The sequence below is a fragment of the Marmota flaviventris genome, chromosome 1 (genome assembly GCF_047511675.1).
Source record: "Marmota flaviventris isolate mMarFla1 chromosome 1, mMarFla1.hap1, whole genome shotgun sequence".
Classification (NCBI taxonomy): domain Eukaryota; kingdom Metazoa; phylum Chordata; class Mammalia; order Rodentia; family Sciuridae; genus Marmota; species Marmota flaviventris.
The window spans coordinates 36,977,988-37,050,076 of NC_092498.1; positions in this window are offsets into that span (position 1 = coordinate 36,977,988).

Sequence of the window (72,089 nt, forward strand, 5' to 3'; positions counted from 1 at the left end):
TACTTTAGGCACATAAATAAATAGATAGATAAAAATAAATAAATATGTAGAAACACAGTCAGTTATCTGAAAGTTTTATCCTTGTGTAGGACAACCAATTGATCTTAACAGGTTGAGAGAATAAACCATATTCTCTCATGTCAACTTGGCTAGGCTATTTACCATGTCAACTTTGTTAGGCTATTTACCATAGCCTAGCCAAGTTGACATGTAAAATTAACATGCACCAGGATACAATGGATGAGAAATTCTATAGCTGATTTTCTATAGATTGAAATCACAGGAGATGGTCAAGGGTTAATTTCATACTTGTTTGACCTTTTCTTGTACTTTGAAAATATGAGAGAGTCTATGAAGAAAGAAGAGGAATTAAGATTTGTGAAGAGATGTAGCTGAAGAGACGTATGCTATTTTGTGAGTCTGTACCCTCTTTCCCTCTAGGAAGTAGAATGGTGTTACCTCCATTGCCTCCAGATTTTTTCCCCATATTTTTTTCTTGGTGTATTATAGTTGTACATAATGGTGGAATTTGTTGTTACATATTCATACATTTACGTAGTATAACAATATAATTTGTTCAATATCATTCCCCAGTATTTGTGCAAGAAATTTCCATAAGACCACTTGGAGAAATTTATTTATTCTCTGTAGTTGGAAGAGGACCTAGAGGACTGGGATTTACACCTGCATGTACATGGTGAAGTGGGCTTGAGGCAGCCACACTGAGGCACTTGACATGGTATTGGTCTGTATTTCTGGAATTTGCTGGTATAAGGTTTGTGATTGAACCACAGGAGCAGCTCATGTGGATTGGTTGTAGATCTTTCCAATAGGGCTTCCTGAATGGATAGAGTGATCCTGTGGAAAGATCCTAGAGGGTGAGTACTGGATTTTTAGGAGTGGAGGAAGGAATCTGTGACAGCTAGTTGTAGCAGAGTTGTATTACATGAACTGCAACAACAATTTTCTCCAAATAACACAAAATACCTTTTGGAGACTCAACTTCAAAATCTGCCGGACCTAGAGAGTGCAAAGGTTGTTACCACAGCACTGTTTCAGGGAGGGCCTTTCTTCCCCCTGCACCACGTCTCTTTTCTCCACCCCCACAAAATCCCCTTGCCAGTGTGCATGAAGTATAAAATAAGATATCCAGAAGTTAGCCATGCCCCTCTTTCCTACTGCATTGCCTTCCAGCCTGAAGAAGAAAGCAACAGTTTTAATTCTAAGTCAATTTAGAGTTTTGTAAATATCATATATTGAACATTCTAATTTCTGATTAAGATTGTGTTCATAATTTAGAGCAATAGTCATTGCAATTGAAGAGCCTTGGGATCTACTCAAGTTTTTCTTTGGGTCAGTAGGAACAAAAGAAAATTGTGTCTCAAGTGCTTAGAAAGGGTTCTCAAACCGTGATTCTCAGATAGTAGCATTGCCTGGGAAAGTGTTGAAATGCAACCCCTTGAGCCCTACCAGAAATGGTGACTGAGGAACTGGGTGGTGGGCTTCAGGTGATGGCGGTACATGGTAAACTTTGCAAACCCTTATCCTGGAACAATCTCTGACAACAGAACAAGAGAAAGAATAGTTCCCTCTTGTCATGTCCAGATACATCTATTTAATAAGTGATGCTTCACGTAATAAATGAAAAGGAGACAGGTAAAGGACAAAATATTTAACCTCTTTATGGCAGTAATGTTACAACTGATATTTCCTCAACAGTCATCACTGCTGTGCTTATTTTGTGAGAGTACTGAGCTAATATATATGTAAAAGTGCTTTTTAATCCACTAAGCACTGTACATACATAAATTATAATTATTACAAGTACCTTATTTACATGGACATCAACTTCATTTTGAAAGGATATCCCTGGGGTTTGCTGATCAGTTTACTTTCATTATCACACCTGTCAACCAGTTTCCACCACTAACCAATTAGGTATCAAGCAGAAGAGCCAAATCAGAGGGGAAAATTGGTCAAATCATGGCTGAATGCTTTAATTTCAGTGAGAAAAACTAGAGTTGATGGATTTTGCCTGGGCTGAAATTGGATATTTATAGTAGCTTAATGACCACTGGTTTACCATCCCTCTGTTTTTTTCCCCCCTTCTATTTTCAAAAATGCTTCTGCCCATTCTGTAGACTGCAGCTTTGGGCAAGGTTAATAAAATTTGCAAACCAAAAGGAATTTAAAGTTGTGATTGACTTGTTTTGAAATTTTCGTTTGTAGAAAGTCCTTTTCATATTGAAAATAGACTCTCATTTTGCTTATTCTTATTGGAACATTTCTTTTGCAGTTCTATTGGGGAATTATAGTCCAATGGGTTTATGTTTTTATAGATACTGACAATTGTGTATTACAAACCACTGTCAGCGTGCTAGCAGTCAATGAGCACACTATTTGAAGAAGCTATTATGTGCAAGGTCCTAGGGGAAATATCTAATGAGTCCTTGCTCCAACTAGTTCTCTGAGCACAGAAGGATAAAATTTAGACTTAAGAAAGGGAAATATGATATTATTTCAAAGAATGATGAAATGGTATGAAGAAATGGTACCTAAGTTAGATCTGGGCAGACAATGGTTGTGCATCGGTGACTCCATTGAGAATTTGGGATTTTAGCTATGGTGTATATTTTAGATGGTATACATTTTATTTAACATGTGAGCATAATGATTGGAAGTTGGCATTTCCAGGAGCTTGGACTTAAGAATATTTAGCATGCAGTAAAGAGATTACATCAAATGTAAACCTCATATGAGGGAAGATGAGATGAAGAACTTCAGGTACCTGGGTGATTACTGGTTGTGTTAGGAAGTATCTTTGAGCCAGAGGATGATTCTTCTTTGGTTTTTGCACCAAGCAGGAAGAGACTATGCCTAAGGAAGGGACTTTAAAACCCATCCTATCACCACCACAAAGTGATAAAGTTCTTAAGCATAAGAATTCTTCCAGCTGAGATAGGTCAGACCGAATGCGCAGATGACCCCCCAGTCTTATACAGCCACTCATGGGTTCACAATCTGTTCTCCAACATTATATTTTCATCAAGTTTCCAGGGAAAGACCAAGACTCAGTTAACAAAGGCCTTGAATGCAAACAGCAAAGATTCCAGCTGAGCTGAGCCAGCTTACCAAAGGTCAATCCACATTTGAATACTAACAAGAATGAGACTTGGATTTGGTTTAAGTTACTTGCAGTTTAGTTGACTAATGAGCTACTAAGACTAATCTTGAAAAAACAAGGGTGCAAGTGAGTGAGTGGATACATAAGAAGATGCTCCCAAGTTCTGTAACTGATACTGATTCCAGTTGGAAGTCCACCAAGTCAGAACCACAGAATCTGGGCTCAGGGCAGTGAGGCCCAACCAGTCCTCAGTCTATTTTGGGGGCAGTTACTTATGCCATGTCACACACTTTTGTGCAGTTGGCCTAACCATAGCTTTCTCATGCCACCATGTTTCGTGGGAGAGAGAGGTTCTAGACCAGCACAGACTCCCTATGTAGCCACATTGGTTAAAGGTGATCACTACTTTCCTCAGGAGGAAAAACCACAGGCAGAAAAATCTCTCCATATTCTTTATAGTTTGTTTTATATGAATTCAGTGAACTATAAAGTAAGTAATGTTTTTATAATACAGTATGGGTTCCAACTGGATATTTATAGTAGCTTAATGACCATTGGTTTATTAATCCCTCTATTTTTTTCCCTTGTATTTTCAAAAATACTTCTGCCCATTCTGTAGACTGCAGCCTTGGGCAAGGTTAATAAAATTTGCAAACCAAAGGAATTTAAAGTTGTGATTGACTTGTTTTGAAATTTTCATTTGTAGAAAGTCCTTTTCATATTGAAAATAGACTTTAATTCTTAATGAATTAAATTCGTATAATAAGAATTCATATAATAAGAATTCTAATTCTTAATGAATCTTTTCTCAATTTCATGTATTTGCAAGTTGAAATACTGTGTTCAGGTATAGACTTGCACTGGCAGAAGTTTCCTGACCATCAAGATTCTGGAACCCAAAGAGAGCAGAACAAGGCAAAGCTTTCTGGTGTCTAGTATGGACTTACACAGTGGTCACCTTTTCATGCTAAGTCTCAAAGTTTCCCTTCAATGGCATCAATTCCCTTCTGTCTAATGGCCCCTGATGGTAACAAAAGTGCTACCCATCAGATACTGGATCCAGATTAGGTATTCAAATTTCTTTATGTATGGTTTCTCTGTCAAATGGATGACTCATTGATTGGTGGAAACAATTACTGATAGGGAATTTTTAAAGTTTGGTCAGCTGGGAAGAGGCAGGATAGCATGAGGACTAAGAGCACAGAATTTAGGCTCAAGCTGCTTGAGTCTGAATCTGAGTTTCTCTTCCCAGCTATGTGACATCCAGCAGGTGGCTAACCTCTCTGTGATTCAGAAATGGTATCTGTCTTCTTTATCTGTTGTGAACATGAAATGAGTTGCTGTGGTTTGAACACTTATAACATTTATAACAGTGTCTGACATGTGTTTGCTATTATAATTTCCAAACACAATCCTCCTATTTTGTGAATGCAGTGTTATTTAGACTGCTTTACTATCCTTTATTTTCTTAACCTTGCTTTTCATAAAAATCCTATAATTTTAATTAAGACATTCTCTAGTTGGCCTTATTCATTTTTTAGACATATGACCAAAGATTAATTAAGCAAATAGTAGTCTTTTATCTTGTAGTTATAGCCAGAATTCAAATGCAAGTCTTTATACTTTTAGATTTGCCTCTAATAAAACAATATTTGAAGGTAAACAGCATGGATGAAGTCCCTGAAACTCAAGTCTGGAAAGGTCTGTTCTGTGATTGTGGAAGGTGTCTTATTAAATTATTTTATGGCACTTGTTTATGAGTTGGAATCTTCAGCATATGTTTTTGGTTTTTGCTTTTCAAGCTTTGAAAAATCTGTCAGCTGTCACAGATATGGTTTCTGTCATCTGGTTCTTTCAAGCACTAAGGATTTGTCATTTCTAAATTTCATAATATTATGCAGCTATCAGTTCTCACCATTGAAATGAAGTTAGGCTTTTCATGTGCACAGTGCAAAAATGAGAACACTGTGATTTGTTACTGAGTAATGAAACGACAAATAGTAAGTTCCTGGAAGTTTTTAGGAGTTGTGCCGTTGCAATGACTATAAAACATTGAGTCTGAGTGCTCATTGTGATAGTCACACCTGTCTATGTATCCTGGGTACCCAGAACCTTTAAAAATGTAGATTTGGAGGCTCATTTAAGCCTTGGGAATCTGATATCTAGTAAACAGGTGATAGTTTAAAAATTCCCTGGTGATTCTGATGAACCACTTTCCCACATGACCCAGTAAAGCAATCTCAAAACTCCAGAGTCATATTTCAAATGCTAGAATCAAAGCACTTGGGCACTGGTAGAAATTTAGTATAAGAAGTCCAATATCACATTTTATAGGTGAATAAATTGGAATTGGACATGGTTCAGCAATTTTAGGATCGTAGAAGTTTAGGAGGAGGAAGAAAGCTCATAGATTTCTGATATGTCATTGATATTTTATAGATGAAGAAATGGAGAACCAGGGAGTCTCCATAACTGGACCCCAGTTACAGTCGTGCAGCAAGCAGAGAGCAATTTGTCACAGCTCCTCATGACAGAGATAAGAGAATTATAAAAGGTACCTCCTAGAGGTCCTTCCCAAGAGTCATACCTATTGAGCTACCCTCAAGAGTGAAGAGTGGAGGGAATAAACACTTGGTTGTAAGCTGAGAGATCTAAGATCTGTTTTCACACCCATCAGTAATTAACATGGTGGAGTTGTGTATAAGTTTCTTCCCTCTTCTAACTTTAGCTTCTCTGTCTCAGAAAGCACAGGGATGACATGATATCTTCTTTAAGCACTTTACAAATCATCATGAGTATAAAATTAAAATAAAAACTGTATAGGAAAATGTTTTGAAAAGCATAAGGTATTCTACATTTTAATATTATTATAGGGAAATCATTTAGGTAGAAATGCCTTTTTTTTTAAAGTAAGGGGATATTAGTAAACTGAAGTTTAATCCATCATTCAGTCAGTGCTAAGACTGTCTGTGAATTGAAATACTAAACCATATATGCTTTCACTGTATATTTATTTTTTAAAATGTCATTTGCTATAAATTCTTGGTCTTTACCTAGTATGATATTGATTTATTGTAATAAAATATACTAAATGGTAAAAATTAAATAAGATAAAAAAGCAAATATTAGTTTTTGCTTTCTTAAGAATACCAGGTGATAGAGGATTTTCATATGGCACTGGGTCAAAAACTATACTTGTAAAGAGAATGCTAAAAGATAGAAGGATGGCAAATGTAGGAGGAATCACTCCTCCTAGACTGAGATAGAGCCGCTATAAAATAAATCTGAAAATGTGTCTCTCCTATACAAAATTGAGATCCAGAACTCACAGGTAGGGGTAAAACCAGAGCCCATCGGATAGCAGAGATGCTAAGGTGGTGCACTGGTAGAACGTGGGGCAAGCTCCTCCTCTGGGCAGCCATGGGAATCTGTCCACAGGAATGCATTGCACCTCAGAACTTGGACATTATTGCCTGCCAAGTGCCAGGGGGAAGCTTCTGGGATGCTGGCCCCTGTATGATGCAGAAGTTGGGCACTAGAACAGCCACCTGCTGTAAAAGCTGGGTGGTAGAAAGACCACACACTGCAGAAGCCTGTTGAACTGGGAGGGAAACACCTTCCTCCTCTAGTTTCTTTTCAGTGCCCTTTAATGACGATGCTTAGCTCATGCCAGCTGAAAAAGGAGAAAGATTTAAAGGATACTACTCCATTTGTACAGAGTGAGCAACAAAGAGAGGATATGGAACTTCCAATCAATAAATTGATAACTGAAACACCTTTCAACTGTTCTGTGACATAGGTGCTGTAATTATCACTTTTTTACAGATAAGGAAATGGAGATGCAGAAAGACAAAAAATAATTTGCTCAAGGAAGGTCATAGGTAGTAATTGACAGAGCCTGGAGTTGTATCTTGAAATTCTGCCTTCAGAGTCTGTTCTAAATTACTTCCTTATACAGCCTCTCTGTCCTCTCTGTAACCTGTTTTGCATGTTCAATGTTATTTCATGTTATTTTTGTGCAAACCCCACAGTAGTTCAACTTGATTGACTTCTACATTTATAGATATCATGTAAAATCCTTGAAATTTATCAGTTTTCTTGTTGCTTTTCCTTTTTAACTATTTTCCTGCTTGGTTTCCATATTTTCTTCAATTTCTTCTCAAATTGCATGTCCAAATCAAACCTTAAACCTACCACTTTGCACGTTTACTGTTTCATATACAAGAGGAGGTGGGAAGTTTTTGGGTTCTCTCTATAACACTTCTGTTTCCTGTTTTCCATCTCACGATATGAATTTAGACCTGTATAGTGAGTGCCTCTTACTTATGAATGTAACCTGCCTACCAGTCTGCTGCCTACTCGAGGTCCAGGTCATCCTAAATAGTGTCATACATCAGCTTTCATGAAGGGCAGCCATGGTCATATTGCCATTCCCTTTAGTATTCACCAATGGTTTCTTGGGCTCTGCTGTGTTAAAGCACACTCTCTGAACTTAGCCTAAAAGCCCTCCACATGATAGCCCTAACTAGACCTATTTCTAGCCCTAACTATCCTCACTTCCACTGCTTTCCTGCCTAAAGTGAAGTGCACTATTCCTCCAGGTTTATTTCAGGTAAGCATTTTCTTCCCAGCTGCCTGTATCCAATCCCACCCATCTAAGAATCATCCCAGATGCCCCTTCATCCACAAAACCTTCCCTATTTTCAAACAACCCTTTGATCTTTTGAAATTCCAGAGTGTAAAATATTTTTCATGTCATATTTTGCATTTTTGAGTAGTAATATTTATCTTGACTCTCATCCTATGATTAGATCATAAGTTCCCTGAAGACAGGACAGTATTTTACTAGTTTTTCTTCCATTCACTTATTTATATATTTATGATTGTATTTCCTTCAATCCAAGGGGCTACCAAAATAGGTTTCAAGGTCTGGATTTTCAAGCAACCTTACGAGGTTCAATTGGACATATTTAGCACCAAACTTATTCAGAAAGACTGTGCAACTGGGAAATCACATATGTATGGCCACAGCATCCTAGAGGCCACAGCCACTTAAGTGAAGTTTCTAGCTCTTAGTTATGGCTGAGGCATTTTCCTATCTTAAGATTAATAGTAAGGGCTGAGTGTAGCTCAGTGGTAGAGTGCCTGCCTCACATGTGTGAGGCACTGGGTTCAATCATCAGCACCACTTTAAAAATAATAAATAAATAAATAAATAAATAAATAAATAAATAAATAAACTGTGTCCATCTACAACTAAAAAAATTAAAAAAAAGAAAATTAAAAAAAGATTAATGGTAAATAAATGGAGAACAACAATTTTAGAGAAACAACAGGCTCTGTGGTCCCTTTGTAGTATAGATCGAATGTGTGCCCCCCTCCACATACTGCAATCCCAATGTGATGGTATTAGGAGCTGGGACATTTGGGAGGTATCTAGGTCATTTGAATAGAACCCTCATTATTGGCATTAGTGATTTTTCAGAAAGAGACATGAGAGCTTACTCTTGCTCTTGGCTCTCTCCTTTGTAAGAACATAATAAGAAATAGTCATCTGCAAACCACGATGTGTATCTATCTGCACAGCACTGGATCTGCAGTGCCTTGATCTGGGACCATCCAGGCTCCACAACTGTGAGAAGTAAATATCTGTTGTTCAAGCCATGCAGTTTGTGGTACTGTGTGATATCAGCCTAAATTGTCAGATTAAGACACTCAGTTTAAATGTCCTGCCAGCTACTTAGCCCTGAAAGAGGAAGCAAGAGTCCCCAGCATGGACTCCTGTATAGAATAGGAGATTTATAAAAGTTTTTAAGTTTAATGTTGTATCATCTTAGATTAAGTTTTTTACTTTGTTCTGCATGGAAGAATCAACATTTTCCTGTTTTCAAGTGGACATTAGGCCTCTGAGTCACTGCTGGCTCTGATTTATTCTATATGTGCCCTTAACTACCTGATTCTAATTCCCATATTCATGCAGCCATCCTGTAGCTGCTTAATCCTTAAAACTCTCCCAATGTTTTGGGCTTATTTCCAGTGCCAATAAACTTCTTTATACTTGAAAGCTTGCCTTAGCCTCCTCTTCAGTTCTAGGTGCTTAAAGTTTGTCTATAATTTGCACTGAAATAATCTGAGTGGTCAGAGGAGTCTGTTTTAGTACGCTTTTTCGTTGCTGTGACCAAAAGACCTTACAAGAACAATCAGTAGAGGAAAAGTTTATTTGGGGCCTCACAGTTTTAGAAGTTCAGTCCATAGATAGCTGGCTCTATTCAGGGCTGGAGGAGAGACAGAACATTGTGGTGGAATAATGTTGCAGAAGAAAACAAGTCAGGACTCCGCTTACCAAGGACAAAATATAAACCAAAGGGCACACCCCTGTCAACCCATCTTCTCCAGCCACACCCTACCTGCTTACAGTTACCACCCAATTAATCCCTATGGGGGAATTAATGCACTGATTAGGTTAAGGTTTTCATAACACAACCATTCACTTCTAAATTCTCATGCATTGTCTCACACCTGAGCTTTTGGGGGACACCTAATATCTAAAATATAAGAGTCATTAATGAGTTACATATCTCTGTATAGAAAAAATAACAGAGCTCAATGTTACAGATTGGATTTTTGAGCCATTAAGCAGTGTTTCCTGGTGGAAGCAATACAAGAAAATAGTTTTAAAATCACAACATTTTTTCATATTAACAAATTTAGAAGATGTATCACACTGTATACCTATTAGATACTTTCCATACTTTTTTTGTAAACCTTGTGTTCATTAGGTTTCTCATGTGACTAGAGATTTCCATTTGTACTAAAGTTCCATACATACTTAGCAGTTGATAGCTGTCAATTGAATAACTGGTAAGACATGTTATCAGAATCTTATTGACAGAAGTCTTATTGTTTGCTAGAAAATTAACTCTGAGAACCATGGCTGGTATCTCTGTATTCCAAACTTTTGTAGGTTTAAGAACCATTTCTCATGCAAATTAATAGTCTAGATTTCTGAGGAACTTATCCCTAATCATTTTGGTTCAGTAGGTCCAGAAATGGGTGCAGGCATCAGCACTGTTATAGCATTCTGTACGGCTTTGATGCACATGTTCTGAGGACCAAAATTTAAGAATCACTCAATATATCTTTATAGAAAGTGTTTAAGAATTTCATATTATGAAAGGTGCTTTCTGGGTTGAAATTCAAAATATCACTGAGGAAATTCTGATGATTTAAAAAAGTAATTTTATGGAAATAAAATTCACATACCATAAAAGACACCCACTTTAGTGTACCATTCAATAACTTTGGTACATTTGGTGAATTGTGCACATATACTTGTGATGATTTTTACCTCCTCTTCTTTGCCTGGATTGGAAAAAATCCAAATGGAAATGTACAATAGGCATTTTTTTTTTTAATTTGAAAGGCAGCTAAATATCTTGGAGAGGATCAACAAGTTAAAAGACCCCAGTTTGAGCTTTGACTCCATCACCTAGTAGCTGAGACTTAGAGGCAAAGGACTTGGCCTTTCAGAGTCTTGGTCCTCTCCTTTACAAAATGGGGATACTACTAATACTTTCTTTATAGGGCACCTATAAAGAAAGAATACATGGTATAAAAGAAGTTTGTTGTTTTTAAGTTTGTTAAACCCTTTAAATAAAAAGAGTACCTTTATCCCTATCAGAGAGACAATATGAAAATGAGCACCCTTCTCTGATACAAAGGCATTTGATTGGGTTGGAAGAGGGGATCTATTCAAGGGACTCAGGGAAGTTCTACTCAAGGAGATAACACTTGAGATGAGAGTTGACAGATGAACCAGCACTAACTAGGCAAGGGGTCGGTGGTGATTGTATACCAACTGGAAAAATTGGAGGACAATGTGTCCAGAGAGTATGTGAAACATTTGAGGGATTTGAATAAAAGCTGGTATAGCCAGTATGTGAAACTCAAGAGTAGGGCTGAGGGGCATGACAAGTGAAGGTTTGGGGCTGATCCTTGGAGAGATTAAGTATGTAGGCATGTGTATGTGTGGAGTAAATGTGCATTTCCAGTGTCCATCCATGGAAAGAGGGAGTATGGAGGAGGGCAGAAGATGCCAAAAGGCCAGTTGGAAAGCTATCACAACAGCTTAGGTGAGAAACAATGGGGAAAAGAGTTGCAGTGGACCTGGAAGATTAGGCATGCATTAGAGATAGAGTGCTCAGCATGGGCAGTAATGGATGGAGTATGAGCCAGAACAAAGTCAACTGGGTTTGACTACAGGCTGTATTTGGGAGAGGGAGGTATCAAGATGACACCTTAGATTTCTGACTTACATTATCAAACAGATGGTTTTTAATTCACTGGGATATGGAACACTCCACAAGGACCAAGGGTTTGAAAGCGAAAGGGGAGACTGTGAGTAAAACACAACCAGAGTATTTAGATCAGAGTGTGCTGCTTAGTAAGTGGCAGCCACCATGATGACAGTCATGGTTTAAGATGCCCTAGAGGCATCCTAGTGGTATCTTGAGCTGTAATGGACTATGTGAATGTTAATTTTTATCAGTATTTATGTGGTAAAACTTGGCAAGCAATATATTAATTCATGTTTTAATTTCTTTAACTTAAACTTCAAAATCACTTGTAACATGAATCCTTCTGGTAGTTTTTCCAATGATGTAAGAGTAGGGTTTTACTGTTTTAAATAGGTGTCCATGTTTCATAATCCTCCAAGTTTATTGATTGAAACTGAAAGCTGCAGCTAGATCATTCCTCAGAGCTCCTCTTGGGAGTGTTACATTAGAAAGATAACAGCAGGCTTGTAAATTAGTACAGTTTACCAACCCGCAAACATTTGTCACCCTCTCTCCTCCTCACAGGAGAGCAGGAGGAAAATAAGCAGTCTTTCCTCAATGCCTCCTGCCTCATGATTTGTTTGGCATAAATTGCTACCTGCCTTGTGGCTGGGCAGTTAGCTAATTTAAAGGCTGAATGAGAAAGCTCTGAAAACAGCCAGAGTGTTCTATTGAAGTAGACGGCCAGTCAATAGGGAAAAGGAGGGATAAGCTGATTAATGATGAAATCAGGAACACCCTTTGAAAAGAATTCTCATGCTTTGCCAAGCTGATTTAAGTGGACCTCATATTAATGGTCACCTGTGCCCATCCAGTATCTCTGATTTCAATTTTAGACAGTTCCCAGTATAATACTATAAAATCATGACTGATGTTCCTTTCTGTGGAACAATTTGCAGATAATTGTGACTTGGCTTTTTTTTTCTACTATAAATTTTGTTGTCTCTTTACCTGTGAAACAAAATCATAATTAGATAAATACTTGCATGGTTACAGGTATATTTATCTAGACTTTTCAACTAACAAACTTTGACTGCTAAGGGCATGTGTAGTTAGTGGTTGGCTCTGTTGGGTTATAGCTCTGAGTTTTGCTTTTCTCTTCTCTAAAATAGAAATGATAATAATATTTCCTCCCTCGTAGGGTAATTGCTGAAATTAAATGAAGCAAATATCTGTTGTAAAAATCTGAAAGTGCTTTGAATAGTGCCTGACACACTAAGAGCTGTACTATTATAAAAGAGTCCCCTTTTGGCTCAGCATAAGGAGAGAGTGGATGAGCACTATAGATCAAGTATGAGCCAAACCAAAAGAAGGTGCACTTTGCTTATAAGATCTTTTTATTTGTTCAGCTTATTTTCCCTCAACCCCAGATATCTAGAATGTGAATCCTGGTGGACAGACGCTCCACCTATTCCTTTTATAACCCCAGTGGCTGGCCTCATGTGCCATATAGGGTCAAGGTTCAATCAATTTAGGTTCATAAATGAATACATAGGACCTTGACTTGAAGCCTTTTCATCGGTTTTCTCAGGTTTCTGGAAGGAAAAAATAGGGTCTTTAAAAAGATGTATCAGTCTGAGGCTGTTAATAACAGGTCCACGGTCATTTGGGAAGGAGGGGAAGTCATGGTCCTATGTATTCATTTATGAACTTACATCGATTGAACCTTGACCCTGTATGACACGTGGAGTCAGACACTGGGGTTATAAAAGGAACAGGTGGAGCCTCTGTCCTCCAGGATTCACATTCTAGAGAAAAAAGGAAATGATTCATGCTAAAAAGAAAGCTGATTCTTACAATGAAATTTTTTGTAACAACCCAAAAAGGGGATCTTTGTAAAATCAAGACTACATTGCTGGATTTTCCTTGTTCTAGTTGATCACATTTGCCTAAAGTGTGCGGGAAGCACCAAGGCATAAAAATTTTAACAGTTGTCATAATTTTGATATCTTCTAAACAGGATATTATCCATTAGTGTGTGACTGCCGAGTCTACTGTTTACCAGCTTGAGATGAATGGCAAAACTTATATATATTATTTAAAACTTAAAGTGTTGGTTCCACAGGGCCATTGAAGAATCTCATATTGCAAATTGTGTAAGTGGAATTGATTTTGAAAAACATTTTGTACAACTTAAGCAGTTTAATTCCACATTAATAAATATGTTCCAGTGTCTACGATAAACCAACCCCTTGTTTTGGAGCAGTGGATGTTTGTAACAATCCTTTACCAAAGACAGTGTCAGCTTGTGCCCTGTCACACAGTGGAATATCATAGGTGGCACATCTTTTCTTTTTTCTTCCTCTCTCTTTTATCTCACTTGGGACTTACACCTTCACTTACCATGGTCTATAGTGATCGGAGTCAATCATAAGGAGACCCTGATTCTTCATTTCCAGTGTTCTCCCTCCTTTTTCTGTGTGGAGCTTCTCAGGGAGCTAGTGAGGATCTGCTGTTTCCTATCTGAGGGAGGGCAGAGTGGCAAAATGGGACTGGGAGATTTGGGTGTGACATGTCTGTTTTGTGTGGCCTCAGTTTCCACATTTTTCACCATGAGCTTACTCACACCAGGGAAACAGCATGTGCTCCTACAAAAGCAAAACCAATGTGGGGACAGCTCATCAATGCCTTTGTGTAATGAGGAAAAGGAAGTATGGGTGATGACGTTTTGTCATGTTGCTGAGAATTAGCAATGATTATTTCTTCTTAAAGCATCTGCTTAATGACAGCCCTTTTAAACTTCATCAGGAGAGAGTTGTTGAAAAAAATCCTTGGTTATAAATCCTACAGTGAAGAGGTCCATTCAGTTTTTTTCCTGTTTCAGAACCAGGGGCTCAGAATCAATCCTGTCTACACTACATGCTGACTCTTAAAGCAGGATTCCCTCAATGTAAAGGGAAAGTCTGTTACACACTGGTCTGAGTCAGGCTTAAATCCAGGTGTGACATAGGCGATGTTGGATAGGCAAGAAATAAAAACCTTGATGTTTTGCTATTTCTGGCCCTGAAATGACTATTTGTAAGCTATTGATGAATGCAATCATATTAGTAATTCCTAACATTGATCACTGCACAGAAATATTAAGTGGAATTCTTTCACAAATATTATTTAATATAATTTTCATAACTACCTTCTGAAGTAACTATTATTATCCCTGTCTCAGAGGGTAAAGTTGAGGCTCAGACAGATGGAGACATTTGTTAATTGAGACATATTTTACACCTATAATTTCAGTATTAGCCCACTAAAATATAGAGCCACAGGGAAAGATACACTATTTCAAAAACTTTTTTTTAAGTTTGATGATTAAAGAAATATATTTTGGTTCTAATAGGATGAGAAGTTTGGTAAATTTAAAAATACTTATATATGTATATGTTCATATGTACATATATTTACATATACCAGTAATATTTATTTTAATTTTTCTGTATAATGGTCAAAGTAAAGGAATTGCATAAGTTTAAGGTATTTGTTACATCTTTTCTAGAGGTTTAGTCTCTCTCACTAGACAGTTGCCTTTGGCTTCAATTCATTTAAGTTTGAACTTCTGATCCCTTCCATTGGAATATTCCATTTATTTTGTCATATGCTCTTGGGAAATAAATACCTGTAGTATGCTGGTACTGGTCTGATCTTTTTTTTGCTTCCCTGACCTTGAATCAATAAAGGAGAGCCTGGCGTGGATGTTTGTAACTTTGCAAACAAACCTTATTTTAAGTAGAACAATGGATCTTGTTTTAAACTGGAATCCACAAAGAATCTGACCTGAATTACAATTACAGAGAAGTCCTCTGAAGAAATAATGCATTATGTATAGCATTAAAGAATCATTGTAACCTGTAATGATAACAAGCAATGCTGGGCATTACCAGTGCATCATTTGTGAGTTCTTGCTGTATTGCCAGGCTTCGTGTTGTTGGTGACTTTCTGGGTTAATTGCTGAGGAGTTTGTGTCCTTTTCTGTATGGCTTACAATTCTTGAAAGAGAGGCTACCAACCACAATTTTTCAATTCCTTCTTAAGTGTGGAACCTGTCCTGCCTATGAATATTGTCCTGGCCTTTGATTTCAGATTTCTGCTGCAGGGGGCTTTGGCTCAATGCTGTTTGGCACCTCACTCCTTCTCTCAGGTGTGAGGCCATTGTGTACCCTGTAGATTGATCATTCATTCAACTAGAGACCTTGAAACATCTCCTTCACTCTGTAAGGAGTGGAGATGAGCAAACTAATAGTAGAACAAAGGGGACATTGCCACGAGGTATCCAGAAGAATTGAGAAAAACCTTTCTAACTCTATCCCAACCCATGACCCCAGAAAACTTGGGGGCTCTGTGCCAACATGTGCTATATGTTGGCACCAACACACTACAGCTAACAACAATTGTTTCTGGTCTGGTGCTGAATTAGATTCTTGCTCTAAATTCATATACAACAGATTGGTAGATGCTGCTGAAGATTCTGGCACAGTTTCAGTCCTAGTGGAGGCAGCTTCAAGATGACATGGTCTGAAGGACTGAATTGAAGGCATATTTCCTCTTATCAAGGTTGACTGAAAGAAAGTAGCACCAGGAACTTCTGACAACCCAGGAGTGGGTGACCCTGCCCTGGCAGCCTTGGCCCTTGGAACCCAGCCAGGGCAGACACTAGAGATGAGTCTCACTGCAGCTGCAGATGCCAGGACTCGAGATGCATAATCCTGAGCTTGACAGCTGCCAAACTAGTCCCCTGAGTGTCCAAATGAGTTGGCTCTTCTGAAGGAGATGACAGGAAGGAACCAGAGGGATTGTGGTGGCTCCTTTCCAAGTATAGCATTAAAGGGAAGCCAAGAGAACATTGCAATTTTGCCTGTATTTTAAGAAACACAAAGAATCATACAATAATCTTAACCCAGTATATCATTGCAATGTCTGGAGGGGGTTTGTGAGCGAAACCACTAATATTTTTATATAACTATTTTCAGTTTTTAAAACATTTATCCATTCAACCAATTGACTAACAGTCACAAAATGCCTACTACAAGAGAGGCAATGAGAATGCAAAGGTACATAAAGGTGTAGTAGCTTACTCAAGTGGTGGTTCTCAAAATTTTTGAGCGGTCTACTTAGGAGAGCCACCCCTACAGATGCTGTGGCTCACCAATGCCGTCCGTACCCCCCTTTCCGTAGGGAAAGATTTGAGAGAGTGATTATGATGAATTTACTTTAGGATCAGTGAAATATATGACATATATTTGAATCTTAATGCCTTGTCTAACACCTAAAATAATTTTAATGCAACTATATATTTCTTCGCATTGTAGTCTAAAGTAAATTAATAACAAAATAGTACTTTTTAATAATTATAACAAATGCAAACTATCTAATTTATGCTACTAATATATGGTGGCAAAAAAGTGTTTTCCCTTAAATGCAAATCTCTATCCATCTGCTTGTGTGTGTGTATGTGTGTGTATAGAAGAGGAACTTTTCAATGTTGGCTGCATGGCAGCCAGACTCCTTAGTGAAAAATTGAATGTGTTACTTGGCTTTCTGTCATTGCAATAAATGCTTGAGATAATGAACTTATAAGGAGGAAAGGTTTATTTTAGCTCATGGCTTTGGGGGTTTCAGTCCATGGTCACTTGGCCCCATTGATTTTGGGCTTCTGACAAAGCAGCATATTGTAGCAGGGGTCCTGCTCACCTCATGGCAACCAGGAAGCAGAAGAGAGGGAGAGAGAGAGAGAGAGGCGGTGGCGGTGGGGGGGGGGGGTAGAGAAAGGGAGAACGAGAAAGAGCATGCAAGTGAATGAGCAAGAAATCAGTGTTCAGCAGTTCTCCTTGAGGGTTGCTACCAATGACCTACAACCTTCCATTAGGCCCCGCCGCTTAAAGGTTTCCACTGCATTTCAAGAGCACAAACCTGGGAACTAAACCTTTAACACATAGGCCTTTGGGGGATAATCAAGATCCAAATTATAGCCTCAAATTATAATTCTAACTACACTATTAGAGACAGTAATTTTAATTTATGAATACTAAATGTCAGAAACTTCTGGCATACTTGGGACTTTACTAACAAGTAGCCCTCACAGCTACATTAAGATCATTAAAATGAGGATGTTTAGTGTTGACCTTCATTCTCCCCAAGGACCTGAAAAAAATTGTGTTGTTGTTGTTGTACACAGTCAATATGAGAAGAGCTAAAGTAAAAATCTGTATTTAGAAGAAGAAGGGGAAAGTTCTCCACTGCCTAAGTAATGCAGGAAGGTTTCTTGGGATGGTGCTATTTAATGGGATCTGAATGTGGTATAGGAATTTTGAGATGGATAAGCTATGAGAAGAGCATCCTAGGAGGAGGCAACAGAATAACTGGGAATGAGGAGGGAGAGAATGATCCACAGATTCTCAGTCCATTACCAGCAATTTAGAATTACCTCCAAACTTTAAGACCTGAGGTTTTTCTTTTTCTTAAACTCATGTGGGAACAAAACTGACCTGAAGTAATGTGGGACCATGTGTAGTTTCTATTTATCACAATCAATGTGTTAGTACTCACACATTTTTCATGTAGAAATATTAATATATGCTGATTACAGGGTGTATTACCTTACCCCACTACATACCTTTCTAAAACATGAAAAACTTTAGATTCTAAAACACATTTATGCTGATGGTTTCTGGTAAATTGATTATACTCTTTTGGGCAGCTATGGACCTTCTATTTTGGTTTGGGGAAGAGTTGGAAGATGTGATGGTAGATGGAATGAGGGCGGCAGGGAGGACTCATTTGAATCCCTGAATTTCCTAAAGTTTCACGGAGAGCCACCACTGTCCCACGGTTCCTCAGACTTGCTGGTACCTTGCTGAATGTCTGGGTTTTCTAATGCTGCCATAAGGAGGCATTACTGACCGGAGAACATCATTGTTATGGTTTAGATATGGTGTCCTCCAAAAGCTCATGTGTGAGACAATGAAAGAAGGTTTGGAGGAGAAACGATTGGGTTATGACAGCCTTAACATAATCAGTGAATTAATCCCTGATGGGATTAATTGAGTGGTAAGTGGAGGCAGGTGGGGTGTGGCTGGAGGAAGAGGTTTCATTGGGGGCATGGCTATGGGGTATATATTTTGTATCTGGAGAGTGGAGTCTTTCTCTGCTTTCTGATCAACCTGTGAGTTGCTTCTATCTGCCACACTCTTCCACCATGATGTCCTGCCTCACCTCCAGCGCCCCCCGCCCCCCCAAGGAAAGCAGCCTGCTCCCTATGGATTGAGACCTCTGAAACCATGAGCCCTTTAATAAATGTTTCTTCCCCTAATATTGTTTTGGTCGGGTCCTTTAGTCACAGCAGTGAAAAAGCTGACTAAAACAATAATGAACAGAAATGTTTTGGATCAGTTATGTAGAATAAAAGCCTGAAGTCAAAATGTTGGCAAGATTGACATCTTCTGAGAGTTTCGAGAGAAAGATCTGTCACAGGCTTGTTCCCTTGGCTTGCAGGTGGCTATCTTCTCCCTGTGTGTCTTCACATTGTCTTCTCTCTCCATCTATCTCTGTGCACAAATTTCTCTTTTTTTTATAAGAATACCAATCACAGAAGGTTAGAGCTCATTCTAGTGACCTCATCTTAATTAATTTCTTCTACAAAGACTCAAGTCCCAAATAAAGTTGCATTCTAAGGTACTGAGGGTTAGAACTTCAACACATGAGTTTCAATAAATTGTGTTTCTTGTATTACTAGACTGCAGATGTAAATGTTGCTTCTCCTTCATAGCTTGTCTTCCTGTTCAAACTTTATTAAGACTTTAATATTTAAAAACCCTGCAAGTTATTTATTATTCTCATTTTTAAAAACTCATTTCTCTCATTCTAAGGATGATTCAAAGAAGTCCAGGAATATCTTTAAGGCCACACTGCAAATAGCAGACTTGGTAATCAGTCTTTGACTTTTCTACCAATATTAGGCTTTTACCCAAATGCATTGGAAAATAGTTAAAAACAAAAAGAGAAATCCACTCTCTGATACTACTGTGGGATGATTGATAAAACTTCACTTCCCCCCTGTACTGCTCCTATCGTAACTGTGAACTCATGAGCCTTATAGGATCTATGACTCACAAAAGTAGATACTGCCAAGTCTTTGGTGTTTTAAGCTGTCATTTTGTGAGATGAAACCAGTCCTGGATCTATCTTTGGTCCAAACAGGCAGGCACTATGCAAGGCACACACAAAAGTTTCCTGTTTCTATTGCATGCTTTTTTTTTTTTTACTATGTGGTTGTCCACCTAGGTGTACCTCCTAATCCTCCACTTAGGTGCCTGCTACCAAGTCAGTGGTTCAATTGTAATGAAAACAGATGACATATGCTAAAGGAAATTTACTGTCTTACTTTCCAAATGTTTCATGGTCAGTTTAGTTCTTAGAGCCCATATTTCCTCTGTTTGGGCAGAAGCAACTGCATCCTGGCATCCTGGTATTCTGGGTGCCTTTGCTCCTTTCCAAAGAGTATTAGAAAAAAACAGTGTATTGCAGAAAGTGTGTATGTGTGTGTTCATGCACATGCCAAAGCACTCAAACCCCAAGAAATAGTAAGAATGAGAGGGGGTGGTGGTAGTAATAGATTGAGATGTTTTTTTGGATTAAAAAATACTTTCTAGCTAAAAATGACCTTTCAAAGGAATTTCTAATTTAACTGGGCTGAAAATGTTTCCCATAGGGGTTGATTTTGAGTGAGGCAGAAAGTCTGCATTGCTGGGCAGATGTGTATCTAGGTGGGAGGTGGGATAAATAAGAAAACTGTGCTGCAGAGCTCCCTCTAGTCTGTGTGATTCTGCTTCATCATCATCAATTAATATTTATTGAGTGATAGATCATGGGCACATGGCACTGTGTACTGCTCTGAAGGGTAATATTTTATTTCCTGCCACAGGGTCCTGGAGAGTTGCTACATTTCACAGCAAAATGGTAGATAATTGAACGGTTGGTTAAAGGGACCTATTATATGTTGTTTATGAAAATGTTTTGAGGTCTTTGGAATCAAGAGAAATCTTTTGTGTGAATATATCATTTTAGCTGATTATTCCAGAAAAGAAGAGGAATGTATACATTACACTAAAAGGTAGCCCCCCACCCCAAGAATAAGGTAATAACACAAATCATAAATTTCTTATTCCTTTCACCAGCTTTTTAAAGTACTTTAGAGGAGACCAAATCCACATTCTGAATCATTGCTGGGAAAAATGTTTATTGTGGGTATGATTATGTCAGCAAACTATGTATGGAGCATGGATCTGATCATATCTATCCTCCAGGTCACAGAAAATTGAATAAAATACAAATTCCTCTTCTGTTTGTCCCATAATTTACATTTCATGCTGTCTTATTTTGCTTTAAATCTTCCCCTCTTTCCTTCTTACCTTTTGACTCCCAGTCAAATGCGTATGCATTTGGTTTTCTCGCTGGTCTGGACTATTCATAGCCTTCCATCAGCCATGTATTTTCTTGCCACCAGATCTTTGGTTGTATTGGTTTTTCATCTGTAACACCATATGCTACTACCCAAGTTTTCTTCTTGCTTCAGTCTTGCCATCTTTAAGGAGCTGCTCAAGTTCTACCAGTTCTCAAGGTGTTTTTAGATACTCCTCTCTTCCCATCCTTAGGGACCTCTCTGTTTCCCGCTCTTTTACCCATCTTTTGGTTCTTCTATAACTTTTTTCCTACCCCTTCCCATTTTTCATACTCTATTTGGAATTTGCATATTAGTGGCTGGATATCTTCTGACCCTAACTGTGTGCTTCTCTCAGACCTCCAGGCATTAAAACTATCAAACAAGAACCAGTGAATCAAAAGCATTCAGCTGTCTACTGTGAGGTAATAAGATGAACAAATCACGAAGCATTCTGGTGATTCACAGATGACTATTTAATAATCTATTTGATGATTATGTATAAAATTATTTTGTATGAAATGTTATTTGCAATTCCTCAGATACCACTGTGGGCTTGGTGATAGCTTGATCCTGCTGAGATTTTTATTAAGTTGATCAATATCAGTAATGGTTTTGCCCTCGAGGAACATGCTTGCTCTAGGCCAACACCTTAGTGGGAGAATTGCTTTATCCAAGTTATTCTTGCTTTGTCTACATATAATGTTTACACTTGTCCAGTTTCCAAGAGGAGGTAGAGTTTTGAAGTGTGTTGAGAAGTGGGAGGGGAGAAAGAGAATGAACCTCTTTTCACTTATTCCCATTCAAATAGCTTTATGAAGCTCTTCATGAAACAAAAGAATGAGTAATCACAGAGAGAGATAATGCCCAGGGTGAAAAGTTCTGGAAAGGAAAATAGCAGAACTGTTCTCTGTATGGCTTCAGCTCTAGTTGTCTTAGGAGCTTGTGTTTTTTGTCCTTTAGGGTTAAATTATATAGAATTTGTTATTTACTATCTAAGAAAGCATGCATAAGTTAATACATGATAAACAAGTACTAATTGGTCGATTGATTCATTGAATCCACAAGTATTTACTGAGTACCTACTATGTGCCAGGTAGCATGAGGCACCAAGAATCCAGTAGTGAAGAAGAGAGATGCACTGTTTGTCCCCACTGAGCTTGCCAACTAGTGTGCACCACAAAAGGTCAAGAGTGAACAATCACTGAGTATGAGAGGGGAAGGCTCTTAGAGAGGAAGGAGAGGTGCAGAGAGGGCAGAGAGCCACTTTACTCAGACTAAGGGCTCAGAGTGAGGGTCATCTGTAAGCTGGGAACTGAAGAATAATTAGGAGTTAATTGGTCACACTGAGGAGAAAAGAGTTGTAAACAGAGGGAAGGATGTGTGAGGGCCTGGGGTGAGAGAGAACATGGCACATGCAAAGGTCACTGTGGCATGTGTCAAGGTCACTGTGGCTGAAGCACAGAGATCCAGGGATAGAGTTCAGTGCTGCTCAGGAGTGAGGTTTGTTTTGGGAAGCCCTCCTCCTAGACAGGGGAGCAAGAAGTGGATCTGGATTGCTACTACCATACCAGATTTTTGCTGTGTGGTTTCAGATCTGACTTTGAGTTTGAAGCAGACAGATAGCCACACAAAGACCAAAGGGATGCTCTGGATTGTTTTTCTTTAAAAAGAACATATGGCGCTGGGATACTGAGTCCTCCCAGATGAGATCTCTACTCATATTTGAGCCTGGGCTTGTGTTTATCGGAATGGTAAAGTGGGACTCAAAGAGGGGGAGACAGGAATAACATTTATTTTTCTTATACGCTACTTGGGACTTTTATATACAGGCAGTTCCTGCAATTCTCTGAGATAATATAAAACACAAACTGAGGAGAAGGCTACAGAGATGATCCCTGACATCTCTAAAGAACTGATAGGCGTGAACAGAGCTGCCTGGGACTGTGTTTTGGTAAACAAAATTGTTTCGGAAATTGAGTTTCACACATGTTTGATGTCCTGAAGCAGTTTCTTTCCCATCCTGGCAATATTTGTCAAACACATGAATAAAAGTAGTAGAAATGGCAGTTCTCTGGTGTTGAATTTTGGTAGTTCTACATCTGTGACACTTTGTAGGCATGAAGTGTGCCCTCATCTGGATTATCACACAATACTTTGTACAACAGGTGTGCAAAAAATGTTATTGGATTGAAGTTGAATTTTGAATGTCACTTAAAGCTACAAAACACGAAATTCAAAGAAAAATGCATATTCAATTTCTTCCATCTTATTTCCTTCTTTTATATTATCCCAACTTACTACTGATTTAAGTATTGTGTATAGAATATAATACATTGAAGGAACGTAACATAAATATCTTCATTGCCAGCAACATAGTTATTACACAATTATTATAATGCCTCATGTTTACTGAGGGATTTCACCTTTACCTGTCCTAAATAATAAAAAATTATGAAAGTGAAGAAAGAAAATTGATAAGAGAAACAGAAGAATTTGTAAAATACACATTTATTTTCTAGCTCCAAGTAACTCTAATTGTTCTTTTTGTGCTGAGTATTGAACCTGGGGTATTTAATCACAGAGTCACATCTCCAGTCCTTTTTATTTTTTTGTTTTGAGACAGGGTCTAACTGAGTTGCTTAGTGCCTTGCTAAGTTGCTGAGGCTAACTTTTTAAAATTTATTTTTTATTCTAATTTGTTCTATATGATAGCAGAGTTCATTACAATTCATATTACACATATAGAGCATGATTTTTCATATCTCTGGTTGTATGTAAAGTATATTCACACCATTCGTGTCTTCATACATGTACTTAGGGTAATGATATCCATTCTCATTCCACCATCTTTTTTACCCCCTTGCCCCCTCCCTTTCCCTCCCACCCTTATCTAGAGTTCATCTAATTCTCCAATACTCCCCCTTCACCCTCCACTATGAATTCTTCCTTATCTCAGAGAAAACAATCAGCATTTGATTATTTGCAGTTAGCTAACTTTGCTTAGCATTCTATTCTCCAACTCCACCCATTTACCTAAAAATGCCATGATTTTACTCTCTTTTATTGCTGAGTAATATTCCATGTGTATATATATCACATTTTCTTTATCCATTCATCTACAATAGGGCATCTAGGTTGGTTCCACTGTTTAGCTATTTTAAATTGTGCTGCTATAAACATTGATGTGGCTGTTTACCTGTAGTATGCTGTTTTTAAGTCCTTTTGGTATATACCAAGGAGTGGGATAGCTGGGTCAAATGGTGGTTCCATTCACAGATTTCCAAGGAATCTCCAAAGTGCTTTCCATATTGGCTGTACCAATTTGCAGTCCCACTAGCAGTGTATGAGTGTACCTTTCCCCCCACATCCTTGCCAACTCTTATTGTTGTGTTCTTAATAGCTGCCATTCTGACTAGAGTGAGATGAAGTCTTAGAGTAGTTTTGATATGCATTTCTCTAATTCCTAGAGATGTTGAACATTTTTTTTTTTCATGTATTTGTTGATTGATTGTATATCATCTCCTGAGAGGTGTCTGTTCAGGTCCTTGGGCCATTTATTGATTGGGTTATTTGTTTTTCTTTCTTTTCTTTTCTTTTTTTTTTGTATTTAGCTTTTTGAGTTCTTTATATACCCTAGAGATTAATTCTCTATCTGATGTATGAGTGGTAAAAATTTGCTCCCAAGATGTAGGCTCTCTATTTACCTCATTAATTGATTGTTTTGCTGAGAAAATGCTTTTTATTTTGAATCCATACCATTTATTGATTCTTGATTTTAATGCTTGTGCTATAGGAGTCTCATTAATGAAGTTGGGGCCTAATCTGACATGATGGAGATTTGGGCCTAGTTTTTCTTCTAATAGACACAGTGTCTCTAGTTTAATTCCTAGGTCTTTGATCTACTTTGAGTTGAGTTTTATGCGTGGTGAGAGGGGTTTAATTTCATTTTTTTGAATGTGGATTTCCAGTTTTCCCAGCACCATTTGTTTTAGTGGCTATCTTTTCTTCACTGTATGTTTTTGGTGCCTTTGTCTAATATAAGACAACTGTAATTATGTGGGTTAATCTCTGTGTCCTTTATTATGTACCATTGGTCTACTAGTCTATTTTGGTGTCAATACCATGTTGTTTTTGTTACTATTGCTCTGTAGTATAGTTTAAGGTCTGGTATAGTGATGCCACCTGCTTTATTCTTCTTGCTAAGGATTGCTTTAGCTATTCTGGGTCTCTTATTTTTCCAGATGAATATCATGACTGCTTTTTCTATTTCTATGAGGAATATCATTAGGATTTTGATTGGAATTATATAAAATATGTATAGTGCTTTTGATAGTATGGTCATTTTGACAATATTAATTCTGCCTATCCAAGAACAAGGGAGATCTTTCCATCTTCCAAAGTCTTTTTTCTTTCTTTAGTGTTCTGTAGTTTTCATTGTAGAGGTCTTTCACCTCTTTTGTTAGGTTGATTCCCAAGTATTTTATTAGTACAATGGGGTAATTTTCCTTGTTTCCCTTTTAGAGGATTTGTTACTAATATACAGAAATGCCTTTGATTTATGGGTGTTGACTTGGTATTCTGCTACTTTACTGAATAAACTTACTAGTTTTCTGGTGGAATTTTTTGGGTCTTCTTGGTATAGAATCATATTGTTGGCAAATAGTGCTAATTCGAGTTCTTCTTTTCCTATCCATATCCCTTTAGTTTCTTTCATCTGTCTAATTGCTCTGGCCAGTGTTTCAAGAACTGTGTTAGATAGAAGTGATGAAAGAGAACATCCCTGTCTTGTTCCAGTTTTTTGAGGGAATGCTTTCAAGTTTTCTCCATTTGGAATGCTGTTGGCCTGGGGCTTAGTATAGACAGCTTTATGATGTTGAGAAATGTTCCTGTTATCCTTAGTTTTTCTAGTGTTTTGAACATGTATGGCTGCTGTATTTTGTCAAATGCTTTCTCTGAATCTATTGATATATGATTCTTATCTTTAAGTCTACTGATGTGACGAATTATATTTATTGATTTCCGTATGTTGAACCAACCTTGCATCCCTGGGATGAATCCCCATTTGATCATGGTGCACTATATTTTTTTTATTTGATTTGCCAGAACTTTATTGAGAACTCTCGCATCTGTGTTCATTAGTGATACTGGCCTGAAGTTTCCTTTCTTTGATGTATCTTTGCCTGGTTTTGAAATCAGGGTGGTAATGGCCTCATAGAATGAGTTTGGAAGTGCTTCCTCTTTTTCTATCTCACAAAATCATTTGTAGGGGCTGGGATTGTAACTCAGTGGTAGAACACTTGCCTAGCATGTGTGAAGCACTGGGTTTGATCCTGGATACCACATAAAAAAATAATAATAAAATAAAGGTATTGTGTCCATCTACAATCAAAAAATATTAAAAAAAATAATTTGTAGAGTATATGTATTAATTCTTCTTTATAGGTCTTGTAGAAAGAACTCAGCTGTGTATCCATCTGGTCCTGGGATTTTCTTGGTTGGTAGGCTTCTGATGGTGTCTACTATTTCCTTGCTTGAATTGATCTGTTTAAATTGTGTATATCATCCTGATTCCATTTGGACAATTCATATGCCATTAGAAATTTGTTGATGAATTCGATATCCTCTATTTTATTGGAGTGCAGGTTTTCAAAATAATTTCCAATTATCTTCTGTATTTCTTTAGTGTTGTGATATTTCCTTTTTCATGACATATGATAGTGATTTGAATTTTCTCTCTCCTTGTCGTTGCTATCATGGCTAAGAGTTGGTCAATTTCATTTATTCTTTTTTTATTTTTGACAACCCCATTTTTTGTTTTGTCAATTTTTTCAATTGTTTCAATTTTATTGATTTCAGCTTTGCTTTTAATTATTTCCTGTCTTCTATTGCTTTTGGTGCTGATTTGTTCTTTTTTTAGGGCTTTGAGATATAGTGCTAGGTCATTTATTTGTTGACTTTTTCTTCTTGTAAGGAATGAACTTCATGCAATATACTTTCCTCTTAGTATTGCCTTCATAGTATCCCAGAGATTTTGATATATTGTATCAGTGTTCTCATTTACCTCTAAGAATTTTTTAATCTCCTCCTTGATGTTTTTTGCAGCCCATTGTTCATTCAGTAGCATATTTTTTAGTCTCCAGGTGTTGGAGTAGTTTTTATGTTTTATTTTATTGTTGATTTCTAATTTCATTCCATTGTGATCTGACAGAATGCAGGGTAGTATCTCTACTTTTTTGTATTTGTTGAGAGTTGCTTTGTGGCATAATATATGGTCTGTTTTAGAGAAGGATCCATGTGCTGCTGAGAAGAAAGTGTGTTCGCTTTTTGAAGGATGAAATACTCATAGTCAATTAAGTGTAAGTTATTGATTGTATTATCGAGTTCTATAGTTTCTTTGTTCTGCTTTTGTTTGAACAATCTATCCAGTGGTGAAAGAGGTGTGTTAAAGTCACCCAGAATTATTGTATAGTGGTCAATTTGACTCTTGAATTTGAGAGGAGTTTGTTTGAACATGGATGCTTCATTGTTTGGGGCATATATATTTATAATTGTTATGTCTTGTTGGTGTATGGTTCCCTTGAGGAGTATGAAATGTCCTTCTTTGTCCCTTTTGATTGACTTTAGCCTAAAGTCTATGTTGTTTGATATGAGGATGGAAACTCCTGCTTGCTTCTGCAGTCCATGTGAGTGGTATGATTTTTCCCAACCTTTCACCTTCAGTTTGTGTATGTCTTTATCTATGAGATGAGTCTCTTAGAGGCAGCATATTATTGGGTCTTTTTTTTTTAATCCAATCTGTTAGCCTATGTCTTTTGATTGGTGAGTTTAGGCCATTAACATTCAGGTTTATTATTGAGACATGATTTGTATTCCCATCCATTTTTGTTATTTAACTACCTCTCTCTGCTGATTTTCATTGTTGTTTTTCATTTCCTCTTCAATGAATATTTTGTCAAGGATTTTCTGTAGTACAGGTTTTCTAGCTGTAAATTCTTTTTGTGATAGGAATCAACTTTTGTTTATCATGGAAGGTTTTTATTTTATCATCAAATCCAAAGTTTAATTTTGTTGGATACAAAAGTTTTGGTTTGCATCCATTTTCTTTCAGAGCTTGATATATTTTGTTCCACACTCTTCTGACTTCTGGTGTATGTTTGAAAAATCTTCACATAACCTAGTTGGTTCCCCCCATATGCAATCTGATTTCTTTCTCTTGTGGCTTTTAATATTGTCTTCTTATTCTGTATGTTAGGCATTTTCATTATAACGTGCCTTGTGTGGCTCTCTTGTGATTTTGTATATTCGGCATCCTGTAAGCCTCTTGAATTTGGTTTTCCAATTCATTCTTCATGTTTGGAAATTTTTCTGATATTCTTTCATTAAATAGATTGTCCATTTCTTTGGTTTGAAACTCTTTGCCTTCCTCTATCCCAATAACTCTTACATTTGGTCTTTTTTATGCTGTTACATATTTCTAAAAGTGTTCTGCTCATGGTTTCTTACCATTTTCACTGTGTGGTCTATATTCTTCTCAAGATTATATATTTTGTTTTCATTGTTTGAGGTCCTGTCTTCTAAGTGGTCTAATCTGTTAGTGATCCTTTCAATTAAGCTTTTAATTTGGTTTACTATTTCTTTCATTTTAAGGATTTCTGTTTGGTTTTTCTTCAGAACCTCTATCTCCCTACTGAAGTAATCTTTTCCTTCCTGTATTTGCTTATGTAGCTCTTTGTCGAAATTATCTTTTGCTGCTTGCATTTGCTCTCTTATATCGTCCTGTAATTTAGAGAAAATTTTAGATATGTGCATCCTGAACTTCTTCTCTGTCATTTCATCTGCTGTGCTGGCCATAGGTTGTAATATGTGGTTTCTTGATTTGTTTGGGGCATTTTCCTGTCTTGTCTTTTCATGTTGCTCATGTGTCTTCCTTTCTAGCTCTGTGGATGTGAGGGGTTACCATTTTTACCCTATAGATTTATGGTGCCCTGTAGGGTTCCAATACCTCACCTGGCTATCCGATGTTTCAAACTGGTAGTTGCCCTGACTAAAGATGGTGATGAAGGTGACCCAAGATGGAGGCTGCTGCTTTCAGTGATGGGGTGTTGTGCAGGTGGGGGGAGCAGGGCGATGGTGTTGTGGGATGCTTTCAGAGATGAGCTCTGTGGTATGCAGTGTTGTGGCTGTCGGCTTTGTTCAGAGCCTGTGATGTCCCCAGGTGCAAGGAAACTACTGTCATGACTGCCCCACAGTAGTAGATAGGGTTCCACAAAGGAGTGGCGGATGGAATTCCTGTGCGTAGGTAGTGGCTGAATGTCCTTCATACGAGCAGCATCTGAAAATTCTGATTTGGTGCTGATGCTGGTGGTCCCGCTAAGGCACCTGTGAGACGTGCATGGGTGAGTAGTCAGGAGGGGGAATCCTTTTCTAACCTGAGGCCCAGGGTTCCGAGCAGCACAGTGGCCATGATTGATGCATGGAACAGCTGTGGAGAAGTCTTCTATCACTCTCAGCAAATCAGTATTCCCATTAGTTGAGACCTGGGTTGGGTCACGGAGCGACACAGAATGCTGCCTCCTTCTGGCCCACCATCTTGTATTCCCCCTGAGGGGAACTCACAATCCTCCTACCTCAGCCTCCTGTATCCGGGATTATAGGTGTCAGCCACCATGCCCAGTTAATTTGGGGACTTTTGGAGCCACACAAGTTTGTTCTTTACTATTAGAGCACTGTGGGCCAAATTCTAACATTCTTTGTGTTTCCTTCCTCAGTTTTCCCCAAACCCTGTCCACTTTTCCCCCCAAAAGGCGATAATGGCATTTGTGTAGGATTTTTGTGAAGATACAATGAAATATCTACCTTTATGTGAAGCATGTTGTAGAATTCCAGGCACAGAGTAGGAATTTAATTATTATTTATCTTCTCTTTCTATCATCCTTCCCCACCTATTTTTTATTTTGAAGGAAAAAAAAAGAAATTTATTTCACATTATATTCATTTTTTGGAGTAAGACAAAAGACTCGTAGAGGAAGAGCCTCTACAAGTGACCCAAAGTGAAAATAATATTTATCCTCCAAATTGGATTCTTTACCCATTGCTGTTAGGAATGTAAAGTGGTACAGCCACTTTAGAAAAATCTGGCATTTTTTCAAGAAGTTGAACCTAGTTTCTGCATGACTCAGTAATTTTATTCTGAGGCATAAACCCAATTAATTGAAAACCTACTCACAAAAACATATAGTCATAACAGAATTATTTACAATAGTGAAAAGGTAGAAACAACCCACATGTCCATCAGTTGATGAATGGGAAATGGAATATGGTGTATACACACACACATACACACACACACACATATATGTATAATGGAATATTATTCAGTCATAAAAAGGAGTGAACTACTGATAAGGCTACAACACAGATGCACCTTGAAAACATTGATTTTTATTTTGGAGGAAAAAAAAAGTGAAAGTAGTTTCTAGGGCCTGGGAGGAAAAGGGGGATGAGAGATGATAGCCAGTGAGTACAGGATTTATTTTTAGATTGATAAAATTATTCTGAAACTAGATGGTGGGGATGGTTGCACAATTTTGAATATACTAAAAACTGAATTACATGCACACTTTCAAAATCACCCTCTCCTTTGTTCTTTTATTAGTATTATTTAATTTATTCTGAATTATGTGTTATTTTTGCCAGGAATGTATGGAACGTACTTTGTATACTCTATAAGTCTTTCTTCAATAAATTCATGATGTAAAGAAAATTATAGGAAATATATTAAAATCATTTAAAAATACTTGCTTAAATGGTCAAGCAAATGACATAGACATTAATTAAAGCTGCCCTTTCTCATGTAGGGGGTTCCTAAATGAGTTGATTAAGTAATGTGTATTCTCTAATTTGTGAAAATTCAGAATGACTTCTCCTTGATTTAGTAACATTTTTCTGCACCGTTCAGAAACATTACAAATGCTTTTTTGTTTTCAGCAATGAGCACATTTAAATTGCAAACACAGTTAAAGTAGGGATTACAGGGAAAGTAAAACAATAGACTATGTAAAGAAAGAGTTATTATATGGAGCAAGTGCACTTGCAGCTTTTTTTTGTTATGAAATTGAATTGTCAATATTTCTATCTTGATAGATTGTAAAACAGCACTACTTTTCCTTGGTTTCTTCTCACTCTATCTCTTTTTTTCCCCCTATCTTTTTATCTTTCCATATCTATGTGTGTTACTGGAAAGCCAGGCACCGGCTGAAGGATGGTGTAGTATGAAAAAATACATGAAGAGGGCAAACTAAAGTTTATTGATTTTTCACTGTTAACATGAAAGAATGTGTGTGTGTGTGTGTGTGTGTGTGTGTACATATATAGGTACTTGCTTATGTTCACATAAAAATTGCAATGAGAAAGCTTACTTGTGAGAAAATATAAAAAAAAAAAAACCTCCATGTCACAATATCAAATAGCTATAGATTAATGGTGGGCTGGTGTTTCTCCCAATTATCTTCATGATAATGCTAATCAATAATTATTTATTTAAAGGATGATATATAATGTATATTTAATCATACACAACAAATGGGAGTATAGACCCCAAATTTAGAAATGAGAAATCTGGACTCAAAAAAGCTCCCTGACCATGATGTTATGTGACTCTGGAATCATCTTTCAATCTTTTGTGCTGACCTGGATGAGACACTCAGAAAATCCATTGTGGTGATCCATCCTCTCCTGCCAGTAGCTAGACAACCTAAAAGAAAGGGTTTTTTTTTTTTTTTTGCAAGTCACTGTCTGACTTTTTCAGGCAATTCAACAATTTCTTTTTAGGGAAAAAAAAAGGTGGCATTTGTTTTCCTTCAAAGCATTTTTGTTCTATGATTGAGATGACATGGTTTTTGGACCGCTCCCTGCAGGAGGAGAAGCCAGACGGAAGGCAGCTTTCTCTCAGCTCTGGCAATTATAACAAAGTCATAAAACCCCAGGTAAATGGGAACTCTTTAAACATTTGCAGATATAAATCCGACACAGTAGGAAAGTGACCCAAAGGGAAGTGCTTATTGATCCATTTCCCCCCAAAGCTGTCAGTGACGAATGAACATCATCTAATTGAATAGGAACAGCTCCAAGCCTGCAACCTTGCAGGTACTATCCCTGGCTTTCCTTGACTGGCTGTTTGACCATGCCCAAGAAACTTAACCTTTTCAGGTATCTCCTTCTCCGCCTCTCAGTGGGCACAACAGTGCCTCGGCTCTGAGTCTGTCTACGTGAGGCAGCTCCGGAGAGATGTACTATTAATGGTTCATATTATATTGTAAACATATTTCTTGCCAGGTTTTGTCACTTGGTTTTCTCCTCAGTCTGGTCCATCACTGGCCTGTTTGATTCTGTCCTACGGTACAAAGCAGCAAAGGGGGAAGTTTTCAAGTTGTGGCACTCACGAGTAGTCGATCGAGACAGCCACAGGAATTCTGACATGTCTTCCACTTCCATTTGTCTTCTCAACCAAAGCTCCAGCATGGAGCAAAGGCCTATGGAAGATCAAATAGGATGTTTTTCCTGCCTGTTTTCAGATTAAATCCATCAATAAAAAGTCCCTAAGGCAATTCTAGCAGATAGCACATCAGGCACGATTCTGGGAGCTCGGGTAGAATTCTGGAGATGGGTGTCATGAAGGCGTTGCACTTCAGGACTCTGGAGGGGCAGACAAGTCAGGCCCGATTTCAACCAGCAAGCCCCTGTTTGGGTGTCCCCATCTATTTGGGATGTCATGTGGGCTCTCTATAGTAGAGAATACTACCTGAATCTATCACCTGTATCTAGTTCTCTTATTCTTTTAGAACATTTGGGTATATTGCAATTCTCAGTCTCTTTTGATGTTGGGTGGGCTGTGTGACTGGTTCTAGCCAATTGTATGCCAGTGGGCATGATGTATGTCACTTCTAGGTGGAGGCATGGAAGATCTGAGAAAGGTATGACTGTGCTCTCTCCTTCCCCACCATGGCACCCTTGAAGGTCAGGTGTTGAGATGGCAGCATCATAAAATGGAGGGAGTGGGATCTCTGAATTGCTAAATGATAGAGAGACCCTAATAATCTTTACTGGACTTTATGTGATCAAGAAACAAACTTTTGAAGGGTTACACAATTGAGATATAGGGATATTTGTTTGTAATGATTGCAGCATTTGGCCTACTCTGCCTAAATAGAATGTTAAACAAAATCATAAGAATCCAGGGGCAATATACAATATAGTGACAGAATAATTGTCCCCACGAGGTGTGAGAACTATCATCAAAAAAAGAAGTAAGGTCAACAATTTTCCTCATCATAGGAGAAGATAAGACCAATGTGGGTGGAAGTGGCTCTAGGAACATGGAAGAAATGGATGGGAAGAAGCCAGAATCAGGAATAGAGACGCTCTGAGAAGGCTTTAGTATGGTACTGTGAACCAAGACTTTCATAGCTGCCTCGAAGAAGAGTGAAAGGAACAGAAACTACTGTGTACTGAACAAAACTACCAATCTATATACCTATAGATCATTACTGTTATTCAGAGACAATGTGTTTCAAAATTTAGGCCTTGCAACACATTTGCTAACATTCAGGGTAGAGAACATTGAAGTGTATTTTCTTAAAATAGAGCAAGACAAGTTGTAGTTGAACAAAGCCAATATGGACCTCTGGAAAGGAAGAGGCCTTCTTGTAAAATCCATGATACCAGCATGAATCCAGCTATAACCCTTGGTTCTACTATCTTCAGATTCAGATTTCAGGGGTGTTCAGTGTTGATAGCAAACATACTTTCCTTGCAAGGCATTGAAACCTGCAAATCAGTTCATATAATCAAATACGATAGCTAATTACTTTCAACATTGCTAAAAGTCCCACAGAAAATGCATCTAATTTGGTTTATGTAGTTAATATTATTTTATTGAGTATGCATTATTGATTTTATAGAGTAGAAAATTCTTTGAGAGATATGTTTATGAATTTGTATCAGCTCTAGTATCATTCTTTTTAAAACTCAGGAGATGCTAGTGAGTGACTTAAAATTCAAGTCCTCATTTTGTGATTGTTAATTTTATTCCATTGTCATTTAGATTAATTTCTTCCTAGGTTACAGAAAACTAATTTTCTTTCTTAAAGGCTGAATTGTCAGCTCAAACCTGACTTCCTCAACCTGTGTCTCCTATAAACACCAAAGCTGCATTCATTGCTGCTTCTCACCTGCAGCTCTCTATCCCTCTGATGGAGACAATGATCAAATGAAGCTCTGAGCACAAAGGCCTGCAGGCTCTATAGAGTCTTCTGGGCACCTGTGGGGCTTCTTCTTGGAGAGTGTTGTAGTGTGCACAAAAGACCATTTGTTTTTGGAAGCAGATGAACCTGGATTTTAATCCCATCTCTGTCACATATTTATTATGATGTTGGGCAAATCAACTCTGCATGCTTGACTTTCCTCATCTGTAAAATGGGAAAAAATACTGGGGTAGTTGTAAGAATTACAAGAGATGATATATCTCATACTGAAGATCACAGGCACTCAGAAGGATTTTTGGATGAATGGCTATAGCAAGCAATGCTGGAATGGTCTCTCCTAAGACTTTTTTTGACTATTTTTTATAGTCAACTTTTTTATTGACACCTGATTCAGTGTCCACCTTGAGCCTGCATCTTTTAGAGTTAAGGCAGAGAGCCTATTGCTACCTCTCACACATGTTTTCCTGTAATAGGCACAGTAAGAATTTCCAGATATCAGGAGATGTTGCTAACCTGACATCTGCTAGCACTGGCATCCCAAGCCAGTTTTACCTCCCCATTCAGGAATCCCTATATGAAAATTTAGGGTAATTTCCACCCCCTTCAAGATTATATGAAGATGACTGAAAGATCTAAGTATCACTATACATTTGCTCTTTAATGAGAAGTACAAGTTGCTCTATATTAGCATTTCTAGAACTATCCAGGGAATGCTAATTATATGGTATGATTTAAATGTAATTAGAAGGAAATATCATATTATAATGATGAAGCACATTTGGAGAAATTTGAGTTAAATATATATATTTTTCAATCCATGATTTCTCAGAGCTTTTGTATAATAATTTGTAGTAAAGAACGCTAATGGACTGGATATGGACTAGGAATTTGACAAATATTTGTTCTATGAGTGAATAAATAAATGGATAACTGAATTAAATGTAGATTGTCTTTCTGGATTCAATTTTGGAGCCTGAACAGCTTCACATCACTCCAGGTCCCATACTTGTTCCTTCCTGAGGGCCTGGACATGATTTACTCTCCTTCTCCATTAGCTATGTTTTTGTAGATCTGTAGGCCCTTGGCCAGAATTTCAGATGTGAGAGTAAATATCAGTGTTTCTGGTATGTTTAGGGTACAGAAAAGCTATTTCTATGCTTGTGAAAATTTATAGCATGGGTGTGTAAATCTCAATCAATCCCCTCTCATGGACTAACCCCTTTTCCTTGGAGATGGTAAGTTCTTGAAAGGAGTTCTCCAAACAAGACTTGTAAGTCAATCTGCAATATCTGCAAGGGCTGCTTCAAAAGTTCTCTTCTCCCTGGTTTCCCCTTTCACTTACACAATTACTATTCAGAATCATGGCAAGGTTTGTTCCCCTACTCTTTGTGCACATAAGGGGCTATTGCTTTACCAGGATGTTGCTGGTATGTGTCAGCAGAAGTAAGGCACAAGTAAAAGTGCTATTTTGCTTGGAGTTTCATTTTTTTTTTTTTTGGTGGGGGGATGATAATGGGCTATCACAGTCTTCAATTTCCATTCTTTTTGTAATATAATTCAGGACCACTGTGATGATAATATCTCATCAGAAATTCCCCTAAAGCAATTTTCCAGCAGAATTTGTCAAAAGAAAGTGCACAGAATTTTCCTATGAACTGAAATTTGGCTAAACAGATGTACAGCCCTTCCTTTTTCATTAATGGCTAGAGAAATAACTGCCAGTGGGTAAGAGAAGAGAAGATCATTTTGAGTGGCCGCTTCCTCTTGGATAGACATTCCAGTTGGGGCTATTGTTGCCAGGGATTATATATTGATCTATCAGTTCACATTCACCAGTTTGAGCTTTCATGTTCTTGAATGCATTCTGGGGCTTACAAGACTCATCCCTACATGATGACTGGATAGTAGACAGAAGTGGGAGGTGTCAGTGAAGCTCATATGGTCTCGGAGTTGACTTCAGGATCTTGTCTTTAGCACACAGAATTGGATTTGCTGATACTGGTGCATCCTTCAAATAGCTCATTTATCTAAGATGTTGCCTGAAATTCTTTGATAGACATTTCTTCCTCTTTAAGAAACCAAGCTATGATTTAACATGGCAAAGGGATACCCACAACTTTATATACTTTCTAAGTGGGAGAAGGAGAGTGGAAATGTGGGAATTGACCAGATTGATTTTGACCCACTACTAATGGCCCATGACTTGCTAACTAATTTTTTTTTTTTTCCTAACCAATCATTTGGCAAAAAGCCTTTCCTGGGGAAGAGGCTTTCCTCTGTAGATTAATTTCTTTGCTTTGGTCTTTGCTTTGGTGCTGACAGAACTCACAAGGGTAGTTCTTTGACCCAGCTCCAAAAGCACAGTAACTGCAGGCGAGAATGAGCAAAGAACTATGTGGGAAGGGGCAGTTTCATTTGTAGACAATGGAGGCTGGAGAAGGGAAGTAAATAAACGCTTCTTTTGGAAAGGGGCTTCCCTCCTGTGAAGGGTGAGCTTGGAGACCTATGGCAGTGGCCAGCACCAAACCACAGACTGGGAACCTATCCACAGTGCCTGGGCTGCCTGCTATACAACTGCCCTGCAGGAAATCCTAGTAGGCAAGGAAGCCCATGCAGCCTTGGCTCCGGGTTGGAAATATTTAGGAGGCTGTGGTGGGATTTAGGCATGATTTTGGATTGCAGAACCTCTTTTGTTTTTGTAACAGATTGCATCTCATGAGTAAACAACATGTACAAACACATGATTTGTTTTAACATGAAATCTGCACAGATAAAGTGCAAGGCATGGACCATATTGGATCGTCTCTGTTTTAAGACTCTTTATCTGAAAATATGCTCAATTTGCATATGAAAAATATGTTCCTTTATCTAGTGTTTTCTCTCTCCCTCATGTTTCTTTCAAGGACCAGCTCCAGTTTATCATTGAGGATCATAAAGTATGTTAGTCAACCTTTTGTCACTGTGACAAAATACATAACAAGAGCACCTTAGAGGAGAAAATGTATATTTTAGGTCATGGTTTCAGAGGTTCAGTCTGTGGGCAGTTGAATCCATTGCTTTGGGCCCAATGGGAGTCAGAATATTATGGCGGAAGGACATAGCAGAGAGAAGCTGCTCCATTCATGGCAGCAAGGAAGAAGAGAGACAGAAGAAGGAGGTGCTGCAAGGCAGATGAACCCTTTCAACTCCTCCAGCCACTCCCTACCTGCCTACAGTTACCACTGAGTTGATCCATTCAAATGAGGATGGATTGATTAGGTTATGGACTTGTGATCTAATCATATCAGTCCTGAATTAGCACAAGAGCTTTTGAGGGACACTTCACATTTAAACTATAACATATGGTTATTTTGTTGAAGAATGGGAGAGATCTCAGGAAAACTGTACATACCTGTTTTCTAGGTACACCTTGAGAGTAAAGCTTACAAGACAGAAGAGGATGTAATAGTTTTGTATTGGGGATATAACACATTACAAACTTAGCAGCCTAAAATAATATCCATTTTTTTAAATCTCACAGTTTCTGTAGTTCAAAAGTTTAGCATGGTATAAATGGATGTTCTAGTTAGGGTCTTACTAGGCTAAAATTAAGGTTTCATCTAGGGCTATAGTTCCCATATGAGGTTCAGAGTTCTATTCCAAGTTCCCACTTGTTGGCAGAATCTAGTTCCTTTTTGAAAATTTTTAATTGTACTAATTTATGGGATGCTATAATAATAGTAATAATTTAAAAATGTTAGAGTGTATAATGATCAAATCAGGGTAGTTTACATGTTCATCTCAAACATTTAAAAATTTTTCATTAAGACATAACAGTTGTATATATTTATGGTATACACTGTGATATATTTAAAAACATGTATACAATATACACATATCAAAAATATACCTGCTTGCCCAAGTTTATTGCTGCACTCTTCACGAGAGAGCTAAGCTATGGGAATTAATTTAGACCCTTATCAATAGATGAATAAATAAAGAAAATGTGGTCTACTTACACAATGAAATATTATTCAGCCATAAAAGGATGGCTGTCCTATCATTTGCAGCAAAATGGATGGAAACGAGACACATTAAGTAAAATAAGTCAGATGCAAAGACACAAATACTATATGTTCTCTTTTATTCATGGGTATTAAAAAAGTGGATCTGATAGTATAATAGTGATTACTAGAGACTAGGAAGGTGAAGGTAGTGGGAGGTTGGAGAAATGGTACCCAAATGTAGTTATAGAAGTTCTGGTGTTCTCTTTAACAATGAAGGAACTCTAATTCACAATAATTTAACTGTAATTCACAATAACTTATTATACATTTTATGAATAGTTGGAAGAGAAGAGCTTACAATCTCTGAACAGAATGTAATGATAAGAGAAGGGAAATATTACTCACCCTGAATTTAGTTCCTTCACCCATTCCCTGCAGGCCTCTGTGTCCTTGACACATGACCTTCATCAGCATTGTCCACAGTGGCACATTAACTCTTTCCGATACATCAGATCGCTCTAATTTTCTTCTCTGTCACTTCTCTCTGACTTCCTCTTCTGCACTCTGCTTTTAAGGGATCATGTGATCAAATTGGGCTCACCCAAATAATTCAAGGTTTAACTCCCTATCTTCAGGTCATTAATTAGTAACTTTAATTTCATGTGCAAAGTCCTTTTTGTAAGGTAACATATTCATGGGTGGGGGCAACAAGGGACCAAAATTCTGCCTGTTATAGGGAGGGAAGAAGGGATTCAGGCAGGAAGTACAGCCTGAATGAAGATGAGGGTGTGGAGCACATAGGATGGTAGAGGGAGGTTTGTATTTTAGAAAGAACACTAGAGACTAAGATACTAGTTAGGATTTATGTTGGGGATCTACATTTACCTAGATTCAGTGTTCATGCTGGCAAAAAAGGGTACCACTATCAGTATGGTATAGTGGCTAAGTGTGAACTGAACATGCTCAGGTGGTCTACGTTCAAGTCTTACACACCTAATGGAAATAACAATGACAACAACACTTAGTTATGGGGTGTTGTGAGGATTAATTGAACTAGGGCCTATCTGGGCATATAGTCAGTGCTCCAAAAATTTTGGGATTTTTTTTTATTATTATCATCTTTTTTCCCTGTGTCAGAGAAAATGCTCTGGATTAATGCACATCAAGCTGAGAAGGTCTTGAATTTAATTTCTGCCAACTAGCTTTGTGATTTTTCTTTCTTTGTGTCACAATTTTGTCACTTTTAAAATGAAAATGATGTTAATTATGTGAATCATGTCCAAAGAAATTTGATGATTTTAGAGCACTTGGAAATAACCCTTGATCATTTTCGAAAAGTATCTGACAGTCTAGAAAAAAAAAATCCTTATTTCTTTTAGCTCATTCTTTCAGTCATCCTATAGTTAATGGCAGAAGCCCAGGACATACCTTTTGGGCCCACTATTCAATAGTATGTAGAGAAAACTAGTCCTGAAGAGTATGCTGGGAATGGACTGACCTCATAGATTTCTGGAGCAACTGGCTGACCATGGAGTATGAGTTGAGAGGTATCGAAAATTCAAACTCCCCTGCTCCAATTTGTCATCTAGTAACCTGTAGCAAATGCCCCACACAACTAATCTTAAAGATGTTTTCTTTACCTAAAAAGTAATATAGCAGAGAACATTGGCTCAGAGCATGAAATCTGGATTCTAGTTTGGTATTAGGACTAATAAACTGTAAGTCATGCTTCCTTTTTGGTCCCATTTGTGAACAAAGGAGTTTGGTCCAGTCTCCTCTTGGAGGTTCTTTTCTTCTTTAAGATCCTATAAACTTGAACTGCCAAGACCTTTGAACTTCACTTGTAAGAATCAGAACCATTCTTGTGGGTGGCAGGTGTTCCAGGAGGCTTACTCTGAGCAAGTGGGCAGGAGTGAAGGCTGTAGTAGGATTTTTGCCAGGGACAGTGGAGGCTTTCCTGGATCCGGCAAGAGTGGGGCCTGAGGGGCATGAAGAAGGAGGTATGTCAACACAGCAGATGGTCTCATGGGGAGGTGAGAGCTGAGGATGCCATTCAGGCCCTTTCCCTCTTCCCCAGCCCTGCTGACGATGATCTCTGATCACAGGGAGCATCTATGCAGACATCTGGTTTATACCATAAAATTACTAGCCTGTTTCCTGGGCTGATTGAACTCTGTTGGTGAAAGCTGCATTTATAAATGAAGCTAATAGTAATTTATTTGTCTGAAGGCAGGGGGTTCAGTTATATAGCTTTTTGAGGTTCATTTAGCAATGAGGTAGAAATATGCTTATTCTGGGATGTACATGATCTTCTCCTTTGCCTCCACAGAGGACAGAGAATTTCATCTAAGGTTTTGTATGTCATAGGAAAACTTGAATAGGAATCCACATGATTTTCATCCCAGCTCTGGCACCAAACAGGGATGTGAACCTGGATATTTTGTGACCCATCTGGGTCTCATTTCTTATTGGTGATATAGACATAATGATTTCTGCCCTGCCAGCCTATTAAGCCATGTAAAACACTGTATACAATGTTTCACTTAGTAAATGCTCCATAACTGTGAGCTATTATTTTTACAGCCCTGGCACGGTACCTGGAAATTTTGAAATAGTCAATAAACAGCTATTGAATGGATGTAGGGCAAAAAAGGGTATAGTGAAGTTAAAATAAGTTAATATATGAGGCGCTGCATAAGAATAAGTCATACTCTGTTTAATGAAGCAGCAGTTTTACACAGACTGCAACATTCTAGAAAAATCCTCAAAACTTAAACGTCTCTTCCTACCTACGTGAGGTGGATGATATAATTGTTAGTACGTCACCTAACATCATAGAAACCTTCCACCTTATCTAAAGCAGAACTCTCTCCAATTCCTCTCTACCCTTTATCTTGCTTTTATTTTCCATCTCAGCATTTGTAACTCTTGATAAATATATTTTTATTTGCTGATTGCCTTACTCCTCCCACTAGAATGTGAGACCTTGGAAAGAAGGTCTTTGCTTGCTATTTTCTTTCCTCACTGTTGTAAAGTATGTTCGTAAAACCTGCATGGCACATGGTAGACAAACAAAGGAGATGATGAATTAATATCTCTTGGAGCTGTCTCATCTGTGACAATGACTGTTCAAAAGTAATCAAGCTCTTTTCACTCTATCTGACATTACTTAAAACCTTTTCACTCTATCTGACATTACTAGAAACCTCCCTATGGGTTAAAGTAATAATAGGACTTTCTCTATGTGGCTCCTAGTTGGTAGGTATCATTACATATGGTTGGTCTTATTACCAGGACCAGGAAGCCATTTGTAAATAATCCTTTGTCTCCTTCAGATGGTCAGGATAATTGTTTCCCAAATAGGGGTGCCCTCATTCCCAGCAGCTACATAGGTGTCTAAGTTAGGAGCAATACCAGTAATTCTCCTCTGTGCTCCATAAAAAATTAATAGCCATAAAAGTAAAATCGGCTTCCTTACTAGCAAATGAACTTTACAACCCGCTTTAGCTTACGGACTCTTAGTAACCAATATGTAAAAAATGCCAACCAGGGAAAGATATTTTCCTGCTTTATAGGCTTTAAAAAAACCATTTAATTCAATCTGGCACCCAGGCTGAATGTAAAATAGCTGCAAAGCAGTATTGATGGGACAACACATGATATAATTAAATCTATGTATCAATCCATCAAGTGTAAGATAAAAATCAATCACATGCAAATAGACACCTTCAGGAGAGAAAGGCTGCAGGCTTTTGCTGTGGCCCTACATTGTACCCTATGGCTCTCTCATTGGAGCAATACTCTTACCTGCTTCAGGATTATGTTTTGGTGCTTTCTGGAATCTTTCTTTGTACAAGGCTTTGAATAACATTCAAGTTTTCATATTAAGTTGAGGGTTTGAGATCTTTGTGTAAACGACAGAAAGTGACTTACATGTAAATCACTCTGTAGCAAAGAAGTATGATCTGAGGCTTACAATCTACCTGGGAAACTTGTTAAACTTGCACATTCTTGGGCTCCATTACAGAGATTCAGATTATGCTGATGCTATTCCCAAAGCCATAATTTGAAAAATAGTGTCATTTTAGCCCTGGGTGAGAGTCCAGACTCGTCACTCAACCAATTCCATAGCCTCGGGCAAGATAATGAATCTTTTTATACTACAATTTTCTCATTTGTAATTCAAGCTTATGGATGATAAAGTATTCTGGATACATTCTCATTTAATCCTACTTTCTAGGATGGTGTAAGAGTAAATGAGGCAATGTATGTAAAACATTTAGCTCACAGCCTGATAAATATTGTACTATTACCACTTCCCGCAGCTAATATTTCCCAAGTGCTTCATGTCTGAGTGACACTGTTCTAAGTGCTTTACATATATTTCCTGTTTTTCAATCTCGGGTTGTTTCTGCTGTTATGTCTATTTTACAGTCAAGAATATGGAGCCACAGAGGAATTAAAGAAACTGTTCTAAGTCACACAGTGCTGAGGTGGTAAAGATGAGAACCTGGGTTTGTGTGACTTCAGACACCACCTACTTTACTTGCCATAATTACTTATTTTCAAAGGGAGCTTACCTATCTTATTTTCTTCTAGGTTTACATATATCTGGTTGTCATCAGCCCAGTATTGATGCCATCTTCCTGGTTAATATGTTGTTCTTTTACATATTTTTGCACTGGCATATTTCATCAGTGACAGAACCTACCTCACAGATTTACGATATACAAATAATCTATTATTTCTTCTCCCCAACACCCCAAATCGACAATAAGTGACAAATAGGAAGAATCAGAATTGATCTGATTCAGGGTAGAGTGCATCCTAAAGGGGAATCATGAAGAAAATATCTTAAAAACAACTAGAAAACTTAGTATTGTTTGTGGCTATGTATAGATAGTGGTACTGTGGGTAATTTGTTAATTCTTTAGAACTTTTGCCTTCTTTCAACTTTGTACTACAAAGAACCATATGATTTTTATAATCAGAAGAAAATGCTTTTTTTTCCAAATAAAAAGCAAATTAATTGCAGACAGAACCTCATGGCATTAGTGGAGATTCTTCAGCCTGCTGTTCACTCCCAAGCATGCATCCTGGTCACCTCCATAGGATACTAAGAGAAAAGCTGATCAATATTTTGATGCCAAAGAAGGAAGGAGAGACTGGTGAGAGGGAATATTTTAAAACTCTTTCTGTGAGCTCTGTTAGAAGTACACCTCAGTTCACTGACCTTGAAAATTAACCTAGGGTGTCCAGAGGACTAAGCCCCAGAATAAACAAACAAGCAAGTTAATTCATTTCTAATTTTGACCAAATGTTAACAGCATATTATGTTTCCATGATGCCAAAACTTATTAGTTTAATGAAAAACAACATCAGTCACGTCATTGGAAACACATAAAATCAATACGGGTGTTATTTTATAGATCAAGCTATCACTTTATGGATGGAATGTTTCTGTTTCTCATGTGCATGTTATCACTCAATGTAGTTAGAGGTCACATTGGATTCTGAACAAATACTGGTGTCTCCAAGACAACAATTATGAAAATAACATGTTGAAAAAGGAAATATGATAAGAAGGCTGTAGTGTCTTATTAGGGCCATAGTAAAACAAGTGAAAATATTTTGTTTTCTAATAAAATAATTACTGATTTCTTTTTTTTTTTTTTAAAGAAGCACAGTGAACCATTTGCCACTATATTGGAAATCTTTAGGTATAAAGAAATTGTAGACCCACTTTATCTGTCTCTTCCTGTTACAGTACTACCAGGCAAACAGTCTCACTGCTCATTGATGAGAAACTAAGGCCTGGCTAAGTTATTTGCTCAGTCACTGGTATGGTAAAAACCACAACCCAGGTTGTTGTGCCTGTTAAATTGGGTTTATTTATATCCTATTTTTTGTTTGTCTTGAGCATTTGTCAATATGACACAAGTATATCTGTGTGGAAAATAAAAGAAGATAAGCAAACAGAAAGAAAAAAGATCCAACACCTAGTTTGCTTAACTTATGCTTCACTTTGGATTTTTGAAAAAAATTATCTAAAAGATTTTCTAAATCAAGTCATTGATGATATACTGCCGACTACACTTGTCTATTAGAAAAAAAGAGACTGAAGTTAGGTAACCTGGGTTCCATTCATAGGGGCCTGATATGGATATGTGCTGATATTGTTTTGGTGACTGGGGTCAACTGGGATATAAACTGGAAAAGAAAAAGAAAAAAAAAGACAAACAAAACTAATAATAAATCATGATTCTACTTTGCTATCACAGTGTCTATGATCTAGTGGAGGAGGAATTAAAATGAAAAGAAAAACAAAAACAGAATCAAATGTGTGCCATTGAAGGTGAGTATTAAGTACTAGGCACGAGAATAAAACTAAGAAGAAAGAGGCAGCAAGTGACTGGGGTGCTCTTTTTAGATGAGGTGATCATACAGTCCTCCTTGACAAGGTGAAGTTTTAATAATAAATTCTAAACAACTTATGATTATGGAAAAGGCTGGGTCTTTCAGGGACATGAAACTGTTAAGACAATGTAGGATGGCAAAACCAAATCCTGGCCATCTGTCATAGTCCATTCTGCTTCCTCTGTGGGAAGCTTCTCCTTTGATCCCACATCCCACCTAGCCCTCCCTTTGTTTAGGGACTCTGTTGACTTCTATTTAATCTGCAGGTCTCCACCTGACTGATCCTTTGCTCAGACTGGCACTGTCTCTTCAGCTTTTACTTCCACTTTTGTAAACACTAACCATTTCTGTAATTATGGATTGATATCAGGCTACCCACTCGACTGAGGTACTGAAGTGCTAAGTTCACGTTGCTCAGTTACCTTTGCATTTTCTTTCTTCCTTCCTTGTAAATGTGGAGCTTTACGATAAGAACGTAAGAATTTTATCTGCTGGTTGGAGCACTGAGCTGGCATATATAAATGCATATTGATAATACAGAATATTTGAAGTTCGTTCTGATCACATATTGAGGGGAACCAAAGATGGGGGACAGTAAGTAGATTCTGGGTTGATAGGAAAATGATTTTAGAAATTTTATGTTTTTTCCATCAAATAGTGAAGATTGAACTAGCAATATATTTTTTTGTTGTTTGCCATTTTGAAAAAAAATCATGAAATATATTCTGGTAACTGAAATCATGAATGGCTCTTTTTATTAGTAGTTTATTTAGTTAACTAGTAGTTAACTAGAGACGTTAGTTGTACTCTTTGAGTTTATTTGGAAAAGCACTCAATAAGCTCAGTTAAAAACTACAAAAGGAGGCTATGATCTTTGATAGACTTAGGAAAGGGAGTGACATAATCTGATCTACTTGTTTTTAAAGACATTCTGGTTGCTATGTAGAAAATTTTTTGAAAGGGGCCAGTGTGAAGGAAAATGGACTATATAGCAAGTAATATTAGTTGCCTGTGAAACAGAATATGGTGGTTCAGATTAGGGTTGTGGAAATGGAGTAGTGGACATATTGAGATATATATTGGAAATGGAATCAAGAGGATTTATTTAATGGATTGGATACATGGTATTAGAGAGTTAAAGAAGTCTGCTGTTTTTTGGCATAGGTAACTGACTGAATGATGGTGCCATTTACTGAAATGGTAAGCCTACATGGTTGGTAAATGAGATTGAGAGTTCCATAATGGATACTTTAAATATAAGCTGCTAAATTATACATACAATTGTATGTTCTGGGTTATGACTACAAATTATTACATTTATTATAATGTTTTAGAATCATTTCTTAACTCGTTGTCCCTTTTTTCCCCCTTTAATTGCGACCTCCATCTGAGGGTAGAATGCTTTTGCATTCACTTTGTACACTCTTTATATTCTGGTGTCTCAGTTAACTGGATGAATGAATGGATGGATGGTAACATGGACTTCAACAATTGCATACCCTTTTTATTATTTATTTTCTCTTGGTGCATATTAATTATCCAGAATGATGAGTTTTTATTGTGACATATTTGTATATACAATTTTACTCCCTAATACCTCTACTACCCTTCCTTCCTCTCTCTCCCCCCGCTTGGTCCTCTTCCTCTACCATAATGATCTCCCTTCTAATTTCATGGAGTTCCTTTTTCTTCATTCTTTTTGTTTTTTTCCTTCTAGTTTCCACATATGAGAGAAAACATACAGTACTTTTCTTTTTGAGTTCATTTTTTTCACTCAAAATTATGGTCTCCGGTTCCATCAATTTTCCTGCAAATGACATAATTTCATTCTTCTTTATGACTAAATAAAACCCCATTGTTTATACATGCCACATTCTCTTTATTCAGTCATCTACTAACAAATACGTAGGCTGATTCCATGGCATGGCTATCATGAATTGTGTTGCAATAAATATGGATGGTATATATGCATCTCTAAAGTATGCTGACTTCAAAGCTTTTGGATAAATGACAAGGAGTGTTATAAGTGGATCATATTGTAGATATATTTTTTAACTTTTTGAGGAATCTCCATACTGATTTCCATAGTGGCTGTACTAATCTATACTCCCACTACAGTGTATTGGATTTCCTTTGCCCCCTGCATCCTCCCCAGCAATTATTGTTATCTGTATTCTTGATGCTAGCCATTTTAAATGAAGTGAGATGGAATATCAGTGTGGTTTGGATTTGCATTTTTTTGACAGTTACAGATGTTGAACTTTTTTTTTTTCATGTAATTGTTGGCCACTTGTACTTCTTTTCAGAAGTATCCAGTTCACTTGCCCATTTATTGAATGGGTTTTTAAATGTTGAGGTTTATTTACTAATTTATTTTTTGTACCAGAGATTGAAACCAGGGATGCTTAACCACTGTTTTCTATAAATTTACTTCCACCTTAAAAACTCTGTAATTGATGTTTTTCCCTTGGAGATGTATAAATCCTGTATGTGTTTGCAGGTTATAAATATTGCCAAATGAATGCATTTATAGAGAGGGACCATTTAGGAGTAGTTATTTCAACTCACTCTCACTCTTGTGTGATGAGGGATGGTCATGGAACTCTGTTATGGGCATCTACATTGTAAAATGAGGCTAATAATGATAGTAATAATAACAATAACTGTAATGTAAGAAGAACCCCTACTTCAAATTATTCTTGTGGAACTACAATTAGATACAACATGCAAACAAACTTTTTTATATATTTTTTTAGTTGTAGTTGGACACAATATCTTTTTTTAATTTATTTTATGTGGTGCTGGGGAACGAATCCAGGGCCTCACACATGCTAGGTGAGTACTTTACCGCTGAGCCACAACCCCAACCCACAAATAAGCTTTGTTAGGAGTAAATGTTCAATAAATGTTTTCACAATTATGTTGATTATTATTTTATTTTAATTTTTTTTTGTACTGGAGATTGAGCCCAGGGTGCTTAACCACTGAGCCACATACCCAGCCCTTTTATTTATTATTTTGAATCAGGGTCTCTCTAAGTCCTTAGGGCCTTGCTAAATTGTTGAGGCTGTTCTCCAACTTGTGGTCCTTCTGCCTCAACCTCCTGAGTAGCTAAGATTACACGTGTGTACCACTGTTCCCAGCAAATAATTATTATTGAATAAAATGTGACTTGTCTAAGGATGTCTGAGCTGGGACTAGATTGTTTCTAAAAGGGGCACAGGTCTTCCATTTCTCTTTTAGGCCTCTACTCTGATTTCTGTCTCAACAATCAGACTTGAATCATGCTTCTTTATATAATGTGAAGATAATACATGAGTTGCTTATGAGCATACCTTAGAAGAAGGGTACAACCTGTGTTTGAAACTAGGTTCAGCTACCATTTATCTGTGGAGTATTAGACAAATTCATTATTACTGAATCTGCTTATTCATCTACAAAGGGAATGAAAATAAAAAGGGTACTAACTACAAGGAGATGTAATGAAGATAAAAGATGTATGTCAAGTACTTGGCCATGTTCATGACATATATAAGGTTAATAAATAGTATCTATTCTAATTATTTCTCCCCATTCCCCACCTGCTAAATGATAAAAGTTCTCCACATTACCTCCTCACTGCTTACATACAAGTTATTATAAGTAATTTTGAAAGAAGGTCTGGATATCATGTGGTGTGGTAGGCAAAAGTATCAATTCAAATGTTACCTGAGAATTATTGTCAGAGCATCCAGATTAAATGTGAGAGGGTGACAGCAATACTAAAGGACCAAATAGCAACCTATATGGATTTGAGTAGAAAGTTGAAGAGCCATTGGAGGGAGGTCTTTAGGGAAGAAATAAAAGTGACAGATTACCAGCATGTTTGAAGATTTGAAATATATTACTGGGGGTTGGCAGATATGTGGAAACATTTAGACAATAGTTTGATATGGTGGTACAGGCATATAATCTCAATGATTCAGGGGGCTGAAGCAGGGGAATTGCAAGTTTGAGGCCAACCTCAGCAAGCCCCTAAGCAATTTAGAAAGATCCTGTCTCAAAATTAAAAAAAACAAAAAACAAAGAAAAAATACAAAAAACAAACAACAACAACAACAAAAAAAAACAAAGGGCTGGGGATATGAGTCAGTGGTTAAGCAACCTTAAATTCAATCCCCAGTGTGCCATCCCCCAATAGTTATAATTCATGTCCATCTAACCAAATGAGGTAAATTGTTTCGGGAAAATATAGTAAGTAAAGGAAATGTCATCGTTGCACATTATTTGGCTCAAGAGTGAACAGTATTACACAATCAAATTATGTAAACAACAACTGTGTAGGTAATCCAAAACTGCAACTTCATTGTACTAAAAAGATGGGTGGGTGGTGTAGAGCTAAATCCTCAACTAAAATGATAAGAAATCAAATAAGAACTATGAGCATCTAAGCTTAAATAGCTAAGCTTGGTAAGTGAAAAAGCAGTAAGTAGTATTTATGTTTAGAAACATGGAGATAAGCAGGAAAAATAAGCATTTAACAGAATTGAAAGTAGAGTTAGTGGACTGGTAGGGCAGAGCCCCACTTTCTTCTCCTGTAAGCACTTAAAGACTGACTTAAAACTCTTGTAACAAAAACAGGAAAAAAAGAAAAAGAAAAAGAAAACATGGCCTATACCCATCTCTGCTTTCTGACTGTTTTTCAAATGAGATAAATATGAGCTGTCAATAAAATTTGTATGGAGCTTTTCCTAGTAAAGTCTCCTCCTGACTTTTATAGTGGCTCTAGAACTATAACTTTCACATGGTGTATGCAGAAGGATGATCATATAAATGCAGAATTGGACAATAGAATTTGTATGGTGTTAGGTACAAACTTAAGATGTTATTAGTGTTGAAAATAAAACATATATTGATTAAATGACCAATAAGCTTATATTAGTAATATCACCAAACACATCTTCAAATAAAAATATAGGTTTATAGATTTTTTTAAATTGGTAGATGACATGATAACACAAGATAATACTTCACTTTACGTTTAGTTCGTGGAAGGTGGGAATTAAGTCATCTTTGATAACTCAAAGAAACTGACATTAAGGGCTGGGGTTGTACCTCAGTGGCAGAGTTCGTGCCTGGCATGTGTGTGGCACTAGGTTCGATTCTTAGCACCACATAAAAATAAATAAAATAAAGGCATTCTGTCCATCTACAACTACCAAAAAAAATTAAAATAAAATAAATAAACTGACATTGAAATATGAATTATAAATATTTCCACTAGTGACTTTAATTAATGCTATTTCTTCTTATGAATCTATATAAGGCAGCAAATTTCCATATTTTATTTTAGATAGTAATTTACTTAGCCAAAAGATTGTTTTGATAGGCTCATTAGGTGGTTTTTGTTTTCTACTTTCTAGGAAAAGACAATATTCCATCAAATATTAATTTTGCATTTATTAGAAGGCCCTATAATCTCAAAAACAATATAATGGTAATTTGGGGAAAGAAATGAATAATGTTAGAGTATAATTGTAGAATCCCTTGGGAAGCAATTTAAGAGTTTATTTCCCAGTTTGGATATTTAAAGTGCCTCTCCAACACCATGGGGAGAGTTGGAGGTATTTCTTACCAGAATCTAATATAAATTGTTCATGTATATGGAAATATTCCTTAGTGGATTCTCTTAAGACTCTACTGATGGCTACATTATAAATGCATTTATTATTTTCCTGGTTATATTACCATATGAGGCCTAAAAAATAAAACTAATATTGCTAAGTAATTTTTAGGCCTTATAAATAAATTCTCTTGAACTAGGACTTCTGCTTCCAGTAAAAGTGAAGTTACAGGGGCCAACTGAAACAACAAAAATAAACCAGTAAGAAACAATTTTGAACACACTTGACATTTGACAATGAAAGACAGTGATCCCTAAAAGTAGGGAAATAGGTAATTTCCCAGCTTTTGACCTTGTCAGAATATCCAGACCATAGTGTAGGGAAGGGAAATTAAGGGTGGAACCTGGTGGACTTCCCAAATGAGGAGATGAAGTTGAGAGTCTGATGAGGTTGTCGTGGTTAGAATTCACAAGAAGAGTTCTTGAATGGAGACAATTGCATATAAAGAACACTCCAGAATTCTGCAGAAGGTCCCTTTCAATTCAATGGAGTGTCAGCCAACACATTCATGTGAGAAAAATACTCAGCCTAGGGGGAAAAAAAAAACAATGGAAAATAGTATAGGCACATGCTTATCCTATGTAGTGCCATGAATAGTGCTTGTCAGACTGGAAGATCTTACGATTCATGGGTCAGAAGATTCATATATCAGAGGAAAATAATCAACTCAAGCCTGAGCATGCTCCAGACCTGACTGACAAATTATAAAATCAAAATCAGAAAGGATCAAATTCTTTCTAATTACTTAACAATATCATAAAACATAACTCACACATGCTTATTGCATTGCAGAAATTCTCAGCTGCTATCTGGCACCCAGTTGAAAACTATCAGCCATGCAAAAAATTAGGAGAAAACAACCCATGATGAGGAGAAAAACCAAACGATTGAAAATTACCTAGAAATGACATGAATGTTAAGTTGAGCAGTTATCGACATTGAAGCAGTCATTAAAAATTGCATCCCATATATACAAAAAAGCTTAGACGTGGAAATATGTAAAAGACATAAATCAGACTTTAGAGATGAAAGCTAAAATATGTGAAATAAAAAGAATATTGGCAAAGGATAATGCCACATTGGATATGGCGGAAAAGCAGTTTAACAAACTCAAAGACCTAATAAAGAGCATCCAAAATGAACCACAGGAAAAAAAAAGTTTAACAATTTGAAGGAACTATACATGAGGTACGGGACCACTTTAGGTAACTTAGTATATATGAAATGGAGTCAGTGAAAGAAATAAGAGGAGGGACTGGAAAGGTATTTGAAGAAATAATGCTTGAAAAATTTCCAAATTCAATGGAAATAATACATCCACAGAACTAAGAAGCCCAGTGAACCTCAATCACAAAAGAATATGATCAAAACCCAGTGGTAAATAGAAAGAAGGAAGGACATTAGAAATGGTAACCACATGGGCAAGAAAACGAGGTTTTTTTTTTTGGAATTATTTAAATGTTATGAAAAGATAATTAGCTTCTTAAATCAAAACAATAAAAATGTAATATGGAATTTAAAATATGTGTGAGAGTAAAATGTATGGCAATGATAGCACAAATATCAAGGAGTAAAAATGGAAGCATACTATTTTAAGATTCTTTTACTATGTGTGAAGTGGTAGAGTATCATTTGAACGTAGAGTGTGATAAGTTAAAGATGTATGCATCGGACACTAAAGTAGTGATTAAAATAACAGAAATAACAACAAAGGGGATAAAATGAAATAATAAAAATAATTTTCTGGCTGGGTGCAGTGGCTCAGGAGGCTGAGGCAGAAAGATTGCAAGGTCAAAGCCAGACTTAGCAACTTATAAAGGACCTAAGCAACTTTGTGAGACCATGTCTCAAAAAAAAAAAAAGAAAGGGCTGGGGTTCAATCCCTGGTACCCAAAAGGAAAACAAAGGAAAAAGAAAAAGAGCAGATTATGCTAAGTGAAGCTAGCCAATCCCTAAAAAACAAATGTCAAATGTCTTCTTTGATATAAGGAGAGTAGCTAAGAACAGAGTAGGGTCGAAGAGCATGAGAAGAAGATTAACATTAAACAGGGATGAGAGGTGGGAGGGAAAGGGGGAGAGAAGGGAAAATGCATGGAAATGGAAGGAGACCCTCAGAGGTATACAAAAGTACATACAAGAGGAAGTGAGGGGAAGGGGAAAAATAATACAAGGGGGACAAACGAATGTCAGTAAAGGGGGCAGAGAGAGAAGAGGGGAGGGGAGGGGAGGGGAGGGGAGGGGAGGGGGGATAGTAGAGGATAGGAAAGACAGCAGAATACAACAGACACTAGTATGGCAATATGTAAATCAATGGATGTGTAACTGATGTGATTCTGCAATCTGTATATGGGGTAAAAATGGGAGCTCATAACCCACTTGAATCAAATTGTGAAATATGATATATCAAGAACTATGTAATGTTTTGAACAGCCAACAATAAAAAAAAAAAAAAAAAAAGAAAAAAAAAAAAAAAAAAAAAAAAGAAAAAGAAAAATTCACTAATCCAAAGCATGCCAAAGAAAGAGGAAAAGCAAAAACAAAGAAATAACAAAAAACCCCATAAGACATTTAGAAAACTAGTTGCAAGATATTGTCAAATTTAAACCTAAATAGATTGTAATCATATTAAATATAAAAAGTCTAGGTATTTCAACGAAAGGGCAGAGATTGTCAGGTGAGGTAAAAGGTTAAGATTTAAGAGTATGCTAAGTGTGTGGTAGAAACATATTTTCTAGGCTAAAAGGAAAAAACAAAAAGTATTCAATGTTAACATTAACATAACAAAGTTGGATTGGCTATATTTAATATTAGACAAAGCAGATTTCAGAGCAAAGAGTAGCACTAAAAATAAGAGATGTAATTTTATAATAATTAAGGGGTAAATTAATTAAGTGGTCATGTCGGTTCTAAACATTTATGCATTTAATTTCAGAACTGCAGAGTACAGGAAGTAAAAGTTGATAGACTTTTAGACCAATGACATAAATATAATTCTATAATTATAGTCAGAGATTTCAAAATTGCTTTCTCAGGAATTGATAGAAACAGTAGTTTAAGAACAAACAAACAAATCAGCAAAGCATATAGAATATTTGAACAACAGTCAATATATAGACATAGAAAACTCGACCCAATAATAGCAGAATGCACAATTGTTTTTAAATCTATAAAAGTCCCTTCCCTAATGTAAACCATATTCCAGGCTATAAGACAGACTCAATAAATTTGAAAAGATTTAAGTCACACAAAACATATTCTCTGACCATAATGAAAATAAACTGGGCATCAGTTTAGTACATTTGTTTAACAGATAAACAGATGAAATTATTTATATTATACAAAAATTAAGATTATTGAAATTAATATTGTGAAAATTTACTTTTATTATAGGGGGAAATCCTATCAGCTCCCACCTCAGGAGGAAAATCATGATATAAATAAACATGACTAAGATAATAATATCATTCTATATAAGTTTACATAGGCAAAACAGTGTGGGTACTAGAGGGAGATAAGACTTAGTTAACAAGTGAACATGTGCTTTTGATAAATAAAATGACTTAGGAGCCTGAGAGCTTGAAGGTTTAAGAATAATTTGATTTTCTTTTTGAATTGCATATATAATCTAAAAACCACTAAACACACTTCAGTCAGGCAACACTTATTTTGGATTTAAATATATTTGACCTAATTGCTTTTCCCATGATGGTTGTCATTTGAGGGATACAACAATTTTCAAGTTTATTCTACCATATACATAGAGTTCTCTATATTCATTGTTGGAGCTGGATGCAGATACTGCCACTGTGAGACTCCTCATTGACATCTAAATACATCTCATCCACTGCCACATCTGTGCTTTTGCTTATGTCAAAACTCCATGTGGAAGACCTTTCTGTCTTGCTTTCCCGGGCCTCATCTATTCAAATTCCCTCTTACCTGGTATGAATTTTCCTTCCACTATTCTGACCTGTTGGTTATGTTGAACTCTGTACTCTGTAGAATTTCATATGTAATCAAGACTAAAACAGTACAACACACTTACTCATTATTTTTTTTAATTTGGCAAATTTTAAACTATAGTATATATAATGCTAATTTGTGGATAATTTTAATGATGCAGGATTGGGCCAAATCTTCAGAAACTCCAGTTCTCTAAGATGCAGGCTTATAAATTTGCATTTGATCAAAGATCCCAGGAGATCCTGATGTAATGATTTACATATCACACTTTGAAATAAACCAAACATCTATAATGGATTTCAATAATTAAGTCTAGTCTCACATATAGATGTAAGTCTAATCCTTTATATCAATAGATAGCATGCTAAGTATATAACTGATACTTAATAAATGCTGGTCAACTTATTGACACAATGCAGTTAAACATTTTGTGTCTGCACTTGCCAGTTGTTTTTATTAGAATATAAATGATTATATAACCAAGTATTTTAATTTAAAAATTTTCTCTATACTTCGATTCTCCTTCTCACTTGAATAAGAGAATTTAGAGCTGGAAGGAAACTAGAGAATTAATTTAGCTTGTTGCTCTCATTTTTTGATGAAGCAATTGAGGGCATGAGAGGTTAAGTGACTTACCCACATTCATACAGTTAATCAGTAAGAAAGTGAGATCTACAGAAGTCAAGTGTCTAGGCTTTCAAGCCTTGTGTTATTTCTGCTGTACATGTTGTCTCATGCTAAGAAATTTGCCTAGGTAGTCACATGAGTGAGAAGATTCAAGTGTGCATTTGTAAGTGCTAGGTGACTGAAAACTTCATGTCGTTCTGAAGAACTCACAGCAAGTATTGCTCTAGCTTGTTTGTTGTGGATAATTTTGAGTCCAGTAATTCTTTGTTGTGGAGGCTCTCCTGCACATCATGGAAATTTTAGCAGGATCTCTGGCCTCCAATCACTTGCTGTCAGGAGCATCCTCCTACCCCAGCAGTGTGGATTGAAAATATCTTTTACCATTGCCAAATATTCCCTGGGAACCAAACTTGCTCCTAATTGAAAACCTCTGCTTTATACAGAGAAGGACATAGATCATGGATTCTTGGAAAGATTCATAAAGGATTTGTACATGAGAGGGTGCTTTGCCTGTGAAACACTATCAGAAGACACCATATGTATATGTGTTGTAAACAGAAGAACAGTGTAGTTTGGATTGCAATGCAGTGTTAGTTATAATGTGGAATGTACTAAGGCATATCATGTTGTGATTTAGATTTTTTATGGCTTTTTTATTTATATGAATTTTTATTATGCTCTTTTAAAATTTTATTTGTCAGCACTATGGTGCCCATTACTTTTTAAAGTGGAGCATTATGTTATGGTATAAAGAGCGGTTTCCATTATCTTCAAACCAATGTGTATATATTCTAGACGTGAAGCATTTATCTTGTAGATTTTTTCAAAAGCCAAGAAAAATTATGCAGATATACCCTTTGGAAAATGTAAATACTGTATAATGCTTTGTTGTGAAGTGTCTTACCCCTTATTAATTTCTCCTTTTCTTTGCATGTAGAAGCTTAAGGAAGATTTGGCCACTTTAGTCAAGCTTGACCTTAACAGAATAATTTCTTAATGAATATCTGTTCATCTTTGCTGCTGTGTGCAAAGAAAGAGCATCTTTCTGCTCTTACAGAATAGAAGAATGATTTGATATTTGACAGATGAGCAACATACTGTCAAAGATCCACCAGCAAAACATCTTTTCAGTGTATTTGGGTGTAAAAGAGAGAAAGAGAGACTATTGAAGACAAGTTTTATCCCAAAGAGTAGCTTGTGAAATAGGGACAACATATGGGATAGGGATGGGTGGTAAGAGGGGGAGTGGAAACTTGAGTTCCAGTACTGGCTGAGCCACCAGGACACTTTCTGATCCCAGGATCGTTTTTGTTCATGAGTTAATAATGCTGTTGGGCTTGATGATCTTACACGTGTCTGTATTGCGTATCCACAGCACAAACTCCAACTGTTTCATATTGCTCAGAATAAAATCTTTTTAAACCGAAAGATGGAAAATAGTACCAGAAAAATGCCTGAGGCAGTAACGCAAACTTGATCAGGAAAAGCTGTCCTCTTTAAGAGACTTGAATGTGGGATTCTTACTTGAAGGACTTACGAGTATAGAGATCTCAATACACGATGGTTCTAATTAAAATAAAACAAAACATTAACCTCCAAATGATTTTCTTCTTCTATGGTTGAAAAACATATTGTATTTCCCCTTAGCAATACTCTGCTCAGTTAGGTCAATTAGTGGCTTAATATTTAAAGGAAATACTCAGATATTATGATATTGATGGTTTTCATAATTAAAATATAGAAATTATGAATATCAACTGCTTAGACTCCAGTTAGCTTATTAAAATGCGGCAGAGATTACATACATACCTTTTTGATATCATTTTTCTTACTTAACCCACAGTATTAAGCACTGTCAGCCCTTAACACAATTACATCAAACTCTCATACAAGTTAGCTCCTGGCCAAAATCTGACACAGGCAGTCAATATCTTGACTTAATTATGTTGATGAACAAAATAGTCATTTTTGTGTGTAAGGAGGCTAAATGTTCACAGTAGGTAAGGAGACCAGCTGGTGCACTTTTGATTTTGCCCTAAAGATTGTAACAAAAGGTCAAGAATCTTTTGATGTCAGCTAATTAAAATATCAATGAGTATGCACCTTGTACAATTGTTCTTGGATTAACATGAAAAGTTGAAACTTCTTTTTCATATATATTATGACTATGCACATTGGGGTAATGAAGTAGATGTGTAAGTGCCAAGAAGAGTGACACCTTAATCTTTTAAAGAATATTCAGACAAACACTCCTGGAGTTGATTTTCTTCCTTTACAAAATTGAGTACATTCTCATATGGTCCTCCTACTCATGCCAAAGGGGAGTTTCAGAAACATCCAGAAACATGGAGAAAATTGCAAACACAAAGCAAAGGAGGTTGCATCAAACTATTATTGAAATCAGATGGGGATATTCTTCCCCGGTGCTTGTGGAGCCTCTTGTCATGCACTTGTGTGTCTTCTGTCTGAATTAATTGTAGCATCTTTCTTAAAAAATAGTCCCTTTATATCAAAGTGTGATCTATGGATTATCTGCTTTAGAGTCATTTGAGGTTCTTATTAAAATGCTTATTCCCTGGCTTCAAGGCAAGATACATTTTTTTAAAGAAAAATTCTAGGTGGTTCTGATGATCATCAAATGTTCTTAAAACACTTAGGTAGCAAGCAACCTGAACTCAGCCAGGGTAAATATTTTGTCTTTTTGCCTGCCTACTTTTTTGCTCATTCCCTTGTATATTCCTATTGACCCCTAATCCCTCCTCTATCCCCTACTGTCAGCTTATTCCAGCATTCAGTGAACCATCAACTAATATCTATGAGCATTTAAACTCCCAGAAGATGCTCCAGGTGGCATTTCAACAATGACAATGACAATGATGACAACAACACTGGGCTGTGTACATTTCTGACCTTGTGTCGCTCTGACCTCCTGCATACTTTTGGTATTAAAGACTGTAAGGAATTTTCACATTGAGAAATGATCTTGGCCTTGGACTTTGTTTTCTTTTCTTTACTTTTTTTTTTATCAATCTAGATGAATTGGCACTTTGTAAAGTAGGAGTATTCCTGGGTACCTTCCTAAGATCAGCAATAACTGAAGTCTATCTGGAAGTGACTGAAAACTATGTTAAATGTATCTCATTAAGGTCCAACTAATTGAACTATCCACAACTCAATTTATGGTTAGGTATATGCATAAAGAACAGAAAGAGGCAGTGGCCTTGACTGATTGTTGTTTAACTATCTTCTTCCACAGTTATGTAGAATCGTGTGATTATGAGAACACATTGGTGTCACCACTGCCAGCCTTCATTTGAATGGGCATGGGCAAGTGAGGAGACCGGAAGCCTGAGCTTCATTGCCTTTGTAGTTTTGCTTGTACCTCTAGACCAGACAGATATTCCTGGCAATGGCACAAAGTGTATTCACAATAAATGAATGAATGAACAGAAAAGGCATGCTTTACCATCCTCCAGATTTTGAGATGAGAAATTGAGTTTGACCTTTTTGAAGTCACATAACTGATTTCAATGATACTCATATTCAAACACATTCTTCTTGCTTATGGGCCTTACCATGATTTTCAATGACCTGTATGTGTTGGTTGGGTTCCATGTTTGATGTCCTGGTTTCTGAGCACAATCTGTGCAGTGACATTCTTTCACCAAGGAAATTTCCACTGAGTAGGCTTGTTCTTTGTTAAAAGAAATTCAGAAGAATCTGATGACTACTACCAGGTTATTTCTTCCAGATATCAAAACTCTCTGACCTAGTTAACTTGTCAGGTCTTTGGAAAGCTACAAAGTATTTGCATAAATGCTGAGAAATGGAGAGAAATAGAGGGATATTCAGATTACCTTTTTTTTGTGTGTGTGTGTATGCTTTCTCAAGGAGACTGCATAGTGTGCTCCTGATGCTGCCTTGGATGTGTGAAGGCCTATAGTTGTTGGTTCACTAGAATTAGGAACTCACAGAGGTTGAAGGCATAGATTCTGGAGTTGGTGCTCCTGTGTTCTTAATATAGTTTGCTATTTATGGTGTGACTTTTAGCCAGTCACTTAATTCTATTTTATGATCCTCTGATAAATGCAGATGTTTTGAAGACTAAATGAATTAAATCATGATTAATAAATAATCAATAATTACTAACAATTGCTAAGAGCCACGGCCAAGTCTGTATGGCCCCTGTAAAGTTTTCCATGCCCTAACCACATCTACAGCAATTTGTGCGTATACGCCAGGATCATATTCAATTTGTTGCCGTTGACCCTCATAAGGTCCTTTTCCTAACAACATATCTAGATTTCTTTGAGGGTAACCAGCTGCTGCATTTCGCCTAGCTGTCTCCCTGCAAAATTCCTCATTGGCAACCTTCCATAACAAATATTGTCCTCCATTTAGCACAGATTTACACATACTAGCCCAATCTGCTGGCGTCATGTCCAAGTTGGTAATGGATTCGACCATGCTTACAGTGAACGGTGCTTGAGGACCATAGGTTGTTATAGCCTCCTTTAACTGCTTCACTGTTTTGAAATCTAAAGCACGGTGAATTCGCTGCCCTCCTGCCTGCTCAAGTACAGGGCATGCTAATCTTTGAGGTCCTGTCTAAGTATCCCATCTATCAACTACGGGGTTTGAGGGCCACTCAGCTATCTCCACAGGGGGAGCTGTTGGTTGAATTACGCCCTCTGGTGATAGAACGGTGTTAGTAGCAGCCTCCTGTTGTAGCTTTTTCCCTAATAGCTGTTTCTCCTCTAACCTTTCTTCCTTTAAATTTTCTTCCTCTGTCTGACTAGCTTGAGAGACCTTCTCTTTTGCTTGATCTAAAATGTCTTTCTCCATGGTCTGAACCTCTAACAATTTACTTAGCACTCTTTCAGTTTGTTTTTTACTAATTTCTAATCTGTTATAAAGATAACGCAACCCAATAAGATAACACAAAACAAAACCGAAACAGAATGAAACAAAAACGAAACAAAAAATCGTTGTATCAGTTTTCTTGTTTTCTTGATATGTGCATTTGTGGTCTATTTCTATCTCTTCCTCAGGGGCGAACAACTTCAAACCTTGAGCCAACCATTTTTCCCAATCTGCCTGAGAAAATTCTAGGGATAGGCAGCTTGAAACAAACACAAACCAAATCAAAACAAGAACACATTGTTTTTAAAAATGGTCACCCATTCTCTCGCCTTCCCTTAGGGGCAAGCAATTTCACTTACCCCGAAGCTTCAGACATTCCCCGCACGGGCCGCCAATTGCTGTAGTCTGGCTGGGCACAAATCACGAGCCACTGAAGCAGGAACAAACTTTATTTTTGAACTGCAGGAAAACACTTCACACAGCTCCCGGGGAATCCTCCCGAACGCAGCTCGTCCAGGAACCCCCAGCCAGAAATATCTCTCCCGGAAATCCCTCCTCCTGCACTTCCCCAACCAATGGGAACTCTCGGGGAATCCCCGGAAATCCCCACGAGAACTCCAAAATAGTGCGAGAACTCAAAAGTTGCGGCAGAGGCGGATAGTAATGCCTCGCCTGTCAATCAATACTGTTGGCAAAATGCCAGGGGCCATACAGACTCGGCCATGGCTCTCAGCAAACAATTATTGTCATTAAACCTGGTTTTGTCTTGACACTAACTAGCTTCTCAACAGTGACAAGCACACTACACTACACTACTACAGTTGTCTTGTCAGTAAAGGAATCAGTGAAATGAGAGTTAAGAATCATAAAATTCTACGTTAAGGGAAGTCTTGGATCACTACACATGAACTCAAAAAAATTATTTTGAAGTTAAACTTTTTGTCAAACTCCTCTCTTTAATAATAGAACAATAAAAATTTATTCTCTAGCATTAAAAATGAGTAAATGAAAAAAAATCCAACAAGTTGGGCTTTTTGTTTCTCTTAGGGAACAAGTATACAGAAGAGCCAGTCTTGTTGCCTAATGAACCAAGAACCCAAACCTTGGATTTCATTACTGTTATGATTCCAGATCCCACCAGCGTCTCTTATCAAATGTGGCCTCATTAAGTGCAAGAGGCAATGCACTTCTCCATTAAATTGTGCTGAGCTAACTGTGGCTGACATGAGCCAAAATGAAATGCAATTATTGCCAACCTGTTCCTATTGGACTGTAGTTGCCCATCACAGGGAGATATTATCATATGCAAAATGACTTAGGAATCCTCACTTCTCTAAGTTTTATTCTGAGCAAATATACTGAATACCAAGCTTATTTGGTGAGGCTTCTGTCAATAATATAAACTAAATATAAACAATTCCTGTGTGATCCTGTTTTGAATAAGTTACCACTAAGACTAATTCAATTGAATGTTTCTTCCTTCTTCTACTAAAGATGGAAGTGTTTATAAACAGACCCCTCAAAATGTAATCTGTGCTTTCAGGTAGCAAGGAATTTAATAAACATATTTGTAACCTCGGGAAAAGAGAGGATACATTGCCTTCTAATAATAATTGCTAACATTTTATGCTAGAAATGGTTACAAGTGCTGCATATGTGTTAACTAATTAACTCAATGTTTCTACAGAGGAAGAAATAGAAGCACAGAGAGATTAGTACACACATAGCTAGTTTGTGATGGGGCTGGATTCGTAACCAGAAAGTCCAGATTGTGTTTAACATTACTTCTCAAATCCCTTCTTCATCAGTATCTGTAGGCAGAGAAACAAATTTAATAACTGAACAGAGGAGGTAGAAACCACAGAATACAAGTTTGTATCTGGAGATATTTATGTCTTATTTTGATTCCCAGTGAGAAAGAATATGATATCAATGCAGTTTGGTTTTAAAATAGGAGGAACTGCAAATAGGTAGTTATGAAACTTGCCTGAGGTGATCTGAAGACATTGTGAGAGCAGGAACAGGTACAAGCTTCTGACTATGACTTGGTTCTTGGCTAAAATCACTAGAGAACGTGTTTCCTGGTGACAGCCATCAGTGGCTGTAGGGGATAGAAATAACTGGGAGACAATTAGTGATTCCAGAGGGAGTGACAGAATGTGGAGTGCTTGGGGGTGAAAGTGGGGTTGCAGGGATATGGCTCATTGTAATAACATCACCAACTACCTCAGCTCAAAGCAAAATTAAGGTCATACTTTAAATGGCATTTTAAAGGGATTTAACTATATTTTACACTGAGTTCCAAGGATCTGCTGTTAAAGATTTGGTCTGCAGTTTTCATACCTGAAGTCTTTTTCTTTTTTTTCCTGAAGCAAAGACAATCTTATAAGTTCTGTGCTTCTGTATTTTATTGATTTTGAAATTACAGTATCATAAACAGTGTTCATTTTATATGTAAAACAAGCTAAAATACCAACTTGAACAGGAAAACAAAAATCATTATGTTAACCAGCAGCTAACATTTTTTTGTATAGTTACGTTTATAGTTAAAACAAATTTGAGAATTACATGCATATACAAGTTTAAATCTTGTATTTCACCAAGTGTGACTATTTCTATAGGTCATTATACAGTTTTAAATTTCAGATTTCAAAATATAATTGGAAGGCCAGATAATAATGCATTGTACATTGTATCATAATTTATTCTACGTGTTTCTTTTGCAGGATCATGAGATTATTTACAGATTTTTACTATTTTGAATAGTATATATTTTTTATAAGTGAATATTTGAATTTTAAAAATTGTTTTTAGGTATCTTTTCCTAAAACAGGCATTTACTTTAATAAATGTATAGTTTAAAATTGTTTTATATAAATATTGTTTTGTTTTTAGTTCCATCAGCCGTGTAAAAAGATGTCTGTTTCGCCAAATCTTCACTAATATTAAAGATTATTATTCAAAATTTCTTGGTTAACTTCATAGATTGACTTTCATATATTATTAAATTTCCATTTTAATGTTCATCATCTGTGTTTTTTTTTTTTTTTTTTTGCAAAACAATTGTCTACTCATATCCTTTGTCTAAAATCCAGAATATTGAAGAATGTTTAATATTGTATGCTGTGATCAAAATGTTGGGAATTCTAAACAAACAAGGTTAAAGCAAACCATACTAATTTCCAATCAACTTTGAATAAGTTTAGACATTTTTATTTACTAAAGTTCAGCAAAACATGTAAGAAAATATGAATTGGTGTGAACATACTTCATATACAAACAGAGATATGAAAAATTGTGCTCTATGTGTGTAATAAAAATTGTAATGCATTCCGTTCTCATGTATTTAAAAAAATAAAATGAATTAATAAAAGACTATTTTTATGAAAAATGTGGAAATATTTAGTCAGAGCAAAGTGTATGTTTATAGTGTCTTTTAAATTGTGTGAAATTATAAATAGAGAATTATCTTTTGCAATTTTGTAGAAAGGGGAAAACTTTTTATGCATATAGACATATTCCTGAGTCTTATTTACTACTATAAGTGCATAATAATCTGTTGCTTCTGAATTCCTTAATGCAGTATAACAACTTGAAAGAGAAAACAAATGAGCGAGGAACAAATATTGTCAAATATCTTCTTTCCATGTCCAACCCCTTTGGGCTCAACAGTTTAATAACTTCCTTGACCCTGTTCACAAAATTAGCTTTCAATTTGTTCAAGTAGATCTATAGCTTTGAAGGTGTGCATTTTCTTTCAACAATTTTCCCCCTGGATCCTCCAGTGTCTCCTTTTTTCTTAAGCAAAGGGCATAAATTTGTTTAGCTGCAAAACTTGTCTGTACTTTTCAAAAATTAATGTGAATCTTCCCAAGATTGAGAACAATAATTTTACTTGGCTTAACTCCAGTGATCTGCAGGAAAGAAAAAAAAAAGAAAGAAAGAAAAGAAAAACTGTAAGGAGAGTAATGATTTGTAGAAATCTGCAGGAGGCCTTGGTCCTTGGTCCAGGAGTAGTACTGCTGACAATTACATAAATAGTGTTCCTGTGCAATTATCCCAGCAATAACCAATAGCAAGCAAAAATTATAGAGGCCTGATGCGATTTATGCCCAGAGATTTCTGTGTAGCACTTTGTTTGAATCAAAATGGCTATCTGTATTTTTTTCTTTCCTTTAAAGAAAAGAATCAGTCGGCTCCTTAGGAGAATATAATTTCCTTCCATCTAGTTTTAAATGGCATTAGCACAGCAATCAGATGTCAAGGTGAAAGATAAACATGTCTGTTCCCCGGTGCATAAATGGGTAAAGTACCAGGTAATCTGGGTACTATCTCCCTGGCTTTTGCACTTTAAATAACATTAACCTTGTGCTGTGTAGAGTTATGATTTTTAAAACTGTTTTCTCTCCACAATGTTCAATCAGTTCCACAATTTAAAAATATACTTTGTGCTGTCAGGTTTTTCTATTGGACATAAGGGCACAGGAAAGAACATTAATTTGTTTTTCAGTTTTGTATGGTTACTGCATTATATTTATTTCCATAATTCCTTCAATGTTACCATTTAACTATCTTTAATTAAACACTGATTGGGCCTCACTCTTCCCATGAGATTAAATTTCAGTATATCATGTAATTCATTTTAAATAAATCAGATTGGGGGAATTTAAAAAAAAATTTAAAGATGCAGGTATTAACGGTCATGTATAAAGTGTATTGAAAAGTAATAACTTAGAGGCTGTCAATAATTGGCAGCCATTTTAACAAAAACTAAATATAACTGCAAAATTGAATAAGGAAGAAAAAGAAACACCTATATCAAGCCCCCTCAAATAATCCCTTTTATTAAAAAAAAGTCGCTAGAGACAAAAGAAAGTGAAATAATTTTTATGGAGCTGCCTTTGTAAATTGTTCATATTCTGCTTGGCTGAAAAAAAAAAAACAGAACAACAGAAATGGACAAATTATTTCTCTACTTATAATTCATTGAATGAAAAAATGGAGTCCAGTGAGCAAACAAGTTTTGTCTTTATTGGATTTTTTAAAAAAATAACATCTCCAAGATTGTAAATTTAATAGCTTTTTATAATACATTTCATATTTTTTCCTGAGGGAAGTGGTGGAGATTTTTTGTTCATTATACCTGTTAGAAAAGCAGAAATATGCTAATAATTTTTATATTTCAATGCCAAAGCAGAAATTACTTTATATAATCATTGGTAAATAAATGCTTGTTAGATAAAATATTATTTGATATAGTTTTGGCTTGATGTCTGGGTCAGTTCCATGACTATTTGGCTTGCTGGAAATATAAGGGGTTTAGGCCTAACTCAGGATGGGTTTTAAAAGAATAGAGTGGTCACTCAGCAAGCTATCTCAGGACACTAATTCAGCGTATACATGGCAATAGGACTGTAGGCTGATCCATCCATCCAACATTCTTTTTGTCATTAAGCCTTCCAACTAACATATCTCCATGGATCTAATGAATTACTAACATCCATCAGGCTAAGATGGGAATCAAACAAAATCAAAACAAAGGAATCAATCATCTTGAATTATGGTCAACTTAATCATATGTTCTGTTTGATGAGGACTATCAAAGACTACACAGGTCCTTCCCAGTTGAGATCTATTACGAATTTTAAATCATCACACAGCCCTCTGAGGATTGTTGGGATTTCCTGAGGAACTGAGGAAAAAAATTGAACTATGTTTATTTCCAAGCACATTTCTTAGGAGAAATTCTTTGATTTAGCTCTGGGATTTAGTATTGAAGTCCTAAAGAGCTGAAATGGTCATCTTGAGGGCCAGGGTGTGATTTTCTTTTTTACAACGATAAGAGATACACAAAGTTGGGGTGGGAGCCGTGTTTGTTAAGAGTTAAAATCTTAGCCCTAATAAGACATGCAAGTCATGGAATATATAAAATGATGAGAGAAAACAAACAAAAATGAAGGAAGTCTATACACATCTTTCATATTGCTTAGGTGTTAGCCTTCAGGCATTTAGGATGTACTGAAGTTGTCTGAAAACACGGTAATAGCCAGGGGCAGTTCTTCAGTCTAATGAGACAGATGTGATACAAACCTGGAGATGATATATTCATCAGAGGAGGAAAGATGTGGACCATATGGTGTGAGATCAACTCATATCCACCAGGATGAGCCTGATGGTGTTCTTTGGATTTGAATCTGAGGGTGTTGCACTTTTGGAGATCGTACACATGTCTAGGAGCATGTGAATAAGTAAATGAACAGCAGTACTCAGATCCTGCATTTTGATATACAAATACATTTAAAATGGAAAGCCTCTTATTATTGAAATGAATGTTATTTATGTTTTCCTCACATTTTCACATCCTTTCTCATGTTTGCCAGTCAGGAAAAGCAAAATGTCATGTTGGTAGAAAAGGTATTCTAGAGAGATCTGTTTAAACATTTAAAACTACAAATGGGTGGTCTAATTTTTGGATTCTTTGGCTTTTCCAATCTCAATATTTCTTGCTCTCTAATAAGACTATCTGCTTCAAATGGTGGAGTCTGGTCCCCAGAACAAGAGTTTGTGACACTATGTGAAGGAAGATTTTAAGAACATTTTAAAAAAATAATCAAGACCTTTTCACTTTAAAATATTTTTCTTAATACCATTAGAATTTTAGAGGGAGATATCAAACTTATGGGAAATTGCCATAATCTACTCATTCACCTGGGCTTTAAGTTCTTTTTGCATCCGATTGCATCTAGATTGCGTCTTCTACCAAAGCTTCATGGTAGGGAAGGGGAGTCCCTGGAAGGCGGTGTAATTAGGCTGAAGTACTGTGGGAATTACTTTCTACTCAGCACTCCATTGGTGACTGCATTTGTGAATCAACTAAGAGCAGTTTTTATTGATAGGGCCACATTTTGAAGTGTGTCTCTTTGATGGATGTGTAAGGAATCCACTTGGACATCTCTGACAGAAGACGCTAGGCAGAAGATATGACTAGATTTTGAGCATTCCTGATTCCACAAAAGCAGTGAACAGACTGCTGAGTAAGACACAGCAAGCCAGTTTGCAAAGAGACCAGGCATTATGTGACAGAAGCACCTAAGTCCCTGGTTCAGGCTGCTTGTCTTTGAGGGCTGGAGAGAAGCCTTCTGTCTGAAATGAGAAAAGAAAAACCTCCCCGAGGCCAAAGCACACCAGGATGTAAAAGCTTGGAGTAGAGATTTGTTGACCCCTTGTTCCAATCTCCCCAACCTCATTTCTTTGTTCTTGGTAAGGACCCTCTGCTAGAATTTAGGCAGTCTCCTTTATAGATCTTGTCTGTGACTTGTTCATTACTAGGTTTGAGTCTTTGCACTTGCCGCTTGTAACTTACAGAACGTATACTATGCTTGCAATCTGTCGACTCTATGTCTTTTGATCTTCAAAAATCTGGCTTAAATCTAACTCTTGGGGCAGTATTCCATAACTGAACTGCTCCCTGCTATGAACTGTGTCCCTGATCAGCTTTTCATCTGTATTTGGAATAAATGGGCCCTGTTTGAGCTGCTATAATTTTCACTGGGTTTACATATTTGGTAACCATGTGTTTTGGTTACTTCTGCATATGGGGAGTCATTCTTCCCACATGTACTTTAGGACAGATGCGTATTTACTTACATCATATATTCTTCCTGCCTCCATCCATGCAAGATGGATCAGTGACTGTGAAACTATAGGTACCCAATATACATTATGACTCTAGATCCTCCAGTAGGAGTGTCTTTGTGATGGGCCCACTCAGGGAAGGTGAGCATCAGGAAAGTGGAGAAGAGTGGCTCCATCAAGTGCTGTGTTCCGAGTCCTAGTGCTGCACAACAAAATATCCCCACTTGTGGTGACCTGACACAACCATGATCTTCCATGAGCAGGGTCTGGAGGAACTCTTGTTGCATATGGAGTTATTCTGGGCCCCTCTGCACTGAGCCTGGAAGATCTGCTTGCAAGGTTGCTCACTCACATGGCTGGAAAGTTGGTTGTGGTTATCTGTGGGGGGATTTAACTCCAAGTTTTGGCTGGGTGGACTTGGTTTCCCTTCACGTGCACCTCTCCTTGAGGTTACTTGTGCTTTCTTAGAGCATAGTGCATGAGTTATAAGAGAGTGTACTAATAGGTAGGAAGTATGAGCGAATAGGCCAGTTAAGGGCTCTGTCTATAACTGACATAACATTACTTCGTCAGAAACAAATTCTCTTTGCAGGGGAGTGGCATTGCCACGTTGCAGAATATTAAACATGTTTGGAAAGTGTGGATTGCCACATGCTGCTTTACTAGTGAAACGATACAAAGTCACATTGCCTAAAGAGAAGAAACCCATTGGTAGTCAATTATTTTCAATGTCAGTGATATTAGCATTTATTTAGTGCTTGCTTGCTTTGTGCCAGACAGTGGGATAAAGAATTGTATGTGATTTCTTACTTGATTCTTACAACTTATGAATTTATCATCACACCCATTCACAGAAGAAGTAACTGAGATAAAAGCAAGTAGCTTGCTCAAGGTTACAGCTATTAAGTGCAAAGGGAGGAGATGAAGGAAAGTAGTCTAACCCCAGATTTCACATTCTTCACTCTCTGTCTACTGTTCAATGACTACATGGAGTGAGATGTTGTAATGTAGCATAGAGACATGAGAAATACGAGTGGTCATTTTTCCAGGTGTTGAGAACCTGGATTCTGGTTCATGCATGTGCTTATGGGACACTGAAACCTCTGTGTCATGTGATTCATGTATGTGTGTATGTGTGTGTCTGTGTGTGTGTGTGTGTGTGTGTGTGGCTTTTATCAGACTTAAAAGGGTATGTATTGGAAAGGTTTAAATGTTAAAATAATGCAATTCATGCCCTTTTTCTTAAGGCAGGCTCAGTTTCAAATATCTCAAAAGATCAATTAATGCCTTTCTTTAAAGTCTTCAGAGGAGGGCTACATGATATACTAAGGACCTATATTAGCTTTGGGGCCCTATGACAGAATTGGTCAAAATCTTTTGCATTCCTTATAATCTTGGGTAAATTACTGACCCCTCCCCTCAGGGCCTGATTTCCTGGTTTGTACAATAGAGCTAATGACAACCACCTTTAAGGGCTCTGAGGACAAAATAATATACTGTGTGCAATGTACCCAGCAGTAATAGGTTTTCATCCAGTGCTATTTCCTTTAATGGTATTTTGAGTGTTGCACAGAACAGGCGCAGTAAAAACATTTCCTTCTCAAGTAGTTGCTACCCTCTAAAGGCAGGACAAATCCCCAATGAAATCCATATACCGAATCACTTATACACAGCTACGTAAACTGCCCAGTTCACTTTTCAGTATTCAGTACTATGCTAGGTCCTATACCTTCTTCCTTGTGCAAAAACATTCTGCAGATTTAGTACAAGTGAAGGGATACAGAAAATCAATCCAGGCAATTGCTTCTTCATTTTCTGATCATTCTTCCCAGTTCGTCCCCACCTTTGAATGTACTAAATCTCTTCTGTATAGACCATTAACCTCCCTCCCTCCACAGTTCTTTTATAAAAAGAATGGCTCAAAGTGCTTCACCCATGAAAAAGGGCTTGATATGAAAGTTTTTCTCTTGTCCTACCTAATTTTGATTTTTTTTTGTTAAAAGTCTGGGAGAGATTTTAATTAAAAATCTTTATCTGGATATCATTTAGATTTTGAATTTTTGTAATTAAGCTTTGGATGGATTCCTTTACTGACAGCTTTCATGAAGCAAAATTGATTCTGTTTTATGTATTTATTTTAATTGATAATTTTTGTATATGTATGTGTGTATATTTCAGTATTAGGGATTGTCTCCAGGACTTCACTTATGCTAGATTAAAAGAAGTGCTCTACCACTGAGCTTCATGCCTAACATTGTGTGTGTGTGTGTGTGTGTAACATTGTTTGTGTATATGTTAAGAGCAAATGTTAACAAGTTTGCATGGAAGGTGGTGCTGTAATTGGTAATTTACTCAAGTGTGCACTAGACATCCCACTAGACTTGAGGCATCAGAGCATGCCTAACTGGGGGTTAGGAGATAAGGTTTACAAAGGATTGAGAGCGAAACATGCTATTGAGTTGACCTTCTATGTCTGGGAGACATGAAGACCTGTAAAATTAGTGATTATTTGGAATGATATCTATTAACAATGTTTTCAGTTTTCTTTCTTATCTTACAAGTAGCTTTATTTCTTTAAAATTTTGCATGTGGCTTCATGTTGACCTAGATTCATATCTCATAGGTTCAAGTCATCCATGCAACAAATCCTTTTCTTTCATGTTGCTATTACTGATGTTTAATAACTTTCTCATTTTTCTTGATTTGTTACGAAATTAATTTTCATCATCCTACAGAAGGTTTCAAGGAATTTTCTAGTTAAAACTGATGGGTGGAATTGCTAGCTTTCTCTTCATTTTAATTGTTTCATAGATGTCTGACATCCCTTTTGTGGATTATTTTGCTGTATATTTTTTTATTTGTTTGTGTTTTCTGGAGGTTTAGTAAACTTCAAGAAAAGAGAAGGCATTAACATGTCTTGCCTTTGTCTTAAGTGCTTTCATTATCATTCACAAACACTAGACACATTATTTGGATCCTAAAATTTAATAAAATATAAATTCTTTTGTTTCCTATGTTTTAATTAATTCTTTAAGAAACACTGATTGGCTTATGCTAATAATTCTATATATATATTCTTTTTGTCTCACCTGAGTTTCTTAATCTTTCAGAAGTTTATGGGCTTTTTCCCCTTCAATGCTTTTTTTTTTTTTAAAGAGAGAGATAGAGAATTTTTTAAATATTTATTTTTTTGTTTTTGGCGGACACAACTTCTTTGTTTGTATGTGGTGCTGAGGATCGAACCCGGGCCGCATGCATGCCAGGTGAGCGCGCTACCGCTTGAGCCACATCCCCAGCCCCTCAATGCTATTTTAATGCATCAGTGTTGATACAGAGTTTGGGCTGTTTCTGGTATCTGGGTGGAGCCAACTCTGGACCCTATAGGTTTACGTCTATAAATTTTATCTCATATTTTTTCTTCAAGATAATGCTTTAGAGACATGGATTTTAGTTATAGGAACTGAAGGATGTCTCTGACGACACAATGAGTCATTGCGATGTCACCAGCTTGAAGTGGGCATGACATCCTGAGCCAGCTCCCATCTCATGTGCCAGCTCTGATGCAGCTATAGTGGTTGCTGGGAAGGTTAGTTTTCTGAAATCACATCTAGTCTGACATGAAAGGTGGCTAGAATTGATTATTGATATCTGTTATGATTAGGGAAGCAAATACAGTAACGAAAGAGCCTTGTATTTGCCATCTGTCTTCTAGTCATTACTTATTAAACAAAAACAAGGACAACAAAGGACTTCTTTTGTTTTTTATTTTGGTGCTTCAGCTACAAAACAGGATTCTGCTTGAAAGGTTAATATAACTAATGTCTGAACAGCATGAACACCTCCTTGAATATATACAATAGAGTCAGATCCCATGAAAATAATGGCATATGTAGAAGTCTAACATTATCAAGGGATCACAAATTGGGACGCTTAATTTCTCAGACCCAACTTACTCAGTTTATGAAACTAAAGATAGGCAAAGACCTGCTTTATTCCTTGGCAGTAGAAACTTCAAAGAATGCTGACATTTGAAAACCAGAAGAGCTGAACATTCACTCTCTGAAGAATACACTCTAATTCTGGAAAGAAGGTGGTCTCATCTTGATGGCTGTGTTTGATGAGGTTCACTGCAAGGAAGCACTCTTTGCAGTCACAGAGTTACTCTGACTTCGGAAGCAGCCACTTACTTAAACCCACGTTATTTCTGGTGCGCCCTCCAATGGCAGGTCACTGGAAAGCATTTATTACCTTTTCTACAGTGAGCAAGTTAAAATTCCTTTTTTGGAGGCAATGGGGCCCTGAGGGAATATCGAGGAATCACGGGGAGGGAGAGGAGTCTGGTATGCGATGCATGGTTCTATAACTTCCTTCCAGGCCATTAGTTGATCTATTGGATCAGCTTTTCTCAACCTTTTGTGGGTAACTTTCCTGGCAGAGTTGTTGAATTATGTGCAGCCACTTCCAGCAAGCTGCTTAGGTCAGGGGGCTTTTCTTTGGCATTTAGCTCCCACATGCTTAAACAAAACCTCAATTTGCCAAGGTTTTTAACACTGGAAGCTTGTCCTCCTTATCCAGTTTTATTATTTCTTCCACACATTGTTATTCATAACACATCTGGCTGCAGGTTATAGCATTTTGGCTGAGTTTCACTACGCTAACCTCCATTCCCTCTCCTAGGGCTTAGGAAACAGGCCCCTCTGGATTGAAATATTAATGATCATAAGTACAACAGCTACCCCTCTGCTTTTCAAGTAATGCAATTCTCAGCCGAAGGGCAGCAGCA